The 71,973-nt window shown below is 43.0% G+C and overlaps 1 protein-coding gene across 1 annotated transcript; it reads right to left on the reverse strand.

The window, feature by feature from the left end:
- Positions 1–8,402: 8,402 nt before the first annotated feature.
- Positions 8,403–32,982, reverse strand: LOC122562001 (serine/threonine-protein kinase SBK1-like). The gene is made up of 4 exons (XM_043714369.1): positions 32,732–32,982; positions 28,227–28,457; positions 16,144–16,346; positions 8,403–13,218 (listed from the first exon to the last, which is right to left on the reverse strand). The coding sequence occupies exons 2-4, from the start codon at positions 28,393–28,395 to the stop codon at positions 12,433–12,435; spliced, it is 1,158 nt and encodes a 385-aa protein (XP_043570304.1). The 5' UTR covers positions 28,396–28,457; positions 32,732–32,982; the 3' UTR covers positions 8,403–12,432.
- Positions 32,983–71,973: the final 38,991 nt, after the last annotated feature.

The raw sequence follows: 71,973 nt of genomic DNA on the forward strand, positions 1-71,973 counted from the left end.
TGTCAGGGGTAGGTTCTTTACCCAGAGAATGGTGGAGGCATGGAATGCACTGCCTGTGGGAGTGGCAGAGTCAGAATCATTGGTGACCTTTAAGCGGCAATTGGTAGGTACATGGATAGGTGCTTAAGCTAGGACAAATGTTCGGCACAACATCGTGGGCCGAAGGGCCTGTTCTGTGCTGTATTGTTCTGTTTTATGTTCTATGTTCATCATTTGGGCGTAAAGTGCATCAAAAATTCAACCTAGCCTCTGTTTTGGTATTTCGTCATTTAATAGCATTTACTCAATATATACAACATGAAATAATGTTTTTGCGACAGTGCACAGGAAACAATGAGAAAAATAATGATGCCATGTACTCTAGGGCATAGCAACTGACACATGGGAATTGTGTTTCCTAAATATGTACTTTACTCAGGAGTTTGGGTTAATGCGCCTGCCTGAAAATCCTTTTGTGTAATCGTGTTGCAAATCTGTTTCTTGAATTGCAGCATGGATTGCATGAAACTAGCATGAAGCAGAAATTTCATGAGGTGGTAGTAACTAGGTCACTAAACTTATAAGCCCCATATATAGTCTACCTGATTGACATCAAGTTGCATTGTGGAATAATTGCTCAGCACAACAGCAATGTGGGCTTTGATTGCATCTCTGTGGGACATTAAAGGGAACGTAGAAATTAAACTTGTTTTTATTTGGTGTAATAAAGCCACAAGAATAATGTTAGTTTTGGCACTACCTGTGCGTGGGAATAAGCAATATCAGTCCCTGGGCTAGGCTAAAAGTCCAGTCATGGAGCGTGAAAACAAAAATCAGTGATATGAACCATTTTCATTCTTCACTTTAATATCCGACAGGATATCAATTTCAGAACTCAAAAGGATCTGCCCAAATCCTCATCATCTCACAGAACAAATCCAGTTTGATACCAAAGGACAATGGTTCCAATAATTTTCCTCACTGCAGGTGCTTCATGGCTCACTGAACAACACCGATCAAGAAGTTGGTGTCATTAATCCATATGTTCACTCATGCAAAGCATTATGACATTGGTGTTTAGAGTAACAGAGTTTCAGGAATGCATTTTGGGGTGTTGTTGGGGAGAGATGGCAATAATAAAAGACAGGTATCTTCCTCAGAAGAGCACGTACTTTCAAGCAAACCATTTTTAAAAAAATCCTGTCGATAATTTTGATGTCATTAGTGGGATGTACACAGACTTTTTTTTGTTAATGCATTAACTATTCAACTTTCCTTTTTAAGCCATAAAGGTTCCTAGGTTACAATAAGATAAAACAAACTAGTTAAAATTCCCTTCAAAGTCACTGTGATCAAGGAACCCCCTTGTTCAAATAGGTTTTCATGTTAAGTTTGATAATTATTTTTCAATTTTGACTTAATTGTCTCGTAGGAGTTGACAAGATGTCACCATATTGTAAACCTATATTTCATTACCCCATTCCACGTATGGAGTCAGCTATTATGAGGGGGCATAGCTTTAAATTAAGGGGGAGTTGGTATAGGACAGATGTTAGGGGTAGATTCTTTACTCAGTGAGTCGTGAGTTCATGGAATGCCCTGCCAGTAGCAGTGGTGGACTCTCCCTCTTTATGGGCATTTAAACGGGCATTGGATAGGCACATGGAGGATAGTGGGCTAGTGTAGGTTAGGTGGGCTTGGATCGGCGCAACATCGAGGGCCAAAGGGCCTGTACTGCGCTGTATTTTTTCTTTGTTTCTATGTTTCTATATTATTATGGCATCACAAAAGCACTAGAAATCATCCAAAAAATAATGGTATAGATGGAATTATATGTTGATGTCCTGATGCATGGATCCACTCAAACAGAACATGACACTGGAATGTGAGCTCTACTACAGTGATGCAAAGCATTCCCTCCAATTTTCACAGCCAACTGTCAAGTTCTTTGGTATATTGTAGTTGGATCAATTGCCAGAGTTGTCCAGAGATTCAGGGATAGGGAAAATCATGTCTCAAAGTTACTGTCCAACTTAGTTGTCAACACATAGCCGCATCAGAGGGTACAAGACTATACCTCACAAAAACCGAAAGAACTGTGGAAGCGAGAAATCAGAAACAAGAACGGAAGTTGCTGGAAAAGTTTTAGATTAGATGAGATTCCCTAAAGTTCAGCAGGTCTGGCAGCATCTGTGAAGAGAAATCAGGGTTAATGTTTTGGGTCCCAGTTGTGATGAAGGGTCACCAGAAACGTTAACTCTGAATTCTGTTCACAGATGCTGTCTCTCCTGTTGAGCTTTTCCAGCAAATTTTATTTTTATTTGTGACAAGATTATAAATGGTGTCAGAAGGAAACACAATGAGATTTTTTGAGAAAACCAAAGAGGTATTGATATCACCTGATATTTTACTCACTATGACGCAGAGTTGCCTACTATCATTGTCTAGATGTATTTATACTGGGATGCTCTTTCAGTTGGCTGGAAAGAATACAATTACAATACAGAGTCAGAAAGTGTGGCGCATTCGAGCAATAATAACTCCTGATGTAACTGGATTAATTGGTCACCTATCCAATGAGTTAGAAGGGAGTATCAGAAACAGAACAGGTCCTTAATAATGTAAGCAGTCAGCATTCCTATCACACACAGACGCAGGTTTAGCACAGTTGTTCATACTCCAACAAGGAGGGCCATTGAATACCTCTAGGTAGACCTTTGACAAGGAGACTTCTTCTGAGAACAAATACAGCACAAATAGAATCAGAGATTGTGAGTGCAGAAGGAATTACTGATATCTTGTTCCCAAACACCAACATCTTCTAAGAAAGGCAGCATTACATATAACAGCATGTTGCCAAATAATTACAACTTAAGCTCAGAGGAAATTAGTTCCTTGCCCTTGCACAGCCTCTGGGTTCTTGGATTTCTTTGTAAATTATGCCCTGTTGATGCCACTTGATCATAGAGTCAGAGAGCTGTACAGCACAAAACAGACATTCCCATCCAACTTGTCCATGCCGACCAGATATTCTATATTAATCCAGTCCCATTTGCCAGCACTTGGCCCATATCCCTCTTAACCCTTTTTATTCACGTACCCATCCAGATGCCTTTTAAATGTTGCAATTATACCAGCCTCCACCACTCCCTCTGGCAGCTCAGTTCATGCACGCACCACCCTCTGTGTGAAAAAGTTGCCCCTTAGTTCCCTTTTAAGTCTTTTCCCTCACATCCTAAATCTATGCCCTCTAGTTCTGGACTCCCCCACTCCAGGGAAAAGACCTTGGCTATTCACCCTGTCCATGCCCTCATGATTTTATAAACCTCTATAAGGTCATCCCTCAGCCTCCAATGCTCCAGGGAAAACAGTCCCAGCCTATTCAGCCTCTCCCAATACCTCAAACCTCCAATCCCAGCAATATCCTTATAAATCTTTTCTGAACCCTTTCAAATTTCACAACATCCTTCCTATAACAGGGAGACCAGAATTGCATGCAATATTCCAAACCAATGGCCTAACCAATGTCCGGTACAGCTGCAAATTGATTTCCCAGACTCGACGCTCTAACCAATAAAGGAAAGCATACCAAATGCCTTCTTCACTATTCTATCTACCTGAGATAGGAGCTATGAACCTGCACTCCAAGGTCTCTTTGTTCAGCAACACTCCCTCGGACCTTACCATTAAGTGTATAAGCCGTGTCTTGATTTGCTTTTCCAAACTTCAGCACCCAAATTAAACTCCATCTGCCCCTCCTCGGCCCATTGGCCCACCTGATCAAGATCCTGTTGTACTCTGAGGTAACCTTCTTAGCTGTCCAATTTTGGTGTATCTGCAAACTTACTAATCATATCACCTATGTTCACATCAAAATCATTAATATAAATGACAAAAAGCAGTGGACGCAGCGTCGATCCTTATGGCACACCGCTGGTTTAATGATAGCCTTTGATTACTTCTGTTTCGCAGAAATGACTGTGATCAATCTATCATCAATCAATCAATCACATGGTGAAGATTATTTGTGGCCACGATTTGTATCCCAAACGGTCAGACACTGCATGCATTTCACATGGAGGGTGCAGTGATTACAGATGTCTTCAAACCACATTGTGTGAGCTAATTAAAGCAATTGCCCTTTGAAGGGCCTGACATCGCTCACAAGGAGAGCCCCAGTGTTTAGACTGAGAAGTAAACACTCCATCCACTTTGGATGTGGTCATTGTCATCATCCATTTCCATTAGGTTAGGAGGTTGGGCTTGGCACGTGATTGGCTGGTTCTGCTTGGCAATCAAGGTCCTCAAAGACTGGTGTATGTTTCTTCCCGGTGCTCCCTGTCAAGGTCATCAGTACTGAGCTTCCACATGCTCCCACACATCTCCTCGGAATACGACTTCATCTCCCAACATTAACCCCCTCATTAATCCTGGCCCTATTCCTTCGCCATGCAACCAACCATGCAATACTGTTCCCCTGTTAAAGCCAGCTGATTATGGTGATTGGTGACACTCCCTTCTGTAGTAACCCATGTCCTGTAATGACTATTGCCTCCCCATCCAAATAGGTATTTTTAATCAACCTGTTCAGACGTGTTATGAGACACCACGGGAGCAAATGGGACTTGAACACAGGTCTTCTGGCCCAGAGGCAGGGACACCACCACTGTGCCACAACAGCCCCCAATATATCAGTGTGAGATATTGATATTTTCTCACCAACTTGCTCCGTGATGTTATTACACACCTGGGAAACAGATGGGACTTGAACCCAGCCCTTCTGGCTTAGAGGTGGGGACATTACTACTGGTATATAAAAACTGTCTTTCCACCCTTCTGTGTTGAATTTCCCTCCTGCACAATGATTGTATTCTCTGCATTCCAATACATTGTCTCCAATCCCCAGAATTGACTTCCTCAACTTCCTTAACTGTAATGCCCCTCGACTTTCACTCAACTGACCCTCAGGTCTGACGGTGGGCCAGTCCCTGACCAACCAAGATGGACAGCCCCAACAAAAGGGAGACTGGGCATTAACCCATTTCTGTGCAGATCTGTTATCACAAATTCCCAAAGTGTTTGCACTGGACCTGCAGGATTAACCATGTCCTATTAACCTGACTGTAGTGATATGGATCACTGACACCAAGACTGACCAAGCCACTGGACTGGTACAGGACACTGCCCTTGACTTATTGTGTCAGAACCAACTGAAGGCTTTCTCTCTTAACTTGACCAAGGATTGCTTCGCTAACAATGTGAGACCTGACCGTTTAGTTGAAGCACAATGTGTTTGCCACATGCTGCAGGTGTGGCATTGATGTAGTTCACTGATCACTGCTGACAACCATGACTAGCTGCCTGGCTTTGGGTCTGTGCTAACAGCAAGATATGACAGAAGCACTGTTAGCCTTTTAACTCTGACTGAGGGGACAGAGTGCAAATAAGCAGGATAGGGTAAGGTGGAGATGCTGTAAGCTTCCAAGGAGGCGCAAAGTGAATGAGTCTTAAGACAGCACGGAGTCCTGAGATACAGTTTGGTTGGAATCATGATTTGGATGCCAGTCCCAGCTCACAAAGTGACCTTGCACCAGCATTATAATGAAAGATACAGCATTGGAGTACTGTACTGTATTAGAAGAGATATGCCATGATGATGCAATGAGGCTGGCACATGTCCAATGATCACCTCCATCAGTGTGGTGTGGGCACTTTCTGCCTCGGGAGATATTGGAGACTGCTGTCCGAGGTGGAGACTCAGAGGAACGCGTGGCAAGGTCTCCACCAGGCATCCGCTGTCAATATTACACTAGGGATCATTACCATCTGGCTTGTGGAAGAATAGAAAAATACATATTAATGAGATGGTATTAAGTGCAAATGGCATGTAAATGCATGCAAATAGGTGTCTCGCCACTCGCTGGTGAGATTTCCTTCTCGCTGCTCAATACTTGATTGCAGAATCTGACTATTCTTTTTTAATATTGAGAATCCCATTTCTGTTGATCTCGCCATTGTCCACATCAATCAGGGGAAGGGTGATTCTGCTCAGAGTCTCACGGAGATACAATAAAAGGGTCAAATCAGAGACGTAGGAAAAGATGTAGTATCAGGTGTTAAGTCTGACTGTGATATGCTAATGAGGCACAGTATACATCCATTTTAGATGCAAGGTTATATGATCTTGCTTTCTCTTGCAGTCTTGTAGCAAGATAAAGTTACAGTAACATTTTTCTCACATAAAGCTAATGTTATCTTTACCTCAGCAGTTTCTACATTTTCACTAACATCGGAATGAATGGTAGTGTGTAGGCTTGAGGATCTCAATTGCCTTCTCTTATTCTTACTGTTCTAATGTTGCTGTAGTGAGACATTTCAGACACGTCCTATAAAAACTGTGTCTATTTTACTTGATGTCTTTACTGATGATGTGGAGGTGTTGGTGTTGGACTGGGGTGGACAAAGTCAAAAGTCCCATGACAGTGGGTTATAGCCAACAGGTCTATTTGAAAATACAAGCTTTCAGAGCCCCTGTTCCTTCCTCAGGCAACAAGTGAGTCAGACATTGGACACATGAAAAGTTGTGGTTGGACTATAACCTGGTGTTGTGTGATTTTTGACTTTGTTTTTATTGATGACTGTGAAATGCTTGCTTCAAGTTTCCTGGGTTAATCACCTATTGGGTCAGATGAGCCAGAGGAACTGAGGGCTGAACTGTGAGAATAGGCTGCATGTAATTAGCATGTATTCCCTTGAGTATAGGAGACTGCTCAGTGATCTGATCAACGTTCTTAAAATGCTAACAGGGTTTAACAGGGTTGATACAGAGAAAAATTATTTGCTCTGGATATGAAATCAAGGATGAGGGATATAAATTAGACCAATAGGACACATGTCAGCACAAACGGTGATGAAAATCTGAAGCTCTCTTCCCCAGACTGTGGATGATGTAGAGAAAGGAAGCTTTCAGGACTGAATTACCAGCTTTTTTTTGGGTTAGTGTGTCAAGGGATAGGGAAGAAAGAGAGGGAAATAGACGTCACATAAAGGGTGACGTGGACAGGCTGGCTGAGTGGGCAAATGCAATATAATGGGCGGCACGGTGGCTCAGTGGTTAGCACTGCTGCCTCACAGCGCCGGAGACCCGGGTTCAATTCCCGCCTCAGGCAACCGTCTGTGCGGAGTTTGCACATTCTCCCCGTGTCTGCGCGGGTTTCCTCCGGGTGCTCCGATTTCCTCCCACAGTCCAAAAGTGTGCAGGTTAGGTGAATTGACCATGCTAAATTGCCCAGTGTTCAGGGATGTGTAGGTTAGGTGCATTAATTAAGGGTAAATGTAGAGTAATAGGATAGGGGAATGGATCTGGGTTGGATACTCTTCGGAGGGTCAGTATGGACTTGTTGGACCAAATGGCCTGTTTCCAGGGATTCTATGTAATAATGCGGATAGATGTGAGGTTATCCACTTTGTCGGCAAAAACAGGGAAGCAGATTACTACCTGAATGATGGCATTTTAGGAAAAGGTGCAGTGCAACAAGACCTGGGAGTCATGGTGAAGATTGGCATGTAGGTACAGCAGGCAGTGAGGAAAGCTAATGGCATGCTGGCCTTTACAGCAAAAGGATTTGAGCAGAGGAGTAGGGATGTCTTGCTGCAGTTATATGGGGCCTTGCTGAGACCACACCTTGAGTATTGTGTGCAGCTTTGGTCTCCTGGTCTGAGGGAGAACATTCTTACAATTGGGGGAGCCCAGCGAAGGGTTCACCAGACTGATTCCTGGGATGGCAGGACTGACATATGAAGGAAGTTTAGATCGACTGGGCTTGTACTCACTGGAAGAATGAGGTGGGAACTCATAGAAACATATAAAATCCTGATGGGACTGCACAGGCTAGATACAGGAAGAATGTTTGCAATGTTCGGAAAGTCCAGAACTAAGGGTCACAGTCTAAGGATAAGGGGTGAGCCATTTAGGACTGAGATGAAGGAGAGAGGGTTATGAACCTGTGGAATTCTCTCTCTCATAGGAAGCTGTTGAGGCCAGTTCATTAGATAGATTCAAAGGCAGCTAAAGGGATCAATGGGAGAGTGTGGGAATGGGCTACTGAGATTACATGATCAGCCATGATCATTTTGAACAGTGGTGCAAGCTTGAAGGGCCGAATGGCCTATTCCTGCACCTATGTTTCTAATTGTGAAGAGTCATGATCTAATTGAATGGTGTAGTCTCGGCTTGAGGATCTGAATTGCCTTCTCCTCTTCTTACTGTTCTAACGGTGCTACGTTGCTAAGCCTTCTTCTGTCCTTAGACGTTGTGGAAAATCATAATTATGCCTTTCACCCCGTTTTAAAGAATTATAGACTGGGTGTGCATCCATCCCAGCATGCAGCCTCCACAGACACTAAAGGGTTGCACATGGTTATTTTTAAGCCACTGTAAGCACTTTATTTTTGATTGAGCTTACAAAGTTGGTACACAAAGACTAGAGTAATTCTCCTACAATACCATATTTTAACCACAGAATCGTACCATTGTCATTCTTCAATATTCCCTGTGAAGATTGATCCTTCAAGCAACATATCTCCTTCTCCTTTTCTGTTGATGTCTTGCAATCTGTCATATACTAGGTTTTTTTCCCAATTTCTACCATGTATTGTTCTCCCTGCATTTCCACCAGTATCACACCGTCTCTGTATTCTATAAATGTTGTACACAATCTGTTCATTTTTGGTTGTATGCTGTGCCTGTTTCTGTCACATAAAGTGCTCTCTCCCTATTCTGACTATCTGCTTTTTCCTCTCCTTATCTCTATCTTGTGCTTTCTACCTGTAAGCGTGTCGAGCTTGCTCCTGATCTGTAATGTGCACTGTGAACTCACCAGGTTTAAGACATATACCAAACCTTCCCCAATCATGTATCACGTCCTTTGCTCTCTCCATACATGTACCGTGTTTTCCCCAGACTTGACGTGGAGTGTGCACCTCTGTTCCCTCACTTCAACAAAGGGACTCGACTAGGGGAATTATTTTTAGGTCATTTTAATCAAATTATAAAGAAAGTCTTACAGGAAGACAAATTGTATTGCAACCATTGAATCGATCGTACGGCTCAAACAGCCTCGGGAAACATTTTAGCTAAGAGCTAAAACTCCAGATACTAAAAGAACGCATTGCTGTCACAAAACCACAGACAGTTAAAACCACATACTATTCACTGAGGAACGAAACTTCAAGGAGTTTTGAACAGAAACACACCCACTGCACTGAAATTCAAACACAGGTTTGGTGGCCCAATGGCCCTGTCTACAGCTTGGAGACTGGGTCTACGTGGGGGAGGTCCTAGCTGCTCTATGGGAGTGTTGCGTTGTCTACAAGAAGCGATTGAGTGCATTTCTAAATGCTGATGGACATTAACTATCTAGTTTAATTGCCAATTATTAGCATAAAGCATGGCATTGGTCAACTGCAATTCTCAGTTCAAATATAGTCTTTGTCAAGATGTTCTCGCAATGTTCATCCACCGGTCTTCAGTGAATGATTTTTTCCAAGAATTGGTCCTTTCAAATTCCATGCTAACGATTATGCAGCTGTCCATTGGTGCTTGACGTTACCAAATCTGCTGCCGTCTTGACGATGGGGTAAGCACAAATGTTATTTGGCAGTAATGAGATAGAGAGAGAGAGAGTGGAATGTTGTCCCACTCTCTCCAGTCACGTAGACTAAACCTTGCTGGACTGGTCTGATCTTCAGCTCCACTTCACAGCTGGGTGACACTCGAGGGTCTTTGTAGGATAAATACAAATGCAGAGCACATCAGGTAGTGTAAAGCTCTCTTTATGACATCTGTTTCATAGCCCTATGTTTTCATTTTTCAGATCAATAAAAAAAATAGATATGACAATCCAGTGTAAAATTATACATTAAATGTGGTACCGTATCATACATATTGCACACATATTAACATTAGAAACACTTCTAGTAAGCACAGTGAAGATACATAGGATTGTGATCTATTCGATATACAAACTCAAATATATATTATTTAAAGGGTGGGGGCTCACTAGGGTAAAAGGTGAAAGATATTGACAGGCAACAGGATTCAAAAACACAACTGCTGCGCAACGGTAAGGCAGCAACGGTAAGGATGGTGATGTGTTACCATGCCTCAAGGTTTATTGGCCTAAGTTGACCAAATGCCCTGTCAAACAGTTGCTACAGATTTGGTCATGTCTATTTCTCCACTGCTCACTAATTCTTGCTCTAGTGTCCTGAGATACAATTAGCCCCAATTACCTTTTCATGTTCTGTTATTTTTTTGCATTGTTAACTGGGTTTCTTCCCAAAAGCCAAAGGTAACGTTTAATGATCCAATTGACTGGAAAGGCTTTTGTTGCAAAAGCATTCGATGCCAGTCAGCTCGCTTGGCAGAAGGCAAGAGAACTGGGTGACAGGAACATACTGGCTGGCTATGCCGACTATCCATAAGGGCACGATGTCAACAGCCCATGGGATGACAGAATGAACGTCACCCTAATTACAGCGGTGCACGGTCACTTTCACCAAATCTGCGAATAGAATTGCCACATCCATCTGCTTTATATTCCCTGCTTGATATATTTTACTTGACTTAAGGGAATCCTGACAATTTCCCACTAGACAAGTTAAAAACTGCCCCAGTGTCCATAATCACAGTCATCTGATATAGTCAAGGTTCTTCTTGCTGTGTGTTTTAAACATCTAATCTCTTAACATCAGAGACAACTCATCTTTATTCTTGCACTGTAAAATTACCTAAATGCCATCCACTGCTCTTGCATACTTTCAGTGATATATCAAGCCAGAGCTTCCTGACTCCCAAATCAAAATGAATGAAAACATCTTCACTGCAGGTATCACTGAAAACTGTCTGAGCTCAATGATCCTCATCCAAAGTCCATGCACCAAAATCTGATTTAGTCAGAGAGAAAAAGGAAAATGAGAAACCCAATCAGGAAAATGTCACGAGAATAGCATTACATTTGCAAGTGCCTGGATTTTAAAAGGCACACCCCACTCTCTGATCTTCACCACATAAAGGCCTAACTCAACACTTTTTGCACATTGTGTGGGATAGGTGAATGGGTTTCATTGCAGTCTCCATCTCTGACCCTTTTACTTACAACCCACCAGTTTTCTTTCTCCCTCATTCTCCTCAAGCTTTGTCTGTCTCCAAGATTAGCTCCTCATCGATCTGTGAGCTGGCTGACCAATTGTAAGTGAGCCCACCGGACTGTAAGTGATAAAGCAATAAATGGCATGGTAGGCAGCTACACTGCAGTACCAGTCCTGTTCAGGCATCACTGTCAGGATCACAGTGAAACACAGAAGGACAGAAAATGCAGTAATGAGTCTTCTCAAGTGTGCAGTGGTGCAGGAGAGAAACACAGAATCTACAACACAGAAACAGACCCTTTGGCTCATCTGGACTATACTGCAACAAAGGAAACAGACAGACATTTAGGGAGGTTTAAGTGGCTTAGATGCCTTCAAGTCTCATCACTTAATTAAATTAGCATAATAATTATATTTAACTTGCCACAAGAGCCTTTGCTCGAGATTGTTCGACTGAATTAATTGATCTCTTGCCTCCTTAAGTTCGAGCAATTACCTCAAAATGTTATTTTTTTTTGCTTAATACATGTTAACCTCATGGTCTTGTAAATTCAGTCTTATTAAATGAGATATTAGGAAATTTAGCAGCTTAACATGCTGGCTGTGCCAAGGAGGGTGGAGGGTGAAGACTGTGAAGTGAGAAAATTGCTCGTGTTAACATTTTTATTTTAAAAAAAACCAAGAATGGATTAGCATGATCTCTTACAGGAAGTGACAGTCACATTAGTGAAAGGTCAGTGTAAATAGTGAAGACTTGTGCTGACTGAGCCATCCTCCTGGTGAACACTGACCAGCCCTTAAGAAGAAAGTCACTTGAACAGTAGGAGCTGCCTCAGATTTGATCACTGGGCAACATCCTTGCCTCTTGCAGAATGTAAAGAAGGATCATTGCGTAGGAGCTGAGCCTAAGCGGTAAAGATCCTTGCTGCAGTCATGTCCATTTGAGATTTGGACAGTTATTCTGCCACCTCTCTTGTTGTCACCCATGGAATCAACACAAATTGAGCATATTGCTTTAAAAGTGTTAGGGTTGGGCCAAGGGCTTCTCGTGACATCTCTCAACTTGACTGACCCAAAGACACAAAGCAACTCAGTCACAACTGGATAAGAATCAGCTTAGGGTGAAAGCTCTGAAGAGCTGTGTTTGACACAAAGCCCCATTGGAAGCCTGAGTCTGAGCCCAGCTGGAGGATCGTGTTGACTTCTGAAGTAGCATTCCTTCCATAATAAGTGTTACTCTTTAACATGTGCTTTCCTATCACGGTTCAAGCCATCCACATCCTGGGACACAGACTGTGTAATCTAAACGCAGATTTCAATTGGCGTGGCCACCAGAATTCTGGTGTTGCTGCTCTCCCTTGTTGCTCGCTCATAGCTGCTGTTGGATGAGAGGGAGCTTGATGTTGTCATGGAGGAGAAGCGTGAGGATGGTGTTTCCATGGAAACGCTGCTCTTGGCAATGGTGCAGACAGGGGATAAGCTCTGTTGCTTCATCCTGGCCACCAGATCTTCTTCAGAGGAAGAGCTCACATCAGCAATGTTATTGCTACAATCTGTGTCCAGCATCCATCGGTAGCTCAGGTACCTGAAGATCTCCTTGACAGAGCACCTCCTCTCCGGTTCAACAGGCAGCAGTTTCCGGAACATGCGGAGAGCGTCGTCAGTGAATCGCCTCCATTGGGATGGCACATTGGCACCTCGACGCTTCTGCCATCTCACAAACTCATCATAGAAAGAGTCTGACAGGAGGGCTTTCTCCCAGGGGAAGTTTCCCGTCAGCATGCAGAAGAGTAGGACCCCAAAAGCCCAGACATCAATGCTGTATTCCACTGAGAAGCCCTCATGTTTGGAGGCATCACAGAGCTCCGGGGCAGTGTAAGGGATGGTGCCACTCACCCGTTTGACAGGTGTGCCAGCCCGACGAGTCATCCCAAAGTCAGACAGTTTAACTTTGCGGCACTCCTTATCAAAGATGAGGATGTTCTCTGGTTTGATATCGCGGTGTACCAGCTTCCTGCTGTGCAGATAGTCCAGTGCTAAGGCAACTTGGTGCACACAGCGCTTGGCAATCTGTTCAGGAAGGCCAACCTTAGAGAGAACAAGAAACACAAGTTTCCAATATTAACCTCTTTGGTAACCACATATAACTTCAGACACAATAAGATGAAATACTTCAATCCTAACTTCAATCCCCCGACCCAAAAGATATTGAGATTGAGGACCTTGAATGCAGAGATGGTGGAATGGGAATTTCTGAAAACTGGGTTATTTTTGGGAAGGACAGACTTGAACCTGCATATTGATAGAACAGGGGACTTTCAAACAAGGGATAATGGAAGAGGACCTCAAATTAAGAAAATTCAAATGATCCATTCCAAAAGTTAGGGTAATAGATTGGAAAATCGAAGCCTCAGTCATAATGGGATGGAGGCCTGCAAACTAAAGGAAAATGAGACAGACGACGTGTAGTTCAGTAATAGGGACAGGCCAGTGAATCTGCCATCCTTTGGGTAGGCTGCAAGAGACATAGTGCCTGCTGAGAGGCTGAGAGGATGCACTCTGGGACTTAGTGACTGAGTTTGGCGACAACGTCAGGTACTCTGAGCTGAATAGCAGGTTAGAGATGGCTTCTTGGCTTCAAGATGAAGAAGGATTACCTGAGCTGCACGAGTTTCTGTCAGAAAGAGAAATCTTGCAACTATACAGCACTTTTCAAGACCACAGGATGTCTTCAGAGGCTGCGTGGCTACAGAGTCAGCCGGCCTTTAAAGCCTGGAGCAGGACCCTTGCTTGCACATGGAATGGGCCCCTGGCTGCAGAATGACGTGGGCTGGTGTAACCTGGTGGGGTAACCAGGCAGCAGCATGGTGTGGACTGGTGTGGCCCAGAGGGGGACTGTAGGAGTGACATGGGGTGTGGCCTGGTGTCGCCCAGAGAGGAACTGTAACAGTGACATGGTGTGTGCTGGTGTGGCCCAGAGTGGGACTGTAGCAGTGACATGGTGTGGCCTGATGTGGCCCAGAGTGGTACTGTAGCTGTGACATGGTGTGGCCTGGTGTGACCCAGAGTGGGACTGTAACAGTGACATGGTGTGTGCTGGTGTAACCCAGAGTGGGACTGTAACAGTGACATGGTGTGTGCTGGTGTGGCCCAGAGGGGGACTGTAGCAGTGACATGGTGTGGCCTGGTGTGGCCCAGAGTGGGACTGTAACAGTGACATGGTGTGGCCCAGAGTGGGTGGCCCAGAGGGGGACTGTAGCAGTGACATGGTGTGGACTGGTGTGGCCCAGAGGGGGACTGTAGCAGTGACATGGTGTGGACTGGTGTGGCCCAGAGTGGGACTGTAGCAGTGACATGGTGTGTGCTGGTGTGGCCCAGAGTGGGACTGTAGCAGTGACATGGTGTGGCCCAGAGAGGGACTGTAACAGTGACATGGTGTGGCCCAGAGTGGGACTGTAACAGTGACATAGTGTGGCCCAGAGTGGGACTGTAACAGTGACATAGTGTGGCCCAGAGGGGGACCGTAGCAGTGACATGGTGTGGCCCAGAGTGGGACTGTAGCAATGACATGGGGTGTGGCCTGGTGTGGGCCAGAGAGGGACTGTGGCAGTGACACGGTGTGGCCCAGAGTGGGACTGTAACAGTGACATGGTGTGGCCTGGTGTGGCCCAGATTGGGACTGTAGCAGTGACATGGTGTGGGCTGGTGTGGCCCAGAGGGAGACTGTAGCAGTGACATGGTGTGGCCCGGAGGGGAACAGTAGCAGTTGACATGGTGTGTGCTGGTGTAACTCAGAGCGGAACTGTAGCAGTGACATGGTGTGGCCCAGAGTGGGACTGTAGCAGTGACATGGTGTGGCCCAGAGTGGGACTGTAGCAGTGACATGGTGTGGGCTGGTGTGGCCCAGAGTGGGACTGTAGCAGTGACATGGTGTGGGCTGGTGTGGCCCAGAGTGGGACTGTAACAGTGACATGGTGTGGGCTGGTGTGGCCCAGAGTGGGACTGTAGCAGTGACATGGTGTGGCCCAGAGGGGGACTGTAGGAGTGACATGGTGTGGCCTGATGTGGCCCAGAGGAGGACTGTAGCAGTGACATGGTGTGGCCCAGAGGGGGTTGTAGCAGTGACATGGTGTGGCCTGGTGTGGCCCAGAGGGGGACTGTAGCAGTGACACAGTGTGGGCTGGTGTGGCCCAGAGGGGGACTGTAGCAGTGACATGGTGTGGCCCAGAGGGGGACTGTAGCAGTGACATGGTGTGGCCTGGTGTGGCCCAGAGGGGGACTGTAGGAGTGACATAGTGTGGCCTGATGTGGCCCAGAGGGGGACTGTAGCAGTGACATGGTGTGGCCTGATGTGGCCCAGAGGGGGTTGTAGCAGTGACATGGTGTGGCCTGATGTGACCCAGAGGGGGACTGTAGCAGTGACATGGTGTGGCCTGATGTGGCCCAGAGTGGGACTATAGCAGTGACATGGTGTGGCCTGATGTGGCCCAGAGGGGGACTGTAGCAGTGACATGGTGTGGGCTGGTGTGGCCCAGAGTGCGACTGTAGCAGGTGAGAAGGAGAAGTTGGACTCTCTTTAAGTTACTTTTCTTTAGTTTTGAATTTATTTTCCATTAGTGCGAATGGTGCTGTGCATGAGGATGGCACACACAATTCCCTTTTCTTTATAGTGAATACACGTGACAATAAATGATTGATTTCAAGAGTAAGAGGACTTCAGAATAAGGGATGAGAGGGATATATGATTGGAGACCGCGGGTAACATTACATATCTTCAAACTTAAGTGAACAAGATAACTGCTTTCAAGAAATGGCTATCCATTTTATCGTATTCTAAAGAAAAGCCCTTTCTAAAGACAACCCTCAGGCACTAAAGTTCGTTCCTGATTTGATAAAAGATTGCACCTGGAGCAAAGGAAAACAAACTAATGGTCAGAAGAAGAGGAACTTAGAGAGCATAGAGTCAAGGACAATAGTATTTGACATCTTTTTGCTGTTTAAGATGTTGTGTACCTGTGGAGGAATGATATCAAACAGGTCTCCCGCAGTTGCGTATTCCTGGGCGAACACATAATATTCATCTGTTTCAAAAGCGATCCCAAACATATCAATGATGAAAGGTGAGGCTGAGAGATACAGGGAGATGCTGTACTCTCTGAGGAAGCTCTTCAGTTTGGTGGTCTTCTTCCTCAGGAACTTCAAGGCCATTTTGGTACCTGAAGTGAGAAGGAAATAAAATGAATTATTTTATTCACTGACTGACTGATGGCTATTCAATCTGAGGAACCCTGGCCTCCCGTTTGAAGTTATGTTGGTTTTGTACAAATTTTGATGAATATTTGCTGGGGAGATGGGAGGGAGGGGTGGGAAATGGGAATCTAAGCACGTGAGCATTGAATACTCTCTATAAATGCAAGTCTCTTTTCTCATTTCAGTTTGCCAAGTTGTTACCTCCTGTTTAATTCAAATAACCAATGTGACAGTCAGATTATACCTGCTTGACCCACCTGATAATCAGGCGCTCAGAGATAGTGTCAAGCATCATTCCATTTATATTTCAGAACTTTTCTCAAGAAACTAGGGCAGGGCACATAATGTTGAATACTGGTCATAATGTTCACCACTTATCTACTCTCACATCCACTATTATATTCTCCTTCCCCACTCAAAGTGGCATGCTAAAGAAACAACAAACTCCCTAAAGGGTGGGGGGAGAGGAATAAGTAAACACGATAAAACAGTGTTCTTAGAGTTGCACCATCATTAGACCCCCATTAGCTCCATCCCTCTATGCCCAGTATGGCTTACTGTCTCCTACAGCAGAGGGCTGGCACTCTGATTAAGAGGTAATCAAATCACATCACAGCACCGGTGTCATCCACCCTCTGAGAGCTCAGTCGTATACTCTCTTATGGTGACTTCCGGTGACATTCCTGAGAAGGGCATTCAAAAGTAGGTAAATGGCACAGTCCTGTGCTGTCCTCAGGAGATAGTAATGAAGAGCTACTCCAGTTTGCCCTCTACAATTCAAGCACTCCAAAGCCAACTATTGAACAACTTAACTGAAGTCAACTTGGACATATCAAGGATCAATTTTGGAACATTACTGACCAGCTCAGATACTCTACCTTAAGGCCTGAGCCAGTTGAGAAGCCAGTCTATTTATTCTTCTTGCTTATCTGTTAGTGGGCCAATTTCTTGTGCTCATTTCTCTGAACATCAATGGCTGGGCCTGCATTTATTACCCACCCCTAATTGCCCTGGAAAGCACGGTGGTGAACTGCCTTCATGAACAGTTACAATTCGTGCGTGTTGGGACAGCCACAGTGCTGTTGAGAAGGGACTTCCTTGACTTTGACAAAAGGGAAGATACGGAACAAGGTTCCAAGTCAAGATGGTATGTAGCTTAGAGGGGATCTTGTCAGTGTTTGTGTATCTGGTCCTTCCAGACGTTAGCTGAGAATTAGTTAAAAAGGAACTCTGGTGCACCTTGTAGACATCACACCTGCAGGCAGTGTGCATCAGTGATGCAGAGAGTGAATATTTGAAGTGGTGAATAGGGTGCAAGTGAAATGGGGCTGCTCTCTCCTTGATGCTGTTGAGTTTCCACGGTATTATTGGAGCTGAGCTCATCAAGGAAAGTGGAGAGCATTCCATCACACTCCTGAGTTGGGTCTTGTCAACAGGCTTTGAGATTTGCAAAGTTAGTTTCCAAAAAAGGTTCCCAGCCTCTGATCTGCTGTTGTAGCCATGGTGCTTACATGGCTGACCCAATTCGGTTTTGGTTAATTGTAACTCCCAGGAGGTTGAGAGTGGAGCTTTTAGGCTGAATGACAAGAGACCAGAGTTAGATTTTCTCTTGTCAGAGAGGGTCCATTGACTGTGGGGACATGTTCATTCAGTCAAGTCTGAATGTTCTCTGAATTTTACTGCACAGACTGCTTCAGTATTTGACAAGTCACCTTGTCCAATCATCAGCAAAGATCCCCACTTCTGACTTTTATGATGGAGGGAAGATCGCTGATGAACCGATTGAAAATACTTGGGCCCAGGACACTATTCTGAGAAATTCTAGCAGAGATGTCCAGGAGCTGATATGGTTAATCTCCAACATCCAAGACCATCTTCCTTTGAGAGAGATGTAACCCCAACCAGCAGACAATTTCCCCCTGATTCCCATTAATTCCAGCTTTACTTGGATCTCCTTGATGCCTTATTCGGTCAAAAGTCATTGATGTCAAATGCAGTCACTCTCATCTCACCTCTGGAATTCAACTCTTTTGTCCATGTTTGCACCAAGACTATAATAAGGTCAGAAATTGAGAGGTCCTGGCTTTGTGAGGGGCAGTTCATGCCTCACAAGCCTTATTGACTTCTTTGAGGATGTGACGAGATAGATTGACAGAGGTCGAGCAGTGGATGTGGTGTGTAAGGATTACAGCAAGGCATTTGATAAGGTCCCCCAAGGGTAGGCTCATTCAGAAAGTTAGGAGGTATGGGATACAGGGAAATGTTGTTGTCTGTATACAGAATGGGCTGTCCGCAAGAAGACCGTGAGTGGTAGTGGATGAAAATTATTCCTCCTGGAGGTCGGTGACCAGTGGTGTCCCACAGGGATCTGTTCTTGGGCCTCTGCTCGTTGTAGTTTTCATAAATGGCTTGGATGAAGAAGTGAAAGGGTGAGTTAATAAGTTTGCTGATGACACAAAGGCTGGTGGTGTTGTAGATGGGGTCGAGGGCTGTTGCAGGGTACAACAAGACATTGACAGGATGCAGAGCTGGGCTGAGAAGTGGCAGATGGCGTTCAACCTGGATAAATGTGAAGTGATTCATTTTGGAAGGTCAAATTTGAATGCTGAATACAGGGTTAAAGACAGGATACTTGGCAGTGTGGAGGAACAGTGGATCTTGGGGTCTACGTACATGGATCCCTCAAAGATGCCATCCAAGTTGATTAGATTAGATTCCCTACAGTGTGGAAACAGGTCCTTTGGCCCAATCAGTCCACACCGATCCTCCGGAGAGCAACTCACCCAGACGCATTTCCCTCTGACTAATCCACCTAACACTATGGGCAATTTAGCATGGCCAATTTACCTGACCTACACATCTTTGGACTGTGGGAGGAAACCGGAGCACCTGGAGGAAACCCACGCAGACACGGGGAGAATGTGCAAACTCCACACAGACAGTCGCCCGAGGCTGGAATCATACCTGGGAACCTGGTGCTGTGAGGTAGCAGTGCTAACCACTGAGCCACCATGCCACCCCATAAGGATAGGATTGTTAAGAAGGTGTATGGTGTTTTGGCTTTCATTAGCAGAGGGTCTGAGTTTAAGAGCCCTGAGGTTTTACTGCAGCTCTATTAAACCCTGGTTAGATCACACTTGGAATACTGTATCCAGTTCTGGTCGCCTCATTATAGGCAGTATGTAGATGCTTTAGAGAGGGTACAGAGGAGATTTACCAGGATGCTGCCTGGATTGGAGGACATGTCTAATGAAGAGGGGTTGAGTGAGCTTGGGCTTTTCACACTGGAGAGAAGCAAGAAGACAGGTGACTTGACAGAAGTGTACAAGGTAATGAGAGGCAGAGCTAGAGTAGATAACCAGAGACTTTTCCCCAGGGCAGAAATGGCTGTCACAAGGGGTCATGATTTTACGGTGATTGGACGAAGGTATTGGAGAGATGTCAGAGGTAGGCTCTGTATGCAGAGAGAGGTGGGTGCTTGAAGTGTACTGTCAAGGTGGTAGTAGAGACAGAGATATTAGGGACATTGAAGCAACTGCTGGACAAGCACATGGACAGCTGTAAATTTGGGTGTGTGTAGGTTAGGCTGATCTTAGATTAAGATTAATGCTCAGCACAACATCGTGGGCCGAAGGGCCCGTATTGTGCTGTACTGTTCTATATGAAACCCAAATTAGGCATCACTGAGCAGGTTATGGCTGAGTCAGTGCTGCTTGATAGCACTGTCAATGACTCCAGGCATGGGGAGTACACTGAGGGGCATTAATTGGCTGGGTTGGATTTGTCCTGCTCTTTGTGGAAAGGGCATCATTGGGTTCTTTTTGATATTGTGGGGTTAATATCAGTACTGTAGCATACCTCAACAGCTTCCAAATGATACAGCTGGTTCTGCAGCATGCCTCTTAATGTTGTCAGATCCAATAGTCTTTATAGGCTGTGCAGTAGGCTTGATGGACTAGTTGATTTTCTCTGCCTATCATTTGTTTATAGGCTTAGCAATCACACCACAAATAACAAGAAATATGTACCCAAAACTACCCATATGGGTATAGAAAAACATAATCAAACAAATGTTGACATTAAACCAAAAAGAAATTGAGATACATGAGCAGAAGCTTGGCCAGAGAGAGAAATTTTAATGGTGTCTTAAAGGAAGAGAGACTTATGTAGAGGTAGGAGAGGATTCTAAAGTTCAAAGTCTACACAATAAAGATACAGCTGCTAATGGGGTAATGCAAGTGAAGATCTGCCAGAGGCCAGATTTACAGGAGGTCAAAGGTCTTAGACTGTTGTAGAGCTGGGTGGAGTTACAAGGATAGCTGGAGAGACCACAGAGACATGTGATTATGGGATGGGTTGGGTTAACAATGCGAGTTTTCTCTCAAGCACAAGTCTCACTGGATGGGAGACCTGAGCTGTGCTCCCAACTTGCGTTGGTCTCTATGTGTGGAGTATAGATCATTGGATCAAGCAGTGCTAGGCACTGAAAAGCTGTGGTACCTCTTACTGCCATTTGAGGGAGCTCACTATCCAATAGGAGCTTGCTGGGTACAAGATGCGATTGCACAGTTCCAGTGCAATGTCTGAACGATCCAGTGTTGAATTGATAGGGTTGGATATAGTCTGTAACCCTGGAACAGTATCAGATACAAAGACATCCACTACTTCACTGGATGGATTGAAGTATTTAATCCCACCACTGCCACTTGTGCAGATAGTTTGTTGGAGTGGTACGGTGGCTCAGTGGTTAGCACTGCTACCTCACATTACCAGGGACCTGGGTTCGATTCTAACGTCGGGCTGTGTGGAGTTTGCACATTTTACCCGTGTCTGTGTGGGTTTCCTCCCACAATCCAAAGATGTGCAGGTTAGGTGAAGTGGCCATGCTAAACTGCCTATAATGTTCAGGGATGTGTTAGGTGCATTAATCAGGGGTAAATATTGGATATTGGGGTGGGCTACTCTTTGTAGGGTCAGTGTGGAGTTGTTGGGCGGAAGGGCCTGTTTCCACACTGTAGGGATTCTAGGAATCTGAAGAAGGTTACCAAAATTGCTTTATAGTTTCAGGACTGTTATTAAAGCTGGTATTTGGTGTCCAAGCTTCCAGGAATCAATGATCAATCTCCATGACAACCTCAAGAAAAAGATCCATCATAAAACTCCAGAAGAGTATGTGGCTTTCTCAATTTTCACTGAACACCTATTTTGTAATTGATTCTAACACTATTAAAGATGACAGAAAAGCCACTGGGTGGATTCGTGAGAAGGCAAGTGATGTAATCTCCAGGAATGCATTGCAACCAGAGTTGGCAACCAAATGCTTCAGGAATAGAAACAGAAAATGCAGGTTTAGTCGGGAATCCTGAAGCAGTCATTTCAGACTTGAGACATCAACCATTTCTCTCTCCACAGATGACATAGTCTTGGCGTGAACTGAAAGGAACAACACGGGATTTACACTGAGAAAAGTGGTTGGTGTTGACTTATTCATTCCATGCCTCCTCATTCATTTATAGACTCACTGATGCTAAGTCCTCCCTTCAGTTTTTGATGCAAATTGAACTCTCACTGTTGAATCATTCTAGTTATCTTACTTTCAAATTAAGGCACCCTATCAAAATCTCTTTGTTTGACAATGGGATTTGCCTGAAAATGAACTTTTGTCAGCACTGTATGCTAACGGATTACTATAATCTAGCTCCTATTGTAGGCTGCAGAGCTTTAGCCCATTAGAATTTAGAATCCTACTGCACAATAAGAAGCCAATCAAAGATGTGTAGACTCTTTCAAAGTGGTGTCCATTCAGTCCCACTCCACCCACTCTTGCCTCCAACACTACATTTTTTCCTTCAATTCTCTCCTGTAAGTTTCTGTTGAGTTTACGTCCATCACTCTTTCAGACTACTTTCCAGATTTTGTTGTTATGAAAATGATTTCTCTTTATTGCCATGCTGGATTTTTCTTGACTATTCCGGATTGCTGGTGCTGGCCATTTCATTTTTTACAAAGGGATGCTTGTTGTCAGAAAATGGACATGACTCGCGAAACTTAATTATTGGATGCTGCCTGACCTGCTGTGCTTTTCCAGCAACACACTTTTCGACTTTTTCCAAACTGAATTATCAGCCAACCTCAAAATAAGGCTGAATGGTTTGCTGGGTCTTTCAGAGGGTCGTTCTGAATCAATCACTTTGATTGAAAATGCATGGAGAAGGATAGTGGGCTTCCTTCCCGAAATGGCATTAGCTATCCAATTAGATTCTTAGTAAAAGCCAACTTTGACGCCATTTTTAATTTCTTTTGAAACTGGTTTGGTAGGATTTGATTTCACATTGACTGGACCAGTTAAGCTCTCATAAGACAGAAATTGCTACAAAAAGCAGACTGGGTTTTGTAAAAGGGTGTAAAGGTCGACAATAGTTAAAACTGCAGAAGCCCATCGGCGCCATCTGTTATGATGATGTTATAAAACCTCGGGGGAGAACATCACAGGATCTTGCATAAATAAGACCAACAGCTGGGAACCACTGGCCCAAATCTGTCCAACGTGGAGGAGTTGCATTCCGGGAAGGCGTTGAGCATCTCGAGACTAGTCATCAGGGGAAAAAGCAGCTGCCAGGTGAAAACAGTGGAAGGAGTGTGCTGTCATATCAACGCCCCACCCGTGCCTTCCTGGCCCATGTGTAATATAGCCTGTGCTAGCTGTATCGGACTGGACTCACCCTGAGAGTGGAAGAGAGTCATCCTCATCTCCAAGGAATGGCCAATGATGATGATGATGACCCATAGTCTCCGTAATAATGTGCTTGATATTAAAGTAACTGATACCTAGTTGCTATCAGATAATAAACTCTATCATTTCTTTAATTCTCTAGATCGAGCAGGAGCTGCACATCCCTACCAGGAAAGGGGATAGGGACATAACTCAACTGGAGACCTCATACAATATGACGAGCAGTGGTGAGGATTGATCTTAAAACACTGGGCATCATTAGATATCAATATGCTGGACAGCTCAGCAAAGCTAGTTCCATATAACAATGTTTCAGACTAGGTATCATTAGTGTTCAAACAAAGCATTTTATCATGTACAGGATAGATTAATGTACTTACAATATTTCTGGATTAGCTATCTAGAGATCTCCACTAATGATACCTAGTCTGAAACATTGTTATATGGAACTAGCTTTGCTGAGCTGTCCAGCATATTGATATCTAATGATGCCCAGTGTTTTAAGATCAATCCTCACCACTGCTCGTCATATTGTATGAGGTCTCCAGTTGAGTTATGTCCCTATCCCCTTTCCTGGTAGGGATGTGCAGCTCCTGCTCGATCTAGAGAATTAAAGAAATGATAGAGTTTATTATCTGATAGCAACTAGGTACCAGTTACTTTAATATCAAGCACATTATTACGGAGACTATGGGTCATCATCATCATCATTGGCCATTCCTTGGAGATGAGGATGACTCTCTTCCACTCTCAGGGTGAGTCCAGTCCGATACAGCTAGCACAGGCTATATTACACATGTGTATCAGTGTGCACTTTGCACATTTTTATGACTGGCTCCCTGCACCCAAGGATCAAAGAATTTGAGCAAATGAAGGATGTGCCAACAGTGAGGGAATAAACTGGAGCACATCATTACCTCTGAAGCATAGGGTTGTGGATTCAAGTTGCAATGATAAAGACTTGAGCATAAAGCCAAGGTTGATACTTCCCTGTTGCGCTGAGTGAGTTGGGGTTGCTCTGCTTTTTGGATGAGGATGTTAAATTGAAGCCCCAACTGTCCTCTCGGAAGGATGTAAAAGATTCCCTGCTCACAAACAAGAGCAGTAGCAGTCTCCCTGGTGTCACTTGGTTATTATCATGGCCTGTTTGTGGGGACTTGCTGTGCAATTAATGCCAAGTTTCCAACACCACTACAGTTCAAGAAAGCATTCCATTAGTTTTGGGGTCAAGAAAAGGTGCAATATAAATGCAAGCTTAGATTAGATTACTTACAGTGTGGAAACAGGCCCTTCGGCCCAACAAGTCCACACCGACCCGCCGAAGCGCAACCCACCCATACCCTTACATTTACCCCTTTAACCTAACACTACGGGCAATTTAGCATGGCCAATTCACCTGACCTGCACATCTTTGGACTGTGGGAGGAAACCGGAGCACCCGGAGGAAACCCACGCAGACACGGGGAGAATGTGCAAACTCCACACAGTCAGTCGTCTGAGTCGGGAATTGAACCCGGGTCTCTGGCGCTGTGAGGCAGCAGTGCTAACCACTGTGCCACCGTGCCGCCCAAAGCTATTTTGTTTCCAAATTGGACAGAGAGGACTCCCCCCATGTGCATTCCCCACTGGCTTTAAGTATCAAGACAACTCCGAGCTGAAACAAAAACTTGCATATACATGCACACGCGAACTATAAATGTCAGTAAAAGGCAACAACTTGGGCATGCAGGCACTTCCAAACAATCAATAGCTCCATTGTCAGGTCCTTATAGAATGCTAATTAATTAAATTCCTACTGAACAACAAATTGCCCAAAATAGCTGTGTCTCTCTCCACCCAAGGTGTGGCCTTTTGACAGGCTTCTAATTCCAAAACTGCCAGCTATGTTTGAGCACGTCAGCTGTCACATTGATGTTGAGTTTGTGTTCTTACGGAAAGGACTGAAAATTGCGCCACCACACCCAGACAAGGTCACACCCAACATCAGAAGAGAAAGTACACTGCTCTAAATAAATAAACCAGATAGCACCCTACGCCATACCAAGGGTGCTTCAAACAACAACAAGTGCAGTGATGTATTAACCAATATGGCAGCCACCTTGCACAAAGCAAGATTCCATAAACATCAGTCAATCGTTCTGAGATTTCATTAGATTGATAGAGGAATAGTTGGTGTCCAGAATGTAAGAATGCTCTGATCTTCAGTTTGTATTAAGAGGTTTTTAAGACTTACTTTGAACTGTCAGTGTGCAGAGAAGGTGCTTCATCAGAAATTGTGGTGTAGCGGTATTTCAACCTTCAAATATCTGAGCCAACTGGAACCCAGAATCTTGACTAGTGCTGGATGACAATCTGTGCCACAGTTTCAATGGCCAATGAAGAGTCATCTAGACTCCAAACGTTAGCTTGCTTTCTCTCCGTGGAGGCTACCTGACCCATTGTCATCTCCAGCATCTGCAGTAATTTGCTCCTTCAATAGGTAATGTCTCTGTTTCAACATCTCATGGGGACCAGCGTTCTCTCTCAGTAGGTACGGCCTTGACTCAGCTAATAGCACATTTACTGCTGAGTCAAGAGTTTTTGGGTTCAAGTCCTATTCCAGTGACTTGAGGATGAGCTGTGGACTGAGATGCCAAGGCAGTACTGAAGAGAGCAACACTGTCCCTGTCCCTCCTCAGCCAACCCTCTTGAGTGGATATAAAGGATATGCATTTAAGAGCAGTGAGGTCTGGCCAAGATAATCTCTGAATCAACATCACTAAGACATTATCAGTTCCTTTGACTTATTCAAGTTGGAATTTCATGAGCTGTGGGAATTCCTGCCTAAGCCAACATTTATTGTTCATAATTGTGCTTGAGAAGATGGTAGTGATCTGTTGTTTTGAACTGCTACAGTCCTTGGAATATAGGGACACCTGCAGTACTTTTAGGAAGGGAATTTCAGGACTTTTTTCCCCCAGTGGCAGTGACTTGTGTGCAAATTGATTGTCATTTTCCTGATAATAACTACACTTCAAAAGTACTTTATTGACTGTAATGCATTTTAGGACTTCCTGAAGGCAAACAAAGTTTTTTTTTCAAACAGCAATGGTGCTGCTTTGTAGGTTCGGCAATTTCCTTCTATATATAAACACCTCTCGATCAGAAGTCCTGATCCAAACTAGTCAGGTGTAACTTATTGAGAGACTGTGGATGGTGTAGTTAAAATGCATTCTGGATCAGTGGTGCTGGAAGAGCACAGCAATTCAGGCAGCATCCGAGGACAGGCAAGATCGACGTCTCGGGCAAAATTTTGCCTGTCCTCGGATGCTGCCTGAATTGCTGTGCTCTTCCAGCACCACTGATCCAGAATCTGGTTTCCAGCATCTGTAGTCATTGTTTTTACCGAGTTAAAATGCAGTCTAGTCACCTCAAGGAATTGGCTCCCAGTGAAACAGTAACCAATGAAGATCTCCTCTCTATAGGTGTATGATCACATATTGGTCATGTTACTGTTATCGTGACCCAGATGTCTAGATTAATGATCGAGAAACATGAGTCTGAATGACACCACTGCAACTGTGCAATTTAAATTCAGTTAACTACATTCACCTGGAAGAGACAGTGATGATCATGAAACTAGTAAATTGTTGTAAAAACCTATTTGGATCATTAATATTCTTTCGGGAAGGAAATTTGCTGTCCTTATCCAGTCTGGCCTATGCTTGACTTCAGATGTACCGTCATGTGATTTGTGCTTGACTGTCCTCTAATACAAGCCACTCAAGTTGGACTTCAATGGCTATTAGGGTAATAAATGCTGAACTTGCCAGTGCTCCCCACAAGCTATGAAAAAGTTCTCTGGTGGCCACTGAAGTAAATGTAGCTAATGATAGCAACACAAATGAGTCAGTGCTGAGTGCTGCTCTCCATGAACTCAACAATCTGAATCAAAGCAGCCACAAGGATTATGTGAACGTCGCTCCAGTAGTAGGGCTTGTTTCTCAGCTTTAGGCTTTTACATTGCATGTTGCCAGGGCAACACAGAGAGGCTTCTGTTTTGCAATAGACTGTTATGCCTAGCTTGAAGTATGCCATTATTTAATTGGATATGAAGTAAAGTCAAACATTAGTCAGGATTTTGTGGAAGAAGCTTTGTATTACAACTGATAACAATAACATCTTATATTTATATTCCATTGTAATGCAATAAATGGCTCCCAAGACGATTCACAAAAACATAATCAGACAGAAATGGAGACCAAGCCAATGAAGGAGAGAATAGGAGAGGTGACCAAAGCTTGGTCAAGGAGGTGGAATCTGAAATGGATCATAAATGTCAATGTGGCTCAGTTGGGAGCACTCTTACCTGGAAGTCTGTGGGTTCAAGCCTCACTCCAGAGATTACCAAACCACAAAGTAGTTTGTTAGTCTGTTACAGCATTGAGGGGATGCTGTAGTGTCAGTGATGTTGATCTCTCCTTAAGAGATGAAACCATGCCCCCCAAGGTGGATGTAAAACATTTCAGTACTATTTCTAAGAAGTGAAATCAGAGTTAAATGGTCAAACCTCAACCAGTGTTAGAAAGACAGAGTTTTATGGTCATTGTCGATTTGTTATTGTGTATGCAAACCGGCTCCTGCGCTTCCTGTAGGGACAACAATGATGCTATTTCCAAAAGCTTAATTGGCTGTTAGTTGCTTTGGGATATTGTGAAAGGTGTGATGCAAGTCCAAGTATTTTCTCTTTAAGGACATGAGGGAGGTAGAGAGGAAACCTCAGTACTGGGATAGCTGTGGCATGACCAATGTGGCTAATATTGGGGGGAAGTGTCTGGAAGGTCAGGTCACTTTGCCCTCAGAGGCCCTTGGAGCTTGGGGACGGTTCAGAAACAGAACAAAATTGAGATCAAGAAGGATTTTAAACATGGGGGCAAGAGAATTCTTATGTAAAGAAGAGGTAGCTAGATAGTGTGGGGAGCTATCGGAGATCATCAATAACAGGCAATGGGTGGCATAGGTTGCTTCGCCCATGTTGGATGCCAGGATTAGCATAAAGGAAGAGAATGTTTCAATGCAGTCCCAAGTGTCTGAGTACTCATTGAGAAAGTGTGTAGTGGCAATTGCTACTTACCTCTGACCTTATGGATAACCAGGTCAACCTTGCCATAGGTGCCTTTCCCCAGCTCTCTAATCACCTCGTAGTATTTATTCACCTCCAACCTCTCCAGGTTCTGAGCTGTGAGCAGCTGGAGTTCCTCCAGAACATCACTGGCTCCTCGGGTCATCAGTGAAGAATTCATGGCTGTTATCAGATCCAACCTGGATCGTAGTCAACTCCAGTTCTTAATTCCAATCTTACCCTCTACAGTGAAAACAAATAAAGCATTGTCAACACATCTAAAACCAACACTCCCATCACTCCATTCAAAGCCACAAGTGTCAATCTAAAACACCTAACAATGATCCTTCCTGGGCTGCTTATTCATCACTGTGCCTCCCTGTGAGGACAGTCATTCATTGGGCTGCACTAGGTGATTTTCTCTCTTTAACACTGCTATTTCCATTACCTCTTTCTTGAATAGATTCAGTGACTTGGCCTGCACATCCTCTGTGGTGGAAGCTTCCACAGGTTCACTACCCTTTGAGTGAATTTTCTTTCTTATCTCACTCCTACATGGAGTACCAAGTGCCTTTTCGCATATTTATAGAAGCTTTTACAGTCAGTTTCCATGTTGCTTGGAAATTTCAGACTTGCTGATTTTATTGACAATTTTATACATTTCCTACTTGGATCTAATACTGTCCCTAATTTATTTTCTAAGACATGGTTTAGCCATGATTACCGTTATACTCTTTTTGCATGCAACCTGAAATGCTTCAAATGTGTAAAGGGAAAGAATTTTCATTTAAATAATTAAAATAACTGCACAGAGGCTAGTATCTCATCACCAAGTGACCAGCCAGCTCAGAGTCGATTAGATTAGGTTAGATTCCCTACAGTATGGAGACAGGCCCTTCAGCCCTACAAGTCCACACAGACCATCTGAAGAGTAACCCACCCAGACCCATTCCCCTACCCTATATTTATCATCGACTAATGCACCTGACACTATGGGCAATTTAGCATGGCCAATTCATCTGACCTGCACATCTTTGGATTGTGGGAGGAAACCGGAGCACCCGGAGGAAACCCACGCAGACACGGGGAGAATGTGCAAACTCCACATAGACAGTTGCCCAAGGCTGGAATTGAACCTGGCTCCCTGGTGCCATGAGGAAGCAATGCTAATCACTGAGCCACCGTGCTGCCCATTATATTGCATTTGTCCACTCAGCCAGCCTGTCCACATCACCCTCATGTTAGTCCCCTGAAGTGAGAAGACTCTGGATCTCTGAGTCCCTGTTAGCCAGGACTCTCTGATTAGCTCAGGTTAACCCCAATCAAGGATCTCATAGTCAATAAGATCCACCTGGTTCTAATCATTACAATAACATCATGCATTATTTCATAATGGGAAGGGTGGTTCCAAATGTATTTATAAACATTTGGCAATTTTTGAATTGTAGTCATGTCTAGATAAATGTATCAACTCAGCTGTGCACAGAATGATTCCACCAAATAGCAAAAGACAAAATGATCTGTTTTTAGTGCTATTGTTAATATTGGCTATGACACCATGGAAAGATCCCTGCTCTTTGAATATAGCCATGGGACATTTTAATGTTAATCCAACAGAGAGCATCTCCCACGGTGCTATTTTGTTCCCTTGGCATGATCTACGGGATCAGTACACAGTGCAGTTCCAAGGCAGCAAGGGCACATTCACTCTTGACTCGTAGTCAACCCAGGGTCTGAGTGATTGAAACTCAGTCCCCAAGATCACTGTTTTTGTCTGAGACTCAATAAACACACAGTGGCCACATGGTTCATGCTGAGGGTGCTCACTGAAATTAGCCTGCAGCTGATTTCAATCCAAATGAGAAAAGAAGGGTTCGGCTAGGACGCCCCAACGAACCGTGTGAAGATTAACCAGTTGCCAGGGGCAGTGCCAATGGCAAGGGGAAGCATCTTTATTTCCTCACAGTGACCAGGCCCACTCACCATTGCTGTAATAACAATTTATTGCAATTGCAGAAAATGGGGAGCCCTGAGTTTAAGCCATCGTGTTGTTTTGGTTGCCTTTCTGTGAAGTTTGTTTACCACATACAGAGGGTTGTAGGGAGCTGAAATGACATGGTCCCTGGCTGATGATGTTGTGAGAAAAATGATCTCTCATTTTGTCAGTTTACAGAGAGATCTTCAATGCTGGGTAAGCGCAGTCACTGAGCAGGTCTAGATTTTAACTGGACTTTGTGTTCTTTAAATCACGGTGAAAGGTTGTATATGGATACAGAGAGACGGTTTCCTCGGAATTGCCAATCTGAAAACAAAAAGGACTGTTCTCTTTCTCTGTCCATTATTCTCTCTTCAGTATCTTCTCTTCCTATTCTCCAAATCTATCCTCATCTGTTCCCACTCGTGCCTTTTTAAACTGTTTGCTGTCTCGACTTTTTTTTTCTTGCCTTTAATTCCACCCGTCTTCACTTGTTTGTTTTCTCTCTCTCTCTCTCTACCTTTCCATCACCAGCAATAGCCCCCGTCACTCCCCTCGCTTTGTTTGACTGTTTACATCTCCATCTCCTCCGGTTTCTGTCCATCGCCAATATTGCGTGACCAGACTGCGAGATGCGGCACGCCCCACATTGCCCTAAACCAGCACCTTTTAAGAATATTGAAACGTCTCCTTGTAAATAAAGCTGCTTTGCAGCCCTGGATATTAATCCAACTGATTGCACCGACACTGCAAATTCCCATTAAAATTGCGTGGAGGCAAAATGGCCTTTTGCTGTTCAAAATTCAATGTGCAGAACATATTCAGAGGCAGCTTTAGAGGCACTACAGGGTGAAGGAATTTATGAAAGCAGACAATTTATGGCGTCTCGTTTAGTTAAACAATATTGATGCACCGGTTAACGAAATAATACAATTTGGGACATCTTTGCGTTGTGCAGGTAGGCTGGGTACTGTACAGAGAATGATGCAACGCAGATTGTTCGACCCATCGTGGTGTGCTAGCTGTTGGGAAGAGCTAACCAATCAGTTCCCTCTCACTGCCCTGTCACAATTACCCCGTCAAATATTTCTTAATTCTCTTCAAAGTTATTATCGAATCTGCTTCCTCCAGCCAGAACAATTCACCCTGAAAGGGGGAATTTTGCCCATCTGGTTTCTCTGGCTTTTTTTTTGCTCATTATGCAAATAAAAGAGATCTGGAAGGTTCAAGTCCCTTGCTGATCACTGATTAGAACTGAGGCTGTTTAATATTCATTAACTTGCCTGAGCTAGCGAGATTGCAATGAGAGCGAATAGACAGGATCAGCTGAAAATAGTCACAGAGACTAGGAGCAGGTCGATAATAAAACAAACAAAAACAGACACATCAAAGCCAACATGTAGCAGCAACTAAACTGGACTATTCGGGAGATTCTCTGTTAGGCTTTGCACAAAATATAACGTCGGATACCAGTGTCAGGTATCCTTAATTTTAAAAAAAAGCTAGTGGTGGTGGAAACCAGCTTTGTATATATTCTCAAACTTTCGCAGACAGCAGTGAACGGGTGACCACTGCTGCACTGTAGTGGGTGTCTGAGACTAAAGGCTCCCTGTAATTCTCACCCACTCTAATTACTATTTCAGCAGACACCAACTGAACTATCCATACAAACACGGTTACTTGATACAAAACATCGCAAACGCACCAGCTGCAAAGAAAATTCTAACACTGCAGGTTTGTTTGTGTAAAATCGCAATATTTCTGATCGCAAAACAAGTATCCAACACCTGTCTTTCGGACTCCCCCGAGTCACAGCCATAACAACAACCTTGTTTCTTTCTCCAGATAATAAAAACAGCCTTCCCGTTGAACCCGCTCCCATCACTTGGTCCCTGTGATGCATTTGAAACGCTGCGTTTAGAGAAAGGGGAAAATTATACATTTTTTTCCAGCTCTGGAGGTTATGTGGCACTCTGTACACGTTAAACAAAACAAAAAAAAAAGAAATACTGCTTTAAAGTTACTGTGCAAGTGTTTAGAGAAAAGACATACGCCTCTGAATTCTTCACAAACCGCAGTGGCACAATGCACTGGGTGAGGTCAGACAGGCATCAGCTGGATTGCCTGAAACCCCTGTCCTGTTGACTAGCCAGCTGCATTCATGCCAGCATTAGCCTGGCACTCTCATTCTGCACTGCATCCAATACATGGGCATGAAGCTATTGCCATTCCTCTAGCTAGCACCCTTTCATTGTTCATTGCAATCACCTCACTGTTTGTGTATACTATATGCATACATATGTAAGTAACAATATAGGCACATGCAGCGTTGTTACAGATATACAATAATATACGTTACTAGCTTCTAATGTTGAGAACGCACAATATTCCTATTGTAGATTATATTTCATTCCTTCTTATTCGGTAAACAATCATAGCAAATAAATATGTTCCAGAGCTCACGTGTTCTCTTTTTGCGTTTCTATTGTTTGATGCAGAAAACAAAACCAGTGTTCTTTCTATTGCTGTACAGTTGCCTCACCTTCGTGCTGGGATACCTGGCCACAGTGCAGCCCAGATAGAGGGCAAGGATGGAATTAGTTGTGCCTGCAGCAGCTTCTGATGCTAGCATTGACTTGCTCCTTTGTTTGGGAGTGCTTGTTCTTCTCGTCTTTATCAGTACCTTGTGATGGTGTTTTTTTTCCTCCCTCTCCCACAGATGAAACTGCTGCTCATTAGATGTATTCAGACCACCATCCCTCCCTCCCTCCTCCTCAGATTGTCCTTACAGCAATCGCCCTCTCATTCTCCTGCTTTCAGTTGAGGGACATTTAAAGGGACCGAGATCAGCCGGCTGACAGCAGGTCCCACCCACAGCCTTCAACATCCAATCAAAGGCAAGGGGTCGTGCCAGCCACCAATCATACATGAGATATTACAGTCGCTGCCAATGAAAACATAGATACGCAAATAATGTTCGCCAATCACAGTCCAGTTGAGTTGGACCAATTGGGAGAAGGGTTGGTGGACCAATGAAAATGCAGGGTTCAGCACACGCACCAATGAAAGCTGTGCCCTTTGCTAGTGCTCAGGCTAGACTGGAAGATCAGTTCGTCTGTCAAACTGCAAGCAGAGTGTGAGCTGCAGAGCACCAAACAAACACACAGCTATTATTTCACGCTACCCGTCTGTAGACAGGACAACCCAATATGTGGCATCCACCAGCCTTCGCATTGCAATGTAAAATTAGGATTGCAATGTGTTCTCAACAAAACACCCGGTCTGTTTACCCTGTTTCGAACAGACCCAGAAGCAATTAGATTCTTTGAGGCAATCACACACTGGCAAGGCATGCAGATGTCAGACTGTGAGAGCAAAGCCTATAATTTGAATGAACCCTGAGGTGAAATTACAGCCTTGTAATCACTCCCTGGTATCTATTATTGTGTTTATAATGCAAACAACATAATACTATTTTAATTCGTTGTACCACACGTGTATAGTTGATATCCTCACTTGTATTTGAATAACACCTGAACTTACCATCTTTTCAGTCTCACGAGGCACATGCACACCCTTGTTTTCAACCAGTTTTGCCCCAACTGTGTGTAATCATAAAATGTTTTTAAAAGCTTGCTAATCGTACAAGCGCTGCAAAAGAAGGAGCCAGGAATTCACAAAAATGTGAAACTCTCAAGAATCATGTGAAGGAAACCATAAAAGTTCAAGATCCCAAATATTACACAGCGCCATATTATCCTGCCATCACTGGGAATTGTTTATTTTCACAGTGTGTTAACCCAGTTAAAATAAACAAACACATAAGCAGAACACTGGGAATTTGAAATAGCAGGGAATGGTGGAGGTAATCAGTAGGTAGTTCCTGAGGAAAGGCAGAGGCAATATTTCAGAAGATCATCAAGTTGAGAAGTTAATCCGGTTTCTCTCTCCACTTGGCTGTCAGGGATGCTGAGTATTTCAACATTTTAAAAAAATTTAAAGCCAAATAGAATGTGATGAAATGAAGGATATCAAACTTGATTGAAATATGCTGAATATTTGGACTGCAGCAGCAAATAATTTCCACACTAATTATAATCTATTGGCAGATGGAATTGCTCACAATGAGTTGGACGGTTTGTTGTTTTATAATAGGGATGTCTGTGACAGGGTAAGTGTTACAAGAAATAAATGTCAATCTCACAGGAAATGACTCGAATAAAAGCAAAATGCTGCAGATGCTGGAAATCTTAAATAAACCAGAGAAAATTTGGAGAAACTAGGTCTTCCAGCATCTGTGGAGAGAGAGAGAAAGACACAGAGTTAACTTTTCAAGTCTGGTATGACTCTTCCTCAGCACCAAGACTGAACTTGCAATGTTAACTCTGTTGCTCTGTCAGACCTAGTTTCTTGAGCTGCTGTCTAGTTTGTTTCCTAAGAAATGATTGTTACTTATGTGACAACTGCTAATAGATTAAAAATCCAATATCTGCCTGATCTTTTGGTCAGTAATTTTCCATTATAAATTCTTGTGCCCATTTTTATAATGATAATTAGTCACGTACGCATCTCATGTTGTAACTATACCTTGTTACCAGTGGTACGCCTTAATTTTTCACTAACTTTTCAACTCCAACTGCATAGAAACCAACTTTTTGTTTCCGCTTGCAAAATTTCTGTAAGCTTTATCAAAGGAAATGCCAAATATATATCTTTAAAGTGGGAGCTGAGGATTACAAACTCTCCAGGATTGACCTGATCAGCAGAAGTGAACTATTAATCTGTAAGGACCAAATCTGGGGGCACGGGGAGGAATCACAGGGAACATTAAGAAATACAGTTGTTTCATTTTTTGAGCACTTCCGCTAATTAGTTGGAAAGATAACAACTGAATGGGAACTTAACTTTGATTTTTGAAAAAAAATGTTCATGGAATGCAGGTATTGCTGTGGATCCGAAGGGACACGTAGGCTAGACCCGGTAAGGATGGCAGATTGCCATTTTAAAAGACATTAGTGACCAGATGGGTTTTTATAACACTTGAAAGTAGTTACGTGGTCATCGTTATGTTAGCCTTCTATTTCAGACTTTCTGAATTAACACTACATCACTGCCTTTCTCAAACTGGAGATTCAGAATCATTCAATCAGGTGATAAACTGTCTGGTCACTTTACACTTTATGTGTCGCAAGACATGGATGCACAAACGGAAAGAGTTTGGGATAGGGTGTTTGAGGGTGAGAGGCCATGAGATGAAGCCTCCTGCAGAAAGTCCAGCCACAGTAAACAACCCTGGACTGCTATCCCTGAGGAATTAACCCCCTAACATGCAACCCTGCTTTGATGTCCCCTGTGCAAAACATTGGGAGCATTGCATTAAAATATCCCAGTCGAGAGTGTGGTGCTGGAGAAACACAGCAGGTCAGGCAGTATCTGAGGAGCAGAAGAATCGACATTTTGGGCAAAAGCCCTTCTTGATCTCCAGCATCTGCAGTCCTCATATTTACCTGTTAAAATATCCAACGTTAACTACACTTCCTGTTGACTTCTTCCATTCCTGTCCAAATTATTACATCCCTCGTTGAAAATTCTTATGTAAACCCAACTTCAGAATCCCCACCATGTGGAAGCAGGCCATTCACCCCACATCTCAGCCACCCTATCCCTGTAACCCCACATTTCCCATGGCTAGCCCACCTATCATACACATCCCTGGACTCTGGGCAATTTAGCATGGCCAATTCAGCCTAACCTGCACATCTTTGGACTGTGGGAGGAAACCAGAGCACCTGAGGAGACCCACACAGACACTGGAAGAACGTGCAAATTCCACCCAACTGAGGGTGGAATCGAGCCCTGGTCCATGGCACTGTGAGGTAGCAGTGCTGAGCACTGAGCCATCATGCCACCATAATGTAGAGAACACAGTAGTGCTGCAGCTTCCTCATGAGGATGCCAAAACCAACACTAGAAAGGTTCCTGTTCACCAAGTCTCCTTAGACAGCGCCTTCCAAACCCATAACCTCTGCTAGCGAGAAGGACAGGTCAGCAGATACATGGGAACACCTCCACATGCGGATTCCCATCCAAGACACTCACCATTCTGACTTGGAAATAGATTGCCACTTTTTCAATGTCGCTGGGTCAACATCCTTGAACGTCCTGCCAAGGGGCACTGTGGGTGCATCTACTCCAAATAGACTGCAGCAGTTCAAGACGGCAGCTCATCACCATCATGTAAGGATAGCTAGGGATATGACAATAAATGGTGCCCAGCCAGTGACATCCATACCCTATTTAGGCTTAAGAGCAATTTTAATTCAGGCATGGGCAGGGAAACCATTAATGCTTTCCTGCCACGTTAAGACAAATTTGGATACATCAGCAAGGAGAAGATGTTTAAAGGGATAAATGCAGGGAAATGCTTCCCCTGGCTATGGTGTCAAGAACCATGGGGCACCATTTCAGAGCAAAAATCATTTACGATTGAATTCCATCACTCAGAGAGTGATAAATAATTGGAATTCTCTACCCAGACAGCTGTGGAAGCTTAGTCATTTTGTCAGTTCCACACAGAGTTTAATTGATTTCTAGTTACCAACAACATCAAGGCATATGGGGATTGTGTGGGAATATGGTGCTGTGATAGATGATTAGCCATGATCTGGAAAGACAGAGCAAGCTTGAGGGACTGAATCGCCTACTCCTGCTCCAATGTTCCTATGTTCCTGCAACTTATTTGGCAACCCATCTTCCAAACACTTGGAATAAAATCAGGGATATATGAATTGTTGTTGTTCACAATTGATTTGAAGAGGAGACCATTTCAACCATGTTTCCAATCCTATCACACCCATTGTCCATCTATGATGAGCCATGCTGACTTTCTCATTGAAAAATATCCCAAGAGAGATGATAATTTTGTATGAAATCCACTTTACGAACGCAAGGTGATGAATTCAAGGGTAGGCAAAGACCTAGTGGTATTGTCGCTGGACTATTAATACAGAAACAACTTCAGCTGGCAGTTCATTCCACACACGAACCACTCCCTGTGTAAAAGGATTACCCCTCATGTCCTATTTAAAACTTTCTCCTCTCACCTTAAAAATATGTTCTCAGCATAATTTAACTCCTCCACCATAAGGAAAAAGACCTTTGTTATTCACCTTATCTATGCCCCTCAGAATTTTATAAACCTCTATAAGGTCACCTCTCAATCTCCTACACTCCAGAAAAAAAAGGTCTCAGCTTATCCAGCCTACCCTTGTAGTTCAAACCTACCATTCCTGGCACCATCCTGGTAAGTCTTTGGAGTAAAGTACAAAGTTCATTAATGAAGTGATAACAATCCGTTTACCACAGCAGCAGCAGTCTGTGACCCCTGATCAAAGCCAGTGCTTCTTGAATATGTCCACCTGACTATACCCCAAGCCCCAGTGAGGAACTGAAATAAAGCTTCTTACTTAAGTACAGTTTCACATCCACAAGACCTTCCAAAGTGCTTTACAATGAAGGGCTTTTGAAGAGCAGTCCCTGTTGTCATGTAGGAAAGGCAGCTGCAAATTTGTACATGGTAAGCTCCCACAATCAGCAGTGTGATAAAAGATCACACCCTCTATATGTGTGATGATGTTTGAGAGATATGTATTGGTCTCAGGGCATGAAAAAAACATGCCAACGTTCTTCTTCAAAGTATTGTCATGCAACCTTTTATATCCACCCGATAAGGGAGACAGGGCATTGGTTTGATGTCTTATCTAAAAAAGAGCAACTCTGACATTGCAGCCTACCTGCCAGACTACACTGGAGCGTTGGCTTTGATTGTTCTGCTCAATATCAATGGGACTGGAATTCACAGCCTCTAGGGAATCAGTACGACCAACTGAGCTATGGCAGAAAGAGACTACTAAAAGGATTTCTTGGAAAATCCAAGATGATCTTCAGTTGTGTGGCAAACAACAAGAATTTACATTTATATATATACGTACAATGTAATTAAATGCCTCAAGATGCTTGTCAGCAGCTATAAAATTAAAATATGAAACCAAAGGACGAAAGGAGATATTTGGTCACCTTCATCTGATGATTCGGAGATGCCGGTGTACAAAGGACTGGGGTGTACAAAGTTAAAAATCACACAACACCTGGTTATAGTCCAACAGGTTTAATTGGAAGCACTAGCTTTCAGAGTGCTGCTCCTTCATCAGGACAATCACCTGATGAAGGAGCGTCGCTCCGAAAGCTAGTGTGCTTCCAATTAAACCTGTTGGACTATAACCTGGTGTTGTGTGATTTTTAACTTCATCTGGTGAAGTTGTGGGCTAGAACTTGTTGTTGTGTGACTTCTGATTTCGTCCCCATCAATCCAACACCAGCACCTCCACATCATGTACTTGTGAAAACCAACGATGGGCCTTCAGGTGCTGTTGCTGAACAGCAACATGAGGATGTAAAATGAAGGGTGGGGAGGTGCAACCAACATTCATAGAAACAAAAACAGGCACAACAGCAGGCCATTGAGTCCATCGAAACTGCTCTGCTATTTGACACAATTATGGCCAATACTCTAGTTTGTGTAATACTCCTGCTCTGCCCCCATATCACTAACACCATTAAGTTGATCATTAAGGATCGCCAGAGATAACCATGCAGGAACAGTATGAGAAATAAACTGTTGGAGGTGATTCCCTGGTTATGATTAGATCGATAAGAATCAACCAGATGAGAGTCATGCCAACCAACTGGATGGCAGTGAAATGGCATGGGAGGAGGATGGAGTGGTCACTCTTGTCAAAGACTGGCAAAGAAGGACCTTTGTTAATACCACATAGGATGCCATTCATGAATTTGTTAAGAACTGATGAGTTGAAAAGAAGGCCTATTTACCACTCAGTCTGTAACTATCTGTTGATAGCTGTATTGAAACCACACAATCACCTCCAAAACACATTAGAATTGACTCCCACTGCATCCACTTGCTATTCATTTTACTTGCACCCAATCATTTGATTTTTGACTGGAAACTAGTCCTCATTATTTTACATATAAAATAAGATGGGAACAATTATATGTGAGTCATGAGTCTATTAAAAGAGATGGAATTGTTTTGTGCTGATGTACAGTCTCCATGCAGTTAGACAGAGGGGATCAGACAAGCAAACCTATTGTAGTGTTACCTCAGGCTTTCCAGTTGGGTAGCCATCCAGGCACTGTTAGCTTTGGAGCTGACTAAACTAGCCAGGAACAAGGGACAATGATCCTCTCAATCCAGAGAAAGATATTCTGAGAATATTGTGTGCAATTCTTGTCTCCCTCCGAAACAAAAGATGTTGTGAAACTTCAAAGGGTTCAGAGAAGATTTACAAGGATGTTGCCAGGGTTGGAGGGTTTGACCCATTGGGAGAGGCTGAACAGGCTGGGGCTGTTTTCCCTGGATCATTGGAGGCTGAGGGGTGACCTTATAGAGGTTTATAAAATCATCAGGGCATGGATAGGGTAAATAGACAAGGTCTTTTCCCCAGTGTGGGAGAGTCCAGAACTAGAGGGCATAGATTTAGGGCGAGAGGGGAAAGATAAAGTGACAACTTTTTCACACAGAGGTCAATGCCTGAATGGAATGAGCTGCCAGAGGAAGTGGTAGAGGCTGGTACAATTACAATATTTAAAAGGCATCTGAATGGGTATATGAATAGGAAGGGTTTAGAGGGATATGGGCCAAGTGCTGGCAAACAGGACTAGATTAGGTTAGGATATCTGGTCAGCATGGACAAGTTGGACCAAAGGTTATGTTTCCGTGCTGTACATCTCCATGACTCTGACTCTATGATCTTTAGCCGACCCATCAGCTGGCATTTCAAATGCTCAGGAAAGAGTTGTGTGTAGATATTAAAAGAGTTTTCTGACAATTCGCTGGTCGCTGAATGAGTGTTGGTTTGCTCACTGAGCTGGAAGGTTTGTTTTCAGATGTTTCGTCACCATACTAGGTAACATCTTCAGTGAGCCTCCAGATAAAGCACTGGTGGTATGGCCCACTTTCTATTGATGTGTTTAGGTTTTCTTGGATTGGTGATGTAATTTTCTGTGGTGACATCATTTCCTGTTCTTTTTCTCAGGGGGTGGTAAATGGGATCGAAATCAATATGTTGATAGAGTTCCGGTTGGAATGCCATGCTTCTAGGAAGTCTACAGGAAAACAACACATATGGACCAAATACTGAACTACAGAAGCAATCATCCCACAATCGAAGCTGTATGAGAACATTATTTCAATGCACACACTGCAGCACAGAGGAACTATGTAGACCAGAGGAAAATCACCTATACAGTGTATTCAAAAAGAATGGAAGCCAATGAACACAGTCCACCAATTTCACAGCATAAACCCAAACAAGCATACAAAACACGTCCAGAAACCCTAGCCACTCTCCCCTACATCAAAGACATCTCTGAAATGACTGCCAGTCTACTCCAGACCTCTTGGCATCATGGTAGCCCACAAACCCACCAACACACTAAAACAGCAGTTAATGAACATGAAGTACCCTATATAGACAACAAGCAAAAATAATGTCATTTACAAAATACCTTGCAAGAACTGTAACAAACACTACATTGGACAAACAGGTAGAAAACTAGCCTCCAGGATACATGAACATCAACTAGCCACAAAAAGACATGACCCACTCTCACTTGTATTCTTACATACAGATGAGGAAGGACACCACTTTGACTGGGACAACACATCCATCCGAGGGTAAGCCAAACAGAGACGTGCTCGAGAATTCCTAGAAGCATGGCATTCCAACCGGAACTCTATCAACAAACACATTGACTTGGATCCCATTTACCATCCCTTGAGAAAAATAACAGGAAATTATGTCACCACAGAAAATGACATCACTACAGGAAATGATATCAACAACCCAACGAAACCTAAAGACATAAATAGAAAGCGGATCATACCACCAGTGCTTCATTCGGAGGCTCACTGATGATGTTACCTACTTTGGTGACAAAACATCTGAAAACGAACCTTCCAGCTCAGCGAGCAAACCTACATCCAGAACTTCAACTTGAGCTACAAATCTTCTCAAAGCTCACTGGTCATTGATTATTCATACCTTTACATCCTCAAAGTATTTACAGGCAATGAAGTGCTTTTCCTTGAAATGTAATAGTCACTGTGCTAACGTGGAGAATATAGAAATAAGTTTGCCCAAAAACGTATCCCACAAACATAGAGAAGATGAGTTTCTTCACCAGAATACCTCCAACAATACAGAATCTCCTCATTTCTGTGCTGGAATGTCAGCCTAAATATTATGCTCAAATTCTTAGATTTGGACTTGGCTACACTGCCATGGTGAAAACACAACCACAGCTAAAACTATTCATGAACAATTGGAGTGGAGAACATTCCGCCTTTTATGTTATATATCAACAGATAAACAGACTATCGAGATGAAGGGTCACGTTGCTCCTATGTGTGCTATAGTGGGGTGGCACAGTGGCTCAGTGGTTAGCACTGCTGCCTCACTGTATCAGGGATCTGGGTTTGATTCCAGTCTTGGGTGACTGTGTGGAGTTTACACATTCTCCCTATGTCTGTGCGGTTTTCAGCTGGGTGCTCATGTTTCCTCCCTCAGTCTAAAGATATGCAGGTTAACTGGATTAGCCTTGGGAAATGCAGGATCACGGGGATGGGCTCAATTAGATTAGATTAGATTACTTACAGTGTGGAAACAGGCCCTTTGGCCCAACAAGTCCACACCGACCCGCCGAAGAGTAATCCACCCAGACCCATCAATGGGCCAAAAGGCCTCCTTTTATACAGTAGGGAATTCTGTATGGTTGCACTGAAAGAGAGCATAGCCAGGCTTGGGTATGTCCTGGTTATCTTTTGCCCAATAAAAATAATGAGCAGATTTTAAAAAAATTGTCAAAAGCTGAAGCATTAAAGAAAGTTTCTATTTAGCTAAAGGTCCATGATCACTTTTGAGTGATGTTAATTTAGAACTCGTGTTGAAATAGCTATTAGACACCAACAAGTTATCAGCAACCACTTAAAAAAGAGAAAGAAATTGCACTCGCATCACACTTTTCACATTCTTTGGGTATTCAAAACTCAAAACATCTGTGTGGAGTTTATGTATTCTCTCCGTGTCTGCGTGTGTTTCCTCCGGGTGCACCGGTTTCCTCCCACAATCCAAAGATGTGCAGGTTAGGTGGATTGGCCACGCTAAATTGCCCATAGTGTTTAGGGAAGTGCAGGCTAGGTGGGTTAGCCCTGGGAAGTGGCAAGGTTGCAGTGATAGGGTAGGGGGATGAGTCTGTGTGGGATGCGCTTTAGTGGGTCAGTGCAGACTCGATGGGCCAAAGGGATTCTGTGAATCATAAACTGTAAATTACTTCTGATCTATCCTTGCTATTGCAATGTGGGGAAGGCGGCAGCTAATCTATGCACAGCAAGGTTTCTCAAACAGCAAATGAGATGAATATCAACAAAAAAAACCATTGTTTGGGTGAAGAATTTTCCTTTTCCAGAATGCCAGAAGAAGCCTTGGCCTTTCCTTGTTTCTATTCACTTATAGAGGTACTCGGGTCATTGGCATGAACTTCAACTGTCCTTTAGGATTGCGCTGGAGAGTCAGCCCTAAGTATTATGGTTAATTTCAAAATCTCAAGACACCCCATAATCCTTTAAAGTCGCTTACGCACTTTTGAAGGGTACTCACTATTACAATAGGGGTGATGTGGCAGCCAGTTTACACAGAGTAACATCCCGCAGGTAGCAGTGTAGAATGGCTTAGCCATGCTTATAATATGTAATTATTGGTTAGGTTTTTGGATAGTGCTCAGCTGCTCTGCTTTGATTAATGCCATGGGATCATTTGCATCCGCTTGAGGAGTCAGATAGAGCTGTAGTTTAATATCTGACCCTTCAAATGGCATCTTCAACCATCCAGGATTTTCCAAAGTCAGATGTCACATGACACCAAGAGTAGGCCAGCAGGTTTATTTGAAATCACAAACTTGATTGTTAGTTTCTGCAACTCCTGGTGAAAGGGAACAGACATTGCATGTGAAAGATGCTTGCTGAGATTCTGAAAGAATACATGTCTAATTGTCTGCACCATCCTGCTAACTCCTCTCCGGTGATGTCTTGGTTCCAGTCTTGGCTTTGTACAACAAGCCCTTTGGGGCATTGTGTTCCATCCTGAAATGCTGAGCACTAGTTTCAGATTCTCCACCACGGCAAACAGATGCCCAATATTTATATAGTCACATGGGGAGTCAGTGGTATTATTGCTGGCCTATTAATCCACAGACCTAGATAATGTTGAGCAGACCTGGGTTCAAACCTAGCAACGACAGATGTTGAATTTGAATTCGAAAAATATCTGGAATTAATGATGACCATGAATCATTGTCAGTGAAAAACCCATCTGGGTCACTAATGCCCTTCAGGGAAGGAAACTGCCATCCTTACCTGGTCTGGCCTACATGTGACTCCAGTTCCACAGCAATGTGGTTGACTCTTAACTGCCTTCTAGACAATAAATGTTGGCCTAGCCAGCGACACCTTCGTCCCTGAATGACTTAAAAAAAGGAATCGTATTTCTCATCCAATATACAGACTTGACAATCACCCTGTCTGGGCGCATCCAGTCCCAACCATCAGGTTGGGACTAGCCAGTGATGGCAGCAGCACAGTGATACACAAATAACACAGAGAGAACCTCAGCATTTATTGGAAACTTTCTGGTATCAAGAGAAGATCAGGAGCAAGCAAACCTCCCACTGATCACCACCACCTCACACTTTCATTCAGTTGGAGATAAAGCTTCAATTCCTGATGGGACCAGGACATTCCTGTAGCATGAACAATCTGATATACATAGAATATAGGAATGAAGCAGAACGTATTGAGATTTAAAGAACACATTAAGAGATGGAAATGTTTTTCACTGATGCACAGTTTTGATGGAGTTGAATACAGACATGCAGATAATCAAGCTTATTGTCATGTGAGCTTTTCTGTTGAATGAGTGTCTAGACAGAATTATCCAGTCTTTGGAGTTGATTAAACTGGTGAGGTAACACTGCTCTGATCCTGACAATGAGACATCGAGAGCCTTCCTGTCTCATGCTGTCAACCTTTATCCTCACGTCACTGCACAGCATCCTCTGTACAAACACAACCTTTGCTTTGGATCTGATCATCTGAGATAAGCAAGAGGCCAAGATTGAATGAGAGGATGCATGACTCTCACTCAGCTTGTTGTATCACAGTCAAAGCACCAACATCTAACCGAGGCATTAAAGGATTGTTATGTCGCTGCTAGGAACACAATCAATCCTACATTTTTTTCAGTAAACAAAAGAACCCGAAGAGTTGCGAATGCTGGAAAACAGGAAGAGAAACAGAAATTGTTGCAAACCTTCAGCAAGTCTGGCAGTATCTGTGGAGTGAAATCAAAGTTAACACTACAGGTCAAGTTACCCTTCTTCAGTAGAACACACTTTTGTCAAAGTAAACATAGATTTTCATCACTTGAAGCATTAATAATCTATCTTTCAGCTGGGATATTAAAATGAGGTCCCAAAGGTTCTCTCTGCCAGTTCTAAAAGATCCAATAACACTATTCTCAAAAACCGGAACAGTCCTCCCTGAGTTCTGAAGAAGAGCCATATCAGACTCAAAACATTAGCTGTTAATGTTAACTTCTCTGATGCTAGGTATCTCCAACATTTTCCATTTTTTATTTGAATTCTCCCCTTATCCCAGCCACTATTTCATCAAAGGCATAAGCCCTTCATCAGGTATCGTTATGCTCAAAACGTCGATTTTCCTGCTCCTCGGATGCTGCCTGACTGGCTGTGCTTTGTCAGCGCCACACTCTGAACTCAGATCTCCAACATCTGCAGTCCTCACTTTCTAATATTTCATCGACAATCAACAATAAATTAGATTATCTATCGCTGCTAATGTTGGGAGCTTGCTGTGTACACATTCACTTCTACGTTTCCAGGCCTGCACTGCAGAAGTGCTGCACTGGTTGTGAAATACTTTTCAAAATCCTCAAATCGTAAAAGGTGGTAAAACAAAGAAAGCACTTTAATGGTGCAAGTAATACATACATTGTAGAATCCCTGCAGTGTGGAAGCAGGCTATTCATCCCATCGAGTCCACTCCAACCCCTTGAAGAACATCCCCCCCCCCCCGACCCACCCCCTTACCCCATCCCTGTAACCCTGCATTTCCAATGGTTAACCCACCCGCCTGCACATCCCTGGACACTATGGACAATTTCTCATGGCCAATCCACCCAATCTGCACATCTTTGGACTGTGGGTGGAAAATGGAGAACCCCAGAGGAAACTCACACAGGCACGGGGAGAATGTGCAAACTGCACATTGAGTAAACCGAGACTGGAATCGAACCCAGGTCCCTGGCACTGTGAGGCAGCAGAGCTGATATAAGATGTTATATAATATTCCTTCTTACATCTGTCTTGTACAGGAAGGGACTCCAAGTTGACTGACAGAGTCAGACTACCTTGTCATTTGTTTGGATAGTAAGATCTGCCATAGGGGCTATTCTATGGAGTTTCCCTCCACATTAATGTTGGATGGTCAATGGTCCAATAGGAATCACCACATTGTTGGAATATATACTTGTGGATGGTGACTGAAGGCATTGTTTTTTTATTCATTCATGGAACATGGGTGTCTCTGACTGGGCCAGTATTTATTGCCCATTCCTCATTGCCCAGAGGGCAGCTGAGAATCAACTACGTTGTTGTGGGTCTGGAATCATCTGTAGGCCAGACCAGGTAAGGGTGGCAGATTTCTTTCCCTAAAGGGCATTAGTGAACCAGATGGGTTTTTCTGACAATAGACATCATGAGCTCCTTAATCCAGATTCTTTATTGGATTCAAATTCTACCATCTGCTATAATGGGATTTGAAACCAGATCCCCACAATATTAGCCCTACCATGAAGCCATTAACTTTCCCCTGAATTTCCGCATGAAAACAAAATCTCCTCATCTCACTCCTAAATAGTGAACTCAGTTATGGTTCTAAACTCTCCAGTCAGTGGCAAAGCCTCTAATCTGTTAAACCCTCCATGATTTTTCTGTGTTCGAAGAGACCACTTCTCATTTTTCTAAGCACCCGAGAATACAGACCAATCTCACATCCTAGAACAGCTCTGTCATCCCAAGAATCTTTGATGCAGCCCCCTAATGCAAGAATATCCATTCGAAGACAAGTAGACCAAAATTGTAAGCAGTGCTCTCTCTCTCTGTTAAATAAAGGATAATATATGAGCAATAAGCCTTCCTTACTCATATAGTCCAACACTTTAGCAATACAGGCTAACAAAACATTTGCTTTAATTCCTTGCTAAACCTGCCCATTTACAGGCACCACCCAAATTTCTTTCGGTACCATCATTTCGCCCTTTAGAAAATGTTCTGCTTTCAGCCAGAGTGGATGATCTCTCACTTCTCAAGAATATACTCCATTTGATTGTGTGGTCTCTTAATCATCCAAATTTCTTTGTAGTCTCTTACCTCCTCACAACTTAGCCTCCAATAGTTTGTTGATTGATTCGGATGAGAAGTCTCATAGTAGCAACAACAAGACATTGCATTTATATAGTGACTTTGGAGTAGAAAAATCCCCTTAGGCTCTTTCACTGAAATTTAAGAACAAAATGGATACTGATTCAAGTTCTTGCTTCAGTTCTACTTTGTGCAGGTCTCACGACAACACAAAGATTTTAAGATAGCTAGGTGACATTACAATATTTAGGAAATGACCTTACTGTCTATACAGTTAATCAAACAGACAGCTAGCTCATTAGCAGCCAATCAGGTGGACAGCCTGAGTCAGGTAGTAAGCCAGTCAACAATGTATTAGTGGCATAAACATGTAGATAATCCAGACTATATGCGTATGTGTTGGATGCCATATTAAAGTACATAGTTGTCAATAAATGTTCAGAAATTTATTTCAATAAGAACCTAAATCTCTGCAGTACATAGGCAAACATATAGGATACCACATCACATCATGATGGTGACAATTGGCAGCAGAAGCTGATGACAGCAAATTGATTCCTTAAGTTGACAGTGACTGTAGCAGTTTTGAAAAGTTCTTAAAAATCATCCGTCATCTGTCTGAGTTCAGAGCTGAAGTTCACATCTAACGACCAAGATCTACATTCACAACTTCACTGAGGTGCAGCAGCCACAATGGACGAGCAATTCATAGACTCCCTAAATTGCAGAAAGAGGCTATTTAGCCATCAAGTCTGCATCAACCTTCCATAGAGCATCCCACCCAGACCCACACCCTTATCTATCCCCGTAATCCTGCACAATCCACCTAGTCTGCATATCTTTGGACTGTGTAGAAACCGGAGCACCTGGACATGAGGTGAATGTGTAAACTCCATGCAGACAGTCAGCTGAGGGGGGAATTGAACCTGGGTCCCTGGCGCTGTGAGGCAGCAGAGCTAACCACTGAGCCACTGTGCCACCATTTCTTGGCATACTGTCTGTCTCTTGAAATATAAGCATTGTCACAGTGCATTTGATTTAAAAAAATGACAGTTTACAAGAGACCCAGAGTATGTCTGCTTTGGCAAATCAATCCTAGAATAAAGTACAGCCTAAGCTGGTAGAGAAAACCATTCTATAGATTGTTAAGGCCTTACCTGTGCACAATTGTTAGTCAATTCTGCTCCAGAAATGGCACAAAAGCAAAAATAAGGTATGTGATATCACTCTAATGCTTTTTTGTTCTGAATACCATATACAGTCACTGTTACAACTTCTAAAACAACAGCAAGGAAAGATAATAAAAGAGGGACTCTAACAAAATAAGAGAAACATTACACTGCGATAGAGATCCTTTGTAGATGTAACAGCTTTAAAGAGCACAGAGCTGCGCAGTAAGGATGGAAAGCAAAAATCTGAACATGGACTGGCACTCCATTGATGTTTTGTCGGAAGTTCAGTTATTCAAAGAAAGAATGACTCCTCACTTCATAGATCAATTACAGCAGATAAAGAAAGACAAACATTGAGTTAAAATGTGCAAGACATCCATGTGCTTGGACGAATTTGAAATGTAACGCAGTGCTCCACAGCTGCATGCACTGAACGGTCAACCAAGGTGTGTCGGTAACTGTAAAGGTGCAATCAAGGTGTAATGGTTCACAAAGTCCAAGGGGGACTTCCAATATTCCAGCTTACAGATGGCAGTGATACAGTACATGTGGTCAATGTGACATTCTACATGCATGCTGAAGCCCACTGCTCTACCCAAGTACAGGAATGGACAATGTGTATTTAATGGCAATACTGACACTGATGCAACTGCAAAATCAATCCTTTACACTTCCTACACAAGGCATACTCAGGGAATTGGCTTAACGCGATGCAATCCTCACATGATAAGCTAATTGCTTATAATAGGTCTAACAAACCATGTATCAGCAAAGTTCATCTTAAAGTGACAATACAGATCCTTGGCAAGGACAGCTGAAACTCCAAATGTGGCCGCACCAGAGTTCTGCACAGCTGCAGCATGACCTCATGGCTCCGAAACTCAATCCCTCTACCGATAGAAGCTACAAATCGTATGCCTTCTTAACAACCCTCGAGGAGAAAGTGAGGTCTGCAGATGCTGGAGATCAAAGTTGAAACTTTATTGCTGGAACAGCACAGCAGGTCAGGCAGCATCCAGGGAACAGGAGATTCGACGTTTCGGGCACAGGCCCTTCTTCAGGAATGACTGGTCATTCCTGAAGAAGGGCCTGTGCCCGAAACGTCGAATCTCCTGTTCCCTGGATGCTGCCTGACCTGCTGTGCTGTTCCAGCAATAAAGTTTCAACTTCTTAACAACCCTATCAACCATTGGCAACTTTCAAGGATCTACGTACCTGGACACCCAGATCTCTGCTCATTTACACCACCAAGAATCTTACCATTAGCCCAGTACTCTGCATTCCTGTTACTCCTTCCACAGTGAATCACCTCACACTTTTCCACATTAAACTCCATTTGCCATCTCTGCAGCTTATCTATTTCCATCTGTAACCTACAACATCCTTCAGTACTATCCACAACTCGACAGACCTGAGTTTCATACGCAAATTTACTAACTCATTTATAAAAATGACAAACAACAGTGGACCCAAAACAGATCCTTGTGGTCTCCTATTAGTAAATGAACTCCAGGACAAATATTTCCTTTCTTTCAGCTAGCCAATTTCTGATCCAAATCACTAAAATACCCTCAATCCCATGCCTCCATATTTTGTGCAATAGCCTACTGTGGGGAACCTTATCAAATGCCTTACTGAAAACCACATACACCACATCAACCACTTTACCCTCACCCACCTTCTCAAAGAACTCAGTAAGGTTTGTGAGGCATGACCTACCCTTCACAAAACCATGTTGACTATCCCTAATCAACTCACTCCTCTCTATATGATTATAAATCCTATATCTTATAACCCTTTCCAACACTTTACCCATAACCAAATTAAGGCTAACTTAATTACCAGGGTTGTCTCTACTCCTCTTCTTGAACAAGGGAACAACATTTGCTATTCTCCAGTCTTCTTGCACTATTCCTGTCGACAAATATCAAAGCCAAAGGCTCGGCAATCTCCCCCCGGAGAATCCTAGGATAAACCCCATCTGGCCCAGGGGATTTATCATTTATTCATTTAGCACTTCACCTATCGCCTCTGACGCCATGCACAACTTCCCACTACTATGCTTGATTGGCTCCAATCTTATAGGAAAAAGTGAGGACTGTAGATGCTGGAGATCAGAGCTAAAAATGTGCTGCTGGAAAAGCGCAGAAGGTCAGGCAGCATCCAAAGAGCAGGAGAATCGACGTTTTCCCAAGTCCCTCCTCCCTACCTTTTACCTTAGCCTGCTTGGCACACTTTCCTCATTTCCTGAAAAAGGGCTCATGCCCAAAACGTCGATTCTCCTGCTCCTTGGATGCTGCCTGACCTGCTGCGCGTTTCCAGCAACACATTTTGGCTTTAATCTTACTCTAATCATTTTTTTATTCCTGATATACCTACAGAAAGCCTTAGGGTTTTCCTTGATCCTACCTGCCAATGACTTCTCATGTCCCCTCGCTCTTCTTAGTTCTCTCTTTAGGTCTTTCCTGGCTACCTTGTAACTCTTAAGTGCCCTATCTGAACCATCACATCTCATTCTTACATAAGCCTCCTTCTTCCTCTTGACAAGAAATTCAACTTCCTTAGTAAACCATGGCTCCTGTGTTTGACAACTTCCTCCCTTGACAGGTACACACTTATCAAGGACACGTAGCAGCTGTTCCTTGAATAAGCTCTAAATTTCAATTGTGCCCATCCCTTGCAGTTTCCTTTCCCATCCTCCCCATCCTATGTATTCTAAATCTTGCCTAATCGCATTGTAATTGCCTCCCCTCCGGTATATACCTATCCCTAACAATCGCTAAAGTAAACATAGCAGAATTATGGGTCACTATCACCAAAGTGATCACCTACCTCCAAGTCTAACACCTGGCCGGGTTCATTACCCAGTACCAAACCCAAAGTGGCCTTGCCCCTTGTTGGCCTGTCTACATACTGTGTCAGGAAACCCTCCTGCACACACTGGACAAAAACCGACCCATCTAAAGTGCTTGAATTATAGTCATCCCAGTCAATATTTGGAAAGTTAAAGTCCCCCTAACAGTTACCCTGTCACTCTCGCTCCTATCAAGGATCATCTTTGCTATCCTTTCCTCTACATCTCTGGAACTATTTGGAGGCCTATAGAAAACTCCCAACAAGGTGATGTTTCCTTTCCTGTTTCTAACCTCAGCCCACACTACCTCAGTCGATGAGTCCTCCAACATCCTTTCTGCAACTGTAATACTGTCCTAACAGTGCCACACCACCCCCTGTTTTACCATTTTCTCTGTCCTTACTGAAACATCTAAACCCCGGAACCTGCAACAACCATTTCTGTCCCTGCTCTACCCATGTCTCTGAAATGGCCACAACATTGAAATCCCAGGTACTGACCCATGCTGCAAGTTCACCCACCTTATTCTGGATGCTCCTGGTGTTGAGGTTAACGTACTTCAAACCGACCTTTTGCTTGCTGGTGCCCTCTTGCGACCTTGAAACCTTATTTTGGAACTCCTACTCTCAACCTCCCATATACTTGAACGAAGATTTAGGTTTCCATCCTTCTGCTGAAGCAGTTTAAACCTACCCGAAGAGCATTAGACTAGATTAGACTAGATTCCCTATGGAGTCAAAACAGGCCCTTTAGCCCAACAAGTCCACACCAACCCTCCGAACAGTAACCCCGCCCCCAGAGCCTTTTCCTTCTGACTAATACATCTCACACGATGGGCAATTTAGCATGGCCAATTCACCTGACCTGCACATCTTTGGACTGTGGGAAGAAGCCAGAGCACCTGGACGAAACCCTTGCAGACACAGGGAGAATGTGCAAACTCCACACAGACAGTCACCCAAGGCTGGAATTGAACCTGGGTCCCTGGCGCTGTGAGGCAGCAGTGCTAACCATTGACCCACCATGCTGCCCCAATATTGCAAATATCACCCCCAGGATATTGGTATGCCTCTGGTTCAGGTGAAGACCACCCTGTTTGTAGAGGTCCCGCCTACCTCAGAAAGAACCCCAATTATCCACAAATCCAAAACCCTCCCTCCTGCACCATCCTTGTAGCCATGTGTTCAACTTCTCTCTTTCCCTATTCCTCACCATGTGGCACAGGCAACAAACCATAGATAACAACTCTGTTTGTTTTAGCTCCCTGAATTTCTGCCTTAAATCCCCATCTCTCTTCCTACCTCTGTCTTTGATGCTTATGTGGACCATGACTTGGGGCTGCTCCCCCTCCCCCTCAAGGATCCCGAAAACACGATCAGAGACATCACAAACCCTAAAGGAGACAGGGAGCCAAGTGCAGAGGGTGGTTTTGATCCATTGACCTCTGGGTTATGGGCCCAGCATGTACCCGCTGTGCCACTCTGCACCGGTTTGATTATATTATATTGCATCAAAGATAGTGCCCAGCCAAGCATCAATCCTCTTCACAAATGCTGTGTTTACATTCAGTATAAACTCAAACTGGGACTGGATTTCATACCACAAAGTAACATCACTTGTAAAGTTGAGAATTATACTCAGTACAATTGTGCAACTCAATAGTTGTGTTTTGAAGAATGTTGGCAATTTACATGTAGCTTAATACTTGTTCTATGTTTAACCTATGTTCTATAGATACATTAGGGACATTTAAGCGACTCTGGGATAAGCACATGGAAAATAGTACAATGAAGGGTATGTAGGTTAGTTTGATCTTAGAGTAGGATAAAAGGCCAGCACAACATCAGATTCCTTACATTAGATTAGATTCCCCTACAGTGTGGAAACAGGCCTTTCGGCCCAACAAGTCCACACCGACCCTCCAAACAGTAACCTACCCAGACCCATTCCCTTACATTTATTCCTGACTAACGTATCTCACACTATGGGCAATTTAGCATAGAAATTCACCTGACCTGCACATCTTTGGGTTGTGAGAGGAAACCGGAGCACCCGGAGGAAACCCACGCAGACACGGGGAGAATGTGCAAACTCCATACAGAGCCTGAGGTGGGAATCGAACCTGGGACCCTGACGCTGTGAGGCAGCAGTACTAACCACTGAGCCTCTGTGCCGCCCTCAAGGGCTGAAGGGCCTGTACTGTGCTGTATTGTTTTATGTTCTCTGCTTAAATCCCAGACATTTGAACAGTGCACCAAAAAGATGTCCATGAGCTTAATTCCAATTTTTCAGGCACAAAGGGCTTTGTCAGCTCATGAAATCAGCAGGAAAACACTGTCTCTTTTTCAACAGCAAGGCAGTGTCAAGTCAACATGAGCCAAATTAACTTCTTCATAACAAGCTACTCCTCAAACAATATTGGACCTGCTCATATCAAAACAGAAGCTATACAGAAGATGCTTACATAGATAAGGTTGACTGATAGAAGAGTTCCCTCTTTCCCCTTTTTATCTCCATGGACTCTGAATGTGGTGACCAAAGTATCTTCTCTTTAAGATCCATAATACATGTGATAGGATGATCACCAACATAGTTTTCCACACCTCAAAGGTGCTCTATCTTCCGGCCAATGTGCCTTTCAACATTATACTGTCTTCAGGCTTACCACACTGGAGGTAGATTCATTCCAGAAATACCCTGACACATGTCCATTATAGGATATTGAGCCTAACACACTTTATTCTAAAGCTCTTACGAAAGCTCAGGCCAAGTACTCTAACATGGAAATGAAACCTCTAACTCTAGTTTACCAATTACATTGCTCATACTGATCACAAGCCAATGGAAACTATTTGACAAAAACTTCTCACAAGTCCAGCTCCATGAGTACAATGTTTACTTGTGGCACGGTGGCTCAGTGGTTAGCACTGCTGCCTCACAGCACCAGGGACCCGGATTTGATTCTAGCCTTGGGCAACTATCTGTGTAGAGTTTGCACATTCTCCCCTTGTCTGCGTGAGTTTCCTCTGGGTGCTCCGGCTTCCACCCACAGTCCAAAGGTGTGCAGGTCAGGTGAACTGGCCATGCTAAATTGCCAACAGTGTTCAGGGATGTGTAGTTTAGGTGCATTACAAATGTAGAGTAGGAGAATGGGATACTGTTCAGCTAAATGACCCGTTTCCACGCTGCAGGGATTCTATTCCATGCAAGAATGCAATTTTGAAGTACAGGATAAACTGATGCTCTTAACCAAATTCTAAATCTTGCTAAAGTAAGATATTCTTTAAACTTACAAATAAATTTAATCAAATCCAAGTCAGGTGCTAGGATGTTGCCAGGGTTGGAGGATTTGAGCTATAAGAAGGGATTGAATAGGCTAGGGCTGTTTTCCCTGGAGTGTCGGAGGCTGAAGGGTGACCCTACAGAGGTTTATAAAATCATGAGGGGCATGGATAGGATAAATTGACAAGGTCTTTTGTCTGGGGTCAGGGAGTCCAGAACTAGAGGGCATAGGTTTAGGGTGAGAGCGGAAAGATATAAAAGAGGCAGAGAGTGGTATTTGTATGGAATGAGCTGCAAGAGGAAGTGGTGGAGGCTAGTACAATTGCAACATTTAAAAGGCATCTGGATGGGTATATGAGTAGGAAGGATTTGGAGGGATATGGGCTGGGTGCTGGCGGGTGGGACTAGATTGGGTTGGGATATCTGGTCATCATGGACGAGTTGGACCGAAGGGTCTGTTTCCATGCTGTACGTCTCCGTGAGTCTATGACTCTATGACATTGGTCTCATTCATGTTGAGCCCAGTTGAGCAGAGCAAATTCACCAAGCTACACCTGATGACGGCCAGCCACATCAGCTCAAGAAGATCAGTATCAGTGGGCAGTACAAACACATTCACAGGCCCCTAAGTAGCAAAGTCCTGCTGATCTATTCAGAGGCAAAGACTGTCTAGGAGTATAATCTTCAAAGGTAAACAAGTGATTATTCCAGAACCTGTACATTGAGATATGTTAAACTATAAGCATGTCGATCAGAACAGTGCAGAAAATGCCAAGAGATTGGTGAATCCACTGATTAGTCTGGCATCAATATGAACATAGATCAGTTCATCCAACTCCATTAAACTGCAACAGCCGAGAAAACCTCTTGCTCGCAATGAGATCCCTCCTGAGCCCTGGTGCAAGATTGAAATGAATATTTCCCATGTCGGAGAATACGATTACATTCTGGTGAGTGACTACTTCACCAGGTACTGTGTTGTGAGACAAATTAAAGATGCCAATAGTGCGGCAGTTATTGACACATAACCAGTAGGTTGGAGTTCATCCACAAATCATGCCCAACAATAGTCTGTGGTACTCTAGTACGTCTTTCAAAGATGTGTAGGAAGTGAGGTATTCAACACATTACCACCTCTCCTTACTATTCTCAGTCTAATACTCTTGCAAAATGTACTGTTTGTATGTTAAAGTTCATGATCATTAAAGGCTATTTTAGCCAGCTGCTTACCAAGAACCTCACATAGCCATGGTCTATCTCGATGCTCCTCCTCAAGGCAAAGGCTTATCATGGGAATGGGCATCCAGGAAAATCGTGCTGCCCGCTCTGTGTCAGAATTAGAGAAACCACAAGCTCCCTGAAGAGGAATTTGGAAAAGACGAAGCAAGTTCAGCTGTTACAGTCCACATTGGAATGACAGGTAGGAGCAAGGAGATGTTCCTACTTATAGAATATCAGCAATCAAGAACCAATATTTAACAGCAGCAGTTCAAAGGGAAACAATTCTGCATTCTTGCATGAGCCACGCAGACACATTACTGTCACGATTGAATAATTAATCGGAAAAATTAATACCCAACTAAAGAGAAACAGGAGTTAATTTTATGGAGTTCTACCATATTAGGACAGCAATTAGCTATACTTATAGCCAGAATGAGACTAGTATAAATAAGAAGGTTCCAAACACTTTAAACTGGTAAAATGTGGAATGGAATCTACAAGCAATAAAACCAGCTTAGAAATAATTGAATACAGAAGCGGTGAACTTAAAACAGAACAAACACAGGGAGGACATAAATAACCAGAGAATATAAAGACTTATAAATAAGAGTGTTAAAAAGGACAGTTAAAAATAAAGTGCAAAGGATTGCTATTAAAAATGAATACGATTGTTTCAACAGCAGTGCATACAGTCCCCATAATAAAACAGGGGAACTGGAGGCAGTGATGTGTTGGAAAGATGCAGATATAGTCAGGATTACTCAGACATGGCTACAGAAAAGTCTGAATGGGGAATTAAACATTGCAGGGTATGACATTCAGAAAAAAAGGAGATTAATTTTCTTCAGTTACGAAAGGCAATGTAAAATCAGGAGAAACCAAGGACACAGTTCTCAAGGAGCTAGACATTGATGTATAGGGATAAAGATAAAATGTATTAACTTATAAGTCACAACACCAGATGCGATTAACAGACACCTAATAGCGGAAGAGAGGATCAGGAAGAAATTTACAAGTAAATTAGGGAACTACGTAACAAACATAGATTAATAACCATGGAAGGTTTCAATCACTGTGTACATAATTAGTCAAAAGAGGTATGTCGGTGGATAAGGGAATAGAATTGCTACAATAAAATAAGACGTGTTTACACAGATCTTTTCACAACATGTGGAACTATTTCATAGACAATGAAATATGTTTCAATTGCAGTCGTTGTTGTAAAGCAGGAAACATTGCAACCAATCTGCGAACTTTTCCAAACAGCAAGATGTTAACCAGCAGCTGAGCTATTCTGTGATGTTGATTGAGGGATAAGCATACTTGGATAGAACACCACGGATCAATCACCTGCTTATCCCAAGCTTTTACATCTACTTGAGCAGGCAGATGGAGTCTTGGCTTTAATTCCATTCAAAACCACAATCTCCAACACATAGTGCTTTCTCAGGACTATCTCAACATAAACACCATTCTGGTGTATCAATGCTGGAGGCAGACTTGATCCAAATTGTTGGGGCCTAGAGTCAAAATGCAACCAACTGAGCCACTGATGACACAAAGGCTTCTTTCTAACCTGGACCTAAGAAACAATTGTAACAAAATATTTGCTCTGGACCTGTTTGTTTTACATCTTTACACAAGCTTCCTTTAGGGAATAGCAAGGAAAGGTTGAAAGTATTAGTTGTATTATCAACCTGTATGAACACTCCTTCTGTGGCCAACAACCCATGGAGTAGGACTTGAACTCAAAGCTCCAAACTCAGAGATAGGAGCACTACACACTGAGTCCTTAATCCAGGAAATGAAAAAGATAGGAGATGTGAAAGCAGGCAGCCATCTGGGAAACAGTGAACATTTATGAGTTAAAATAATAATTGGGAAGAGGAAATTGTGGGTTGACCAAAAATTATGAATAGTTTTGGTAGCAGGCACGGAATGTCTCTGCTTCTTGAGACCATGGCTGCAAGATAATCATCGAGGCATCCAATAGGGAATTCAAAAGGAACCACTTTCCCAAATCAGAGACTGTAGAACCCACAGCATGAGGAGTAGTTAAAACAATTGATACCGTTAAGGGGAAGCTAGGTTAACCAAACTTAATCCTAACCTTAACCCTAATTGAGGGAGAAGGGAACAAGGATTCAGTTGACAATTCCATGCCAAGTAATGGAAGCAGGCTGGAGCATCAACAGCAGCAGAGACTGACTGGGCTCAAGATCCTCTTGCCCTGTGTCCTATCAATTTCTCTGTAATGTTCAAATGGTGAGTTGTTCAAACCATTGAAGATTCCAGGGAAAGAGCCAGCCTCTTGTGACTTCTGAATTGTCATATCACCCTTGTACATCTTTTCACACCTTCTCCAGTGCCTCCAGGTCATTATTATTTTAATAATGGAACAGATTATGGCCATGGTCTGTCGGTAGATTTTAACCTCAACTCTTGGAAGCTGAGCTGACACACTGACTGCAGGGAGGATGAGCAAACTGACTAGAGTACCTTGGTCCACAGTACCATTGGGAATTATAGAGAGGAATGTAGTAATAGAGGATTATATAAGACCATAAGACCATACGTAATAGGAGTGGAAGTAAGGCCATTCAGCCCATCGAGTCCATTCAATCATGGCTGATGGGCATTTCAATGCCACTCACCCACGCTTTCCACGAGATTAAGAATTTATCAATCTCTGCCTTGAAGACATTTAACATCCTGGCCTCCAATGCACTCCTTGGCAGTGAATTCCACAGGCCCACAACTCTCTAGTTGAAGAAAGTCTCCTCATTTCCCTTTTATAGTTAGGGGAATAGGCGCTGTTCTCTGCTGCAAAGACAGAGAGTGCCAAAGGCTGCATTGCCTACCTGGTGCCAAGGTTCAGGACATCTTTTCTGGGTTGGAGAGGAACTTGGAGTGGGAGGTGAGGGAGCCAGTTGTCATCATCCATGTAGATGCCAACAACATGGGAAAGAGGTTGTGCTAAGGGATTATGGGTAGCTCTGGGATAAATTAAAGAGCAGAACGACAAAGGTAATAATCTCATGGTTACTATCTATGCTGAGGAGGTGCTGGTGCTGGACTGGGCTGGATGAAGAGAGAAGTCACATGACACCAGATACTAGTCCAACAGATTTGTTTAAAATCACAAGCTTTCAGAACCTTGCTCCTTCAACAGATTTCAAATAAACCTGCTGGACTAGAACCCGTGTCATGTGACTTCTGACCATGGTTACTTACAATTTGGATATATAAAATAAAGAGATTAATGCATAGCTCAAAGATTGCTGTGGGAGAAATCGGCTCTGATTCTTAGGGCACTGGCACCAGTACTGGGCTAAGAGTGAGCTGCTCAATTGGCCTGGGCTTCCATTGCACCATGCTGGACCCAGTGTCCTGGTGAATCATTTAACTAGGGCTGTGGACAGAACTTTAAACTAATTCATGGTGGGGAAGCTTCAGAAGAAAAGAGGGAGCACTATCAAAGTTTGTCAGATAAGGTCAGGAAATTAAACAACAGAACACAGCAGAAATTAGTACCTGAGCGAGTAGTAATGTTAAAAAGTAAAAGTTTTGGCTCCTTATCTGAATGCATGCAAAATTTGTAACAAGATGGGTGTGTTGATGGCACAAATGGAAATAAATGCATCTGAGTTGATGACCATTACAGAGACATGGTTGCAAGTTGACCAAGTTCAATGTTTGATATTTCAAAGCAACAAACAAATACAAAAAGGGGATGAGGTAGTTTATCAATAAAGGAAAATACCAGTGCAGTGGTGAGTAGGTTTTAAGATGCAATTGATCGTGATGTGGAATCAGTTTGAATGCAATTAAGGAATCACAAGAGAATGAAGTCACAAGTGGAGTATCTATTGGCTCCAAAGAGGTGTCTCACTGAAGGACACAGTATAATTTAAGAAATAACAGAGGCATGTAACAATAACATTACAATTATCTTGGGTCATTTTAGTGTATATGTTAACTGGACCAAACATGGACGATGAACTTGTTGAGTACATCAGGGATTGATTTTTAGAGCAGTATGTTGGAGATCCTACCCAGCAACAGGTTCTTTTAGTTTCAGTAATGTGTAATGAGATACACATTTAACAAGGGGCTGCATTAAAGGCTTTTGCACAAGGTATGAGCTCACGGTAAAGACTGGTTAACACTCAGGTCAGAGTGTAAGTGGGTAGGTGAGTGAGTGGGTACTTGAGGTGAGTGAGTGGGTGAGGGCAGTTGGTAGGTGAGTGAGTGAATGGGGGTGCTGGGTGGGTGAGGGAGTGGGTGACAGGGTAGGTGGGTGATGGGGTGGGTGAGGATAGTCGGTGAGGATATTGGTGAGGGGTGGGTGGGATGGGCCTGTGGGTGAGTGGAGAATCAGTTCGGGGATATTCAGCTGGTCAGAGTGATAACTGAGTCCAATGAGGAGATAATCAGCATGGGTTTGGATCCAATTGAGCAGGGCAGTTGGAGGTTTAGAGTAGTTAATCACTGAATCACGGGTTCCTTATGGAGAGGAAAGAGACCATTTGGCCCATCGAGTCTGCATTGACAATCTGAACAGCATTCTACCTAGACCTAGCACCCCCACCTTATCCCTATAACCCCACATTTACTCTGGCTAACCCACTTAGCCAGTATATCCCTGAACACTATGCACCCAGTCGGGTGATGGGAGTGGAATAGTCAGGTCTCATGAAGGAGTCGATCGGGACAGTTGGGTTGGGGTATCTCGGTCGTTGTTGGGGCATGGCGAGATAAATGAATGCTCGAGGGTGGTTAGGGATGGTCAGGGAGGGTAGGCAGTTGTTCAAAGTTAGTCCGAAGTAGGTGATGAGGGAGTCAATTGTGGAGTTACTAAGGCTTGAGACCAAGATTTAAGCAGTTTAACATTTCCTCAGTAAGGATAAAGATAAGCCACGTGTATCTAGCCAATATCTCCACTTCGGAATGGGACATATACAGGCAGCATCCCAGACAGTCTGTCGAAAGTTTAAACTTCCCAGGCAATTCCCATGAGGGACCCACATCAGGATTTCCACAAGGTCCAGACACATATCTTCCACAATCCAAGGACCAGAACATTTGGATCTTTGTTTCAGAGTATCAGACTGAAACAGACTTCAATCACAAAATCCTTCCTGTGAAGGTAAGTCCCCAAACATGAAAATTGACTTTTTATCATTTCTGGCAGGTTATTCACAACTGTAGGCACGTGGAAGCCACTGAAAAGGGATTATAAAATTATTTCGATGAAGATGTATCAATGTCAGGCTAACTATTTCAAACATTCAAGCATTATGGGTAGATAAAATAAGATTCGTGAAACGTTTGTTGAAGATTTCACCATTTTATTTACCAAGATCAGAGTATGGTATTATGCAGCCAACTAGAAATCATTGAGTGTAGGCTAATGTCTGAAAGTTTAAGATAGCTTGATTGATTTGAGTGTTTTCTATCTCTAACCTATAGAAAATTCTCAAGAAACTGTTGAAACTGCTGTCAGAACTTTTCTGATGGTTATTACAATGGGTTATAAAGGGAATGGGGTTAGAAGTTACTATGATGCATTTCTTAAAATAATTACAATCACGTTCTGTAATGGGACATTACAACGCAGGACTTTAATGTAGGAATGAATGCAATATTAAATGGGAATATTAAATTTGCAATGTTTGTAATGTAAAAGATGTGTGTTGTTTAACATATTTATGGAGTTATTTTGTGATAATGAAACTGAATTGACATTTCACAAATATAAAACAGAGAAGTTGTTGAGCAGGAATTTTGATATAACCTGCTATTTAAAACCTAGTTACACTTTATTCAATGGGTTTTCAAAGATTTCTTACAGAGGGGCTAATTGTATAAGAATGACAGCTCCCCACATTGATCTGATTTGATAAGATTTTGATATGTAAGCACTTCAAAAGTGCTTTGCTTGGACATCAGATGTTGCTGCCAGTCTAACAGAGTAATGATGGGATTACTGACAATTTTACTATTATTAAAACTTCAAATTCTCGGTGAATAATGTAAAATGCTAGCACTTTAACATTAACACTACCTTAACCCTGCAATATAACCTTATAATTTAGAGTAGCACGGTGGCTCAGTGGTTAGCACTGCTGCCTCACAGCGCCAGGGACCCGGGTTCAATTCCACCCTTGGGCGAATGTCTGTGTGGAGTTTTCTCCCACAATCCAGTGATGTATATACAGGTTAGGTGGATTGCCCATAGAGTTCAGGGATATGTAGATTAGGGGTTAATGTAGGGGAATGGGTCTGGGTGGCTTACACTTCAGAGGGTTGGTGTGGAGTTTGCACATTCTCCTCGTGTCCATACAGGGATTCTATCCAGGAAGCTTCTATAGTCTGGAAACAGGCCATTCGACCCTTTGAGTCCATATCGACCTTCTGAAGAGCATTCCATGGAGACCCACCCTGCTACCCTATCCCTGTATTCCCGCATTTCCTATGGCTAATCCACCTAGCCTACACATCCCTGGACACTATAGGCAATTTAGCATTGACACATCTTTTAGACAATGCATTCTTGTCTACCCAGTCATATCCCAAATTGCACATACTTCAGGATTCCCCAATAATGTATCATTGGCCCTCTTCTATTTTTTGGTGACACTATCATAAAACATTTCAGGCTCCATATGAATGCTATTGACATGTGATTCCATATGGGATTCTCTCAATTGATTTATCCAACTGATTATCTAACATCCAATCCTTGATGAACATGAATTCCATCCAATGAAATATTTGGAAGGCGAGGGCCACAGCCTTCAAATCGTTCCACCACATGTGTCCCCTTTTCCCTGATCCTATCCAGTTCCTTTGTCACTACTAATGGGTCTAAACCAGATTGTTCACTGCACTGGGATTGTATTTGGGCCCAACCACACATTCGGTCCATCGCCCAGGCTGCATACTTCTATCTCTGGAACATCCTCTCACTCTGTTTGACTTCAATTCTTCTGCTGCTAAAACATTTATCCAAATCTTTGACGTCTCAGGACTTAACAACATCATTTCCTCCTGGCCAGACTCTATTTGTCCAAACTCAATCGTCCATTACCTACTGCATTTCTGCCCATTCGGCAATCACATATAGCGTTCATGAACCAACATTACTTCCTGCACCAGCAACACCGTAATGTTAAAATTCTCATTCCCGTTTCTAAGCCCCTCCAGGCTTTCTCTTCCTCCCATCGGAAGCTCTGTCAGCCTTACCACCCTCTAAAATCTCTACGCCCGTCAAAGTCTGGCCACTTGTGGATTCTGACATTTGCTATCCCACCATTTGTTACTGTACCTTCAGGTGCCTGTGCTCTAAGTTCTTTAATCTCCCTCCCCAAACCTGTTTGCCCCTGTCTCCTCCGTTAACTCTGCGTATCTCCTTGTATGGCTCACTGTTTGAACACATCTCTGTGGATGTTTTACTGTTATGGACGAGGCCAAACCCCCACCCCTGCCATCAAAATATATTAAGAAGATAACCTAAACCCCAACGTTTTCTTATTTTCAAGGCAAGTGAAAGGCATTGTGTTCTGGATGCAATTCAATTGGTCAAACCACCAGCCTTGAAGCCAAGCACACTTTGTTCTTGCACTGTAGTTAAAATACAGATCCAAGGAAGAAAAATTGGGATAACATTGGAAAATTTAACAGACTAATTGATTATTTAACTATTAAACAGCACCTGTTCTAATATAGCAACATCCCATAAACACATGCTTGGCAAAGGCAAATTCAATAAAATAGATTGTCTTACATGGAATTCTCTAATCCATGAGGAAAGAACATCAAGAGAAATGTCTGATACAGAGAGGGAAAACTCAGGTGTTTTGCTGTAGCAGGGAGAGAAATATGGCAGCTTCCAAACCCTAACAGCTACTGAAAATTAAACTCAAATCCTGGTTCTGTGGGAGCTTGATCTCACCCCTTCAGGTTGCATCTATTGTTCCTTTCTTTAAAAAAAACTCAAGGCTTCACAAGCTGTTGACTTTATTGGTTTGGAACAGGTAGCTCATTACTGCTGTCTCAAACTCGCTTCACAAAAAAGAGGGCACAATACACCTCTTAAAACCATCACTTTACTATGGCATTAGGACATAGAACATAGAACAGTACAGCACAGGAAAAGACCATTTGGCTCAAAATATTGTACCAAACATGATGCCAAATTAAACTTTTCCTTTCTGCCTGCCCTTGATCTATATCCCTCCATTCCTTGCTTATTCATTTGTTTATCTAAAAGCCCCTTAAATTACCCTAACATATTTGCCTCCAGCATTACCCCTGGAGTGCATTCCAATATCTATGCATCTCATAATTTTATAGACTTCTATTAAGTCTCTCCTCAGCCTCACCACTCCAGAGAAAACAACTTACGTTTTTCTAACCTCAATCAAGACAGAATTCTGTTAAAACTCTTCTGCACCCTCTCCAAAGCCTCCACATCTTTCTTGCACTGTGGCGACCGGAATTGAATGCAATGCTCTAAGCGTGGCCTAACCAAAGTCTTATAAAGCTGCAACATGACATCCTGAATCTTGTTCTCAATTCTCTGACCAATAAAGGCCAGGATGCCATACACCTTAGTTATTACCCTGTTTAGATTCCTTATAATGCTCAATATTGGACAGTAATGTTAGACCACATAATGGTAAAATTTTAATACTGCAATATTATATGATAAATATGATTATATTACAGTTCTCTGGCACTACAGCCCAAATCTTCTAATCAGCAACAGAACCCTTATTTTATATTGGGGAGTCAGGGGATTGAAGAAAGGTTTGTAGTGTCAAATGTGTAGTCACCAGGAGTTGGATCAAGATTTACTGTCTAATGTGTCCTGCAACACTATCCAGGAGTATATCACAGTGTTCAACTCCAGCTCAGAATTAGAGACATTGGGGATTCTGGGGGAAATGGGATGTTGCCCATTGGAAGTGTAAACACTCAGGTAAGTTCCCACGAAGGTCAGTACATATGGGCTTACAAGATTGCATTATTGTGATTGTGTAATGTGATATTAAACTGTAATACTATAAAACTATCTTTACAATCTGCTACTCCTGAGAAGGTTCACAGCCACTATTCTGTTCTCGCTGTCCCACAGCCATTCTTAATAGTGCTGCTGACACAGATTTTAATTTTGCTGAGCGAAGGGGAATGGGTTTGTTAATTGCTACTGGACAACATTGGCTATAGTTCAGCAGTAACAATTCAATTCAAACCCCTTTCTAAGATTCCAGCCTTTATCGCAATGCTAGCATCTGCGATTCTATATAAAATGTACACAAAGCAATTGCTTAGACACCAGCCTGGAGCCCACTCCAAGTATCTGTTATTCTATGTATAAACCACCTGACCCTCTCATTTACAGCTGAGTTTCTTCTCCTGAGTTGGGTATCCATTGTTTTCAGATTTTCATTCCAGGATTGAATGGGGTGCAACTACATACAGGGGCTTGGAGGGAACCCCCCCCCACCCCCCCAGAAACAGCTCAATAGCAGCTTCAGGAACAATCAGATGCTAAGACAGGTTTCGGTGATCCAGTGAGTCTCTCTACTTAAAATAAAAGAAAATAAAGGCAGGAGGAGGCCATCGAATCCAGTTAACCATTCAACATGATCACGGCCGATCGTCTCTCTCAACAGCAGACCCCCTCTACTCTCTTCGCATTCTCCTTGACACCTTAAGAAATCTGTCTCCTCACTTCAGTCCAAAATGGCCTACCGTGTATTCTGAGACCATGACCCCTCGTTCTGGAACCTCAAGTCAGAGGAACTATCATTCCCCATCCAGTCTGTCCAGCCCTGTCAGAATTTTATAACTTTCAATGAGATCCTCTCTCATTATTTCAAAACTCCTGTGAATACAGGCCGAGTTGACTCAATCGCCAGACCTGCCACTCTAGTTTGGTGAACCATCACTGTACTCCCTCTGTGGCAAGTACATTTTCTGTTAGGGAAGGGGACCAAATCTGCCCGACATTCCAAGTGTGGCCTTGCCTAGACTCTGTTCAGCTGCAGTAAGACTTCCTTACTCCTATACTCCTCTTGCAATGAAGGTCAATATATCATTTGCCTTCCTCAGTACTTGCTGCACCTTCATACTTGTTTTAATGACTGGTGTACAAAGATACCTAGCTCCACTTATATTTATCTTTGCCAAACTATCTCCATTTAAATAATACTCTGCCATTCTGTTTTACCTACTGAAGTGGACAGCTTCTCATTTATTCATGTTATACTTCACCTGTCATTCACTTGCCCACTCATTTGACTAAATCATCCTGAAGGCTTCCTGAATACTCCCACTCCCACCTAATTTTGTTTCATCAACAAACTTGAAAATATTACACTTGATTCCCTTATTAAATCAGATATACATCATGAATAACTGGGGCCCAGCTCCAATCCCTACGGTAATCCACTTGTAACCATCTCTGTAAAATACCTATTTAACCCTAACTCTTTGTTTCATGTCTACTCGCCACCTCTCAATCCATGCCAGTCTATTATGACTATGATTTGATTTTAATAATAATCTGTTATGTGGGATGATATCAAAAGCTTTCTGAAAAATTCAAATACATTGGATTCATTTGTTCTCTGTCATCTATTCTACAAGTTAAGTCCTCAAAATAAAACTCCAGTGTGTTTATCAAACATGATTTCCCTTTTATAAATGCATGTTGACTCTGTGTAATCTCATTGGTATTTTCTAAGTGTCATGTTATGATATCTTTTGTAATAGACTCGAGCATTTTATTAGCTCTTCATGTGTAATGGGGGGTTTCCCTATTCAAGACAGAAGTTCCAGGTTCAAGTACCACCTGCTTAAGCGGTGTATCATAATGTGTCTGAACAGGTTAATTGCAAATTATTATTCAGCACTCCTGTGGCACAGTGGTAGCATTCCTACTCTTAAACAGGAGGCCTGGGTTCAAGTCCCACCTGCTCCAAAAATGTGGAATGACATTTTTAAACTGGTTGATTAAAAATATCTAGATTTCAGTATTTTATCTAGTACTGATTTCGGCTAACTGGTCTGTAATTCGCTCATTTCTCACTCTCTCCTTTTGAACAGCGGAGTTATGTTTGTCACCCTCTAATCTGCTGGGATGTATGGAAACTATCCTGAACTAGGCAAATTCAAAGATATAAGGCAAAAGCTTACTCCCTAAGAGACTCTGTAGCGATGTCTCAGCATTTTTATACATGCAAACCAAAATTACCCAACAAAACTTTACCATGAAGGGAACCCTTCAGCAAATGATATATTATATTTACGGAAGAAAGGACATTAACATTATTTTGACTCAATCAAAGCAGCATTGTCAACAGAAACCTGTACCCGACAGTCCTACAACCCAAGGAAGAAGACAATCTTAAAAGTTGCTACATTTCAGAAAGGGCCATGAGGGTGCATCATACAATATGGTCAAATAATTGCATTTGAGTCTAATACAGGCATAATCTGATTATCCTAACATTGACCATGAGACACATATTAGATTAGATTCCCTACAGTGTGGAAACAGGCCATTTGACCCAACAAGTCCACACTGACCATCCGAAGAGTAACCCATCCAGACCCACTTCCCTCTGAGTGATGTACGAACATTATGGGCAATTTAGTATGGCCAGTTCACCTGACCTGCACATCTTTGGAGTGTAGGAGGAAACCGGAGCACCTGGAGGAAACTCACGCAGACACGGGGAGAATATACAATCTTCATACAGGCGGTTGGCGAGGCTGGGATTGAACCTGGGCCCCTGGCACAGGGAGGCAGCAGTGCTAACCACTAAGCCACCGTACTGAATATCACAAGATTCCACCAGGATCTGTTTGGCAAATAATTCACTGTGGAAACTGATCAAGACCCATTGAAAATGATTTGACACCACTGACATCATCTCATTACAACAACATCTCATAAATATACTAGACATGACTTCAATACCTGCTACAAACTTAGTACAAAAATGGTTACGTCTCTGGATATGGACTTCCTGTCACAAGTAGAGATCCTGCCTGTTCAAGTTCTCTGAGATGCAGGACAACCCATTGAAAGACAAGGGAGAATGAAAATGGCATATGACTGACATGTAGTGCAGAACTACCAAATCTGCATATGGGACAGAGGTCAGAGCCACATATCCTACACAGGGAACATCGAGGTATCCAACACGTGCCGTGACCCCACACCCTACAAAGTCACAATATAATTGAGGAAGAACAGAAGCTAGCTCAAGGAACTGGAGGCTAATACTCCAATTGTACAGAAAATGCACACAACAATAAGCTCAGATAATGAGGGCATAGAAAAACATCAAGAGTACAATCAACATGCCATCAACGTACAAGATTCTAACACACCCAGGAGGAAGTGAGGACTGCAGCTGCTGTAGATCAGAGTCGAGAGTGTAGTGCTGGAAAAGCACAGCAGGTCAGGCAGCTTCTGAGGAGCAGGAGAATCGACGTTTCAGGCGTAAGCCCTTCATCAGGAATTCTTGGATATAAAGCACAGAAAGTTAAAAACAGGAGAGGAGAGGTCACACTGTTGGGAATTTTTTCTAGGCCTCCACAGAATTCCAGGAATGTGGAGGAGAGGATCGGCAAAACGATTCTGGGTAGGAGTGAAAGGAACAGGGTGGTCATTATGGGGGACTTTAACTTCCCCAACATTGACTGGAAATGCTATAACTCTAGTATGTCGGATGGATCAGTTTTTGTCCAAGGTGTGCAGGAGGGTTTCCTGACACAGTATGTCGAAGGGCCGACAAGAGGGGAGGCCACAGTGGATCTGGTACTTGGTAATGAACCAGGCCAGGTGTTTGACTTAGTGGTAGGTGAGCACTTTAGAGAGAGTGACCATAATTCAGTTACATTTAGTTTAATGATGGAATGGGATGGACACATGCCTCAGGGCAAGAGTTATCGATGGGGCATGGGCAATTGTAATGCGATTAAGAAAGAAATTGGATACATTGAATGGGTTAGCAACATGCAGGGAATGGGGACAATTGAAATGTGGAGCTGGTTTAAGGAACAGATATTGTGTGTCCTTGATAGGTATGTCCCTGTCAGGCAGGGAAGGAGTGATAAGGTAAGGGAACCGTGGCTTACTGCAGAAATTGCATCTCTTGTTAAGCGGAAGAAGGAGGCTTATGTGTTGATGAGACAGGATGTTTCAGATGATCTTTGAGTTGTCATTGTCTACAGGTTTAGTACCACGGGACTGAAGGATTGAAAATGCTGTGCCCTTGTTCAAGAAGGGCAGGAGAGATGACCCAGGTTATTATAGACCAGTGAGCCTTACGCCTGCTGTAGGAAAAGTTTTGGAAAGGATTATAAGAGATAGGATTTATAATCAACTAGCAAGTAACAATTTGATTGCAGATAGTCAACGTGGTTTCGTCAAGGGCAGGTCATGTCTCACAAACCTCATTAAGTTTTTTGAGAAGGTGACCAAGCATGTAGATGAGGGTAGGGCAGTTGACGTGGTATACATGGACTTCAGTAAAGCCTTTGATAAGGTTCCACATGGTAGGCTGTTGGAGAAAATGCAGAGGCATGGAATTGAGGGTGATTTAGCAGTTTGGATTAGAAACTAGCTTTCTGTAAGAAGGCAGCGAGTGGTGGTCGATGGAAGATATTCAGCCTGGAGTCTGGTTCCTAGTGGTGTGCCACAAGGATCTGTTTTGGGACCACTGCTGTTTTGTCATTCTTACAAATGACTTAGATGCAGGCATAGGTGGATGAGTAAGTTTGCAGATGACACTAAAGTCAGTGGAGCAGTGGACAGTGTGGAAGAATGTTACAGGTTGCAGGGGGACTTGGATAAACTGCAGAATTAGGCTGAGAGGTGGCAAATAGAGTTCAATGCAGATAAATATAAGGTGATTCACTTTGGGAAGAATAACAGGAAGGCAGAGTACTGGGTCAATGGAAAGATTCTTGGTAGATTGGATGTGCAGAGGGATCTTGGAGTCCATGTACATAGATCCAGAAAATTGCCACCCAGGTTTATACCGCTGTTAAGAAGGCATACGGTATGTTAAGTTTTATTGGGAGAGAGATTGAGTTCCAGAGCCGTAACGTCATGCTGCAACTGTACAAAATGGTCGTGCGGCCGCAATTGGAATATTGTGTACAGTTCTGTTCGTTCCATTACAGGAATGATGTAGAAGCATTGGAAAAGGTGCAGAGGAGATTTACCAGGATGTTGCCTGGTCTGGAGGGAAGGTCTTATGAGGAAAGGCTGAGAGACTTGGGTCTGTTCTCATTGGAAAGAAGAAGGCTAAGAGGGGATTTGATAGAGACATACAAGAGGATCAGAGGATTAGATAGGATAGACAGTGCAAGTCTTTTTCCTAGGATGATGACGTCAGCTTGCATGAGGGGGCATAACTACAAATTGAGTGATAGTTTTAAAACAGATGTCAGAGGTAGGTTCTTTACTCAGAGAATGGTAAGGGTGTGGAATGCCCTGCCTGCCAATGTAGGTAACTCAGCCACATTAGGGAGATTTAAACAATCCTTGGATAAGGACATGGATGATCATGGAATAGTGTAGGGGGATGGATTTTGATTAGTTCACAGGTTGCTGCAACATCAAGGGCCGAAGGGCCAGTTCTGCACTGTATTGTTCTATGTTCTATGTTCTATGACCTTGCCATGTGCAATTCAGTGAGAAGCATACTATAAGGGTTCCATACATAGTAATCTGTCACTGCAAGTTGTAGTCTAAGCTGTTCATAAGCCTGTTTCAACTTTGCAAGTAAACTGAATCCATGCTAATGTGTTACTTAGCAATAACACAAAAATACAACATCTGTTATTCTAAATATAAACTATCCAAACTCTCTGATTAGATTCCAGCCTGCAACTCATTTTTGGGTCTCTGTTATCCTATTTATAAATAAGTGAACCCCTTATTCAGCATCCATTCTGTAACTCACTCCAGGGATCTGTTATTCTATATTTCAAATGCTTGAATTTCTAAATTAGGTTGTATCCTGTCTTAGTACGACGAACTGTGTGAAAATAAAAGGAGTAGCAACAGCGTTAAAATAAGGTTGTCAGAAAATCCCAGCTATGGTGTCCAGTTGTCCCCTCCAACATTACTTGCTAATCCTTGTGTCCAATTCTTCCTTTAACCCCTCAGTCTGAGCTCTTGTTCCTTATAGTTGTCTCCAATCTCAATTCCCATCCTAATTTCTAATTCCTTATTTCCATCATTCATTCCCAATCCATTTCTCTTACTTTGTTCCAATCCTCAAACAGGCCTTCCTGTATTAAAATACTCTACAAGAACTGAGAAGCTGACAGTGTCTATCAGACTCCAGTAAATAAAGTGTTTGAGAATTTGGATCATTTGGCTTCATTTGCCTCTCTGATATTTGAATTGTAAAATAATGATTTATCGTTTTATTTTGTGGCGAACTCCAGTCATTGGGACCAGTACATGAGAAAGAGTGCTTCGTATCAATGATTTACAGCTCTCTATAACTCCAGCAGACCAACAATTCCCATAAGCTCTCCACTCATCTGAATTCACCCATTTTTCATTGTTTTTTTGCCCACACTTCCACTCACTTTCCTTCCTTCTAATCCTCACCCTGCCCCAATCCTCTGTTACCACCCTCAGTATTCTTTGAGGTCAAACTCCTAACATGCTCATTCCTCCTAACGTCTCCTTTATCTGATATCTAATCAAACATTCTTGTTCAAATGTCTAATTCTAGGGAGGCATGCATTAAAGGTGAGGGAGAGGAAGTTGATGTAGGGGGAAGTTTCTTTTTACATAGAGAGTGGTAGGAGTCTGGAACGCACTGCCAGGCGTAGTGGTGGAGGCAGGTACGATAGGGGTGTTTAAGGGACTTTTAGATAAGTGCATGAGTATGCATGGAATGGATGGAGATGGACCAAGGGCAGGCAGGAGGGATTAGTTTAATTTGGTGTCATGTTTAACATACATCATTGGATGAGAAGCCTGTTCCTGTGCTGTACAGTTCTATGTTCTATTCTCTGGACGTTGGTGGGTAACACTGCTATGTTGGCATTTTTAATTACCTGTGATAAGGTGATGAATCTTTGCTCTTCAAAGGTTGCATTGTGAAAGTGCTCCCAGAATAGTTTTAAATAGGGGCTTCCAGGATTTGTCACTCATGTTGTGTGGTTTTCTTAAAATTAGGCCATTAAGTCAGTTTCTTATTGACCTGGAAGTTTATTAACAACCATTGTGATAGCTCATAGTTTGGATTATATACTTCATAATGATACTCTTATTGTTGATTGGCTGCCTAACAATCTAACTTGCTGGCTGTCTGTACAACTGACTGGCTGCTAACAGACTGTTATCAACTTGCTGAACCTTACAGACAATAGAATGGAAACCTTGGAACATCGCCTGTCACAATGTCCTCTTAAAGGCTTTCGATGACTTACAATAAAGCAACAACATCGGCAACAGTGTGGGAACAATCCATTTTGTTCAACCTTTCTCACTTTGAAGAACAGGAAACCTATTCTGATCAATAAAAATGAGGATGCACATTGCTATTTAATCTTTATACATCAGGATAATGCTTTGCCAATGTAAAATACAAGCTGTGTTGCTTCACTGTGTGGTATGCTGCTGTT

The sequence above is a fragment of the Chiloscyllium plagiosum genome, chromosome 24 (assembly GCF_004010195.1).
Source record: "Chiloscyllium plagiosum isolate BGI_BamShark_2017 chromosome 24, ASM401019v2, whole genome shotgun sequence".
Classification (NCBI taxonomy): Eukaryota; Metazoa; Chordata; class Chondrichthyes; order Orectolobiformes; family Hemiscylliidae; genus Chiloscyllium; species Chiloscyllium plagiosum.

Excerpts from the sequence above, each read along its gene's own strand:
- LOC122562001 (XM_043714369.1), bottom strand. The coding sequence starts at position 28,395 with ATGAATTCTTCACTGATGACCCGAGGAGCCAGTGATGTTCTGGAGGAA. Across the intron at positions 16,347-28,226 it reads GGTTATCCATAAGGTCAGAG|GTACCAAAATGGCCTTGAAG; the intron begins GTAAGTAGCAAT and ends TTCTCACTTCAG. Across the intron at positions 13,219-16,143 it reads TTGATATCATTCCTCCACAG|GTTGGCCTTCCTGAACAGAT; the intron begins GTACACAACATC and ends GTTCTCTCTAAG.